The sequence below is a fragment of the Pinus tabuliformis genome, chromosome J (assembly GCF_031772625.1).
Source record: "Pinus tabuliformis cultivar Carrire ecotype Pingquan chromosome J, CPIR1, whole genome shotgun sequence".
NCBI classification, from domain to species: Eukaryota; Viridiplantae; Streptophyta; class Pinopsida; order Pinales; family Pinaceae; genus Pinus; species Pinus tabuliformis.
Window position 1 is genome coordinate 1,292,114,348 of NC_142295.1, and position 72,089 is coordinate 1,292,186,436.

Here is a 72,089-nt window from a genome sequence, read left to right on the forward strand (position 1 = left end):
ATTCGAATCAAAGGATGATGATTCTATCATAATCATCAGTCTCCCGCACAGATGGTTGTCTGTCTTATGTACATGGAAATGAATTTATAAAGCTGAGCATGGGAATGCCCGCCTCAGCTAGATCATGAAAAATATTATGAGGATAATTTATTGTATTGTATCCTATTACAGGTCACCTTCCAGCTCGAAAAAACTTCGGATCCTCATGATAAAGCATTTCACCCGACATCAAAAGATTAACGACCTCATGCTTTAGGGGGAAACTTTTATAGATATTTTTGGGCATTACAACCCCAATCAAACATGTCCATAAACCAAGGGCTCCTAAGTCCCTAAAAGTGTTGTTCCATACCCTAAAAGAACAAGGTCAGCTGATTACATCATCTCCCAGAAGTTCTCCATGAAAAACTACTCAGAACTGGTCAAAACTGGACCATCTCACCTGCTCCATGGTCAAAGTGCGATGCATCCCACCTAAATGCACACGGGAGGTGCGATGCATACTGAAAAGCCCTTCTATGGGGTGCGATGGGTGAGAGTGGACAAATGGCAGAGTCAATTTGCGAGGTGGATGATCATGGAATCTTCCAGAAACTTCTCTTGTGACACTTGCCTCTCTGAATTCACCCAGGGATGAGTAAGAGATCATCAATCTCCAAGTGGAATCAAGAAATATCAGAGAAAGGACACTAATCAGAATCCCAGAAGCTGACTCACCCCCCTGCAATCATCTATATATGGATCCCTCATCCCAGAGATCCAGAGGCTGGAATTTTGTATCTTGTAAGGAAGTGTTGTTGGTTTCTTGTTGGAATATCATAGTGTTGGGTGATCTAAGCTTTTCATGAGGTGAAAGAAGGGCTTTCATGCTGGAGGATGATGCTGGGTCAGAACAATTGGTTGTAATCCTCTTTGCTATTCTTGATTATTAATAAAGCTATTCAAGTTTTCCTTCACATTCTTATATGTTTGATGATATATGCATTTGTGTGGTCAATATATATCTGGTCCTATATTGTTTATGATTGTAGATCTTTGTTCTTCGATAGTATTATGCTGCTTTGATTCCACAGGTGCTCTTTGAAGCTGGGTAGACGAAGGAGAAGCGGCAAGGATCTGTCAAAAAGGAGAGGAATCAAGCAAGGAACCAAGCGCAAGATTGAGGTTGGTGTCCTTCATTCCACTCTTATCTACTTCTCATAAAGGAAAACGAAAGTGGTTTTAGTTTGTTTGTTTCTAAGATAGCTACCAGTCTTAGTGGGACTAGTAGATTCGAGTGGACACTAGATTTCTCGATAACATTAATAGAACTAGTTAGTCATCAGTTAGTAGTGGGACATCAGTCTAACTTCGATGTCATCTAGTTAATTGATCAATCAGCTAATAATTAGCTCATGCATGCAAAGAATACATGTTGCCCAGTTGTGGTGGAGTTTCCAAGGTAGTGTACTATTAATTGTATACTATATTTAGTGTATATTTTATTGTATTGGTAAGGCGATCAATCCCTTGGAGTTATGCAATCATTTTGGAGGAAATTCCTAAATAATAGGAGCCTATTTCCACAGGAATTAAGAAAGAAAATAGGGGCTCAAGCAAAGGCGGAAATTGACTAAGTCTGGGTCAGAGCTTCTTAGTCAAGAGAGAGATAGGTTATGCACTTGTAGGTTCTGCTTAGTTGAGAAAAGAAATTGTAATACATCTCTATTCATCATATTAATGCAAGCAGACATTAGGGTTTTTAGTATTTTTCTTTCCCCAGGAAAAATACTATTTGCATGTGGGTTATTTCTTATTGCGTGTCTAAAATATTTTTTCTAAATTGTGAATTAACATCCACAGAGCAGTAGATTATTTTTGTGTCTTGTGATTTTGATCAAAACTTCATGAGCAGCTGCAAATCTACATCATAATTTCTACATGGTATCAGAGCTGGATTCACATTAGAAACCAATCATTGAAGTCCTCATGTACAATGATCATTGAAGAAATAATGAGTTGTTAGGAGGCAGAGTTATGGAGCCCTAGTTCAGGGTAGATCCAAAAGACCCTATGTGCAAACTTCTTAATGGAGCTAGAAGGCTGCTAGTGGGAAGATCAGTGAGGCAATGTTTAGTGACACAAAAAGGAGTTATGATCACTAATATTGGTAGATTAAGGAGAAGCGATATTTCCCATAGGGAGATTGAAACTCAGAGGTAGTTTAGTTTCAGAGGGAGAAACCCTATAGAAGCTGGTACTTCATGATCTGGGGAGATCAACTCATTATTTCAATGGTTGCAGCATCAACAATAGAGTATTATCAACAATAACATGAGTAGATCATATTTTGCAATGCATGCAACTATACCTCCAGAAGTGAGGTGAGGAAAAGTAGATCCTTAGTCCAAGAGTTGTAGAAATTTGGGCAAGGTCCATTGAGGCATTATGCTCATGGATCATTACCTTGCTACAGGGGACCACAATATTCAATAGTAGGAGGATCAATGTTAATCAGATATTGAGGAGTGCAGAGGAGTGTTGAAAATAGAGCCGAGTAGGAGGCTCAATAACATAGTCAACAATAGCATAGTTTTCCTAGTAGACAGTTACAGACACAATTGATTCAATTTGTTTTAACTTCTCAATTGTAGATGTTGCAGTAGTGACAACAACAGTGAGAGGTGTTGCATGCAGTACATTCCACAGGTTCCAGATTGGGGTAGTTGATAATACATTTCTTGCTGAGAGGGAGTATGGAAAAATGCAGCAAGAAAGCCTCAATTTGATTTTTCCTTAATAAAATAGAGGAAATTTGAAATTCCACATTAGCATATAACTTGGAGGAGTTAACTGAGGTTACATGTCTCTTGTCACTCAGTTAAGAACACTCAATTTGAGTTAATGAGTTGAAGTTTAGCTTGCATGCGTCGATTCCTATTTTATAGGAGTCTAGCTCAGTTAATACGAGCTAAGGGCACACATTTTAGTTATATGAAGTGATTCCTAAATTTTAGGAGCCTAGGTTGAGTTAATTTCAGTTTTATTAAGTTAAACTAGTTCTAACTGTTAATAGAACTAGTTGGTGGTCAGTTAAGTAGTGGGACGTTAGTCTAACTCAGAGCTCATCTAGTTAACTGATCAATCAACTAGTAATTAGCTCATGCATGCAAAAAATACGAGTTTCCCAGTTATGATGGAGTTTCCTAGGCAGCGTACAATTAATTATATACTAGATTGAGTGTATAGTTTATTGTATTGGTCAAGTGATCAATCCCTTGTAATTGTGCAAGAATTTTGGAGTTAATTCCTAAATAATAGGATCCTATTTCCTCAATATTTGAGAAAGAAAATAGGGGCTCAAGCAGAGGCAAAAATTGACTAATTATGGGTCATATCTTCTCAGTGAGTAGAGAGATAGGTTATGCACTTTCAAATTTGTGCTCAATTGAGAAAAAAAATTGTAAGACATCTCTATTCATCAAATTAATGCAAGCAAGAATTGGGGTTTTTAGCAGTTTTATTTCCTCGGGAAAAATACTATTTGCATGTGTGTTATTCCTTACTGTATGTCTGGAATTTTTGTTCTAAATTGTGAATTAACTTCTGCAGAGCAATAGAGTAGGTTTACATCTTGTGATTTTTATTAAAACTTCGTGAGCATTTGCAAATCTACATCATAATTTCTACATGGTATGAAATATGGATTCACATTAGAAACTAATCATTGAAGTCCTCATGTACAATGATCATTGAAGAACTAATGAGCTATCAAGAGGCAGAGTTATGGAGCCCTATTTCAGGGCAGATCCAGAAGACCCTATGTACAGACTTCTTAATGGAGCTAGAAGGCTGCTAGTGGGCAGATCAATGAGCCAATGTTTAGTGAACCAAAAAGGAGTCATGATCATTGATATTGGTACATTGAGGAGTAGTCATATTTCCCATAGGGAGATCAAAACTCAAAGGGAGTTTAGGTTCAGAGGGAGAAACCCTATGGAAGCTACTACTTTAGGATCTAGGGAGATCAAACTCATTATTGTAGTGGTTGCAAAAACCGTACGAAATCATCAACAGAGCAATAACAACAACAGTATGAGTAGATCAATTTTTTCCATGCATGCAACTATACCTCCAAGAGTGAGGTGGGGTGAAGTAGATCCTTAGTCCAAGAGTTGCAAAAATTTGGGCATGGTCTATTGAGGAATTCTCCTCATGGATCATTACCTTACTATAGGGGCCCACAATATTCAGTAGTAGAAGGATCAATGCCAATCAAATACTGAGGATTGCAACATAGTGTTGACAATAGAGCAAGAGGCTCATTAGCAGATTCAGGAGTAGCACAACTTTCCCAATAGACAATTGCAAACACATTTGATTCAATCTTTTTTGGATGCTTCTTAGTTGAAAATGTTGCAATAGTAGCAGAAACAATGAGAGGTGTTGCATGCAATACATTCCATAGGTGCAAGATTGGGGTAGTTGATAATCCCTTTCTTGTTGAGAGGGAGTGTTGAAAAATGTAGCAAGAAAGTCTCAATTTGATTTTTCCTTAATAAAATTGAGAAAACTCGAAATTCCACATCAACAAACAACTTGGAGGAGTTAACTAAGGTGAAATTATTCTTATCACTTGGTTAAGAGCACTCAATTCGATTTTAGGAGTTGAAGTTTAGTTTGCATGTGCTAATTCCTATATTATAGGAGTCTAGCTCAGTTAATTTGAGTTAAGGGCATGAAGTTCAGTTGTATGTAGTGATTCCTAAATTTTAGGAGCCTAAGTTGAGTTAATTTTAGTTGTAACCAGTTAAACTAGTTCTAATTGTTAATAGAACTAGTTGGTGGTCAGTTAAGTAGTGGTATTTTAGTCTAACTCAGAGATCATCTAGTTAACTGATCAATCAACTAATAGTTTTCTCATGCATGCAAAGAATACGAGTTGCCCGGTTGTAGTGGAGTTTCCAAGGTGGTGTACAATTAATTGTATACTAGATTGAGTGTATAGTTTATTATATTGGCCAGGTGATAAATCCCTTGGAATTGTGAAAGCCTTTTGGAGGAAAATCCTAAATAATATGAGCTTATTTCCTTAGGAATTAAGCAGGAAAATATGGGCTCAAAATGAGGCAAAAATTGACTAAGTCTGGGTTAGAACTTCTTAGTGAGTAGAGAGATAGGGTATGCACTTGCAGGTTGTGCTCAGTTGAGAAAAGTAATTGTAATACATCTCTATTCATCATATTAATGCAAGGAAGCATTGGGGGTTTTAGCAGTTTTTTTTCCCAGGGAAAAGTACTATTTTCACGTGTGTTATTTCTTATTTCATATCTAATTTTTTTATTCTAAATTGTGAATTAAATTCCATAGAGCGGTAGAGTAGGTTTGTGTCTTATGATTTTGATTAAAACTTCATGAGTAGTTGCAAATCTACATCATAATTTCTACATGGTATTAGAGTTGGATTCACATTAGAACCAATCATTGAAGTCCTCATGTACAGTGATCATTGAAGAACTAATGAGTTGTTAGGAGGAAGAGTTTACTCTATGTGTAGACTTCTTAATGGAGCTAGAAGGCTGCTAGTGAGCATATCAGTGAGTCAATGTTTAGTGACACAAAAAGGAGTTGTGATCATTCATATTAGTATATTGAGGAGAAGAGATATTTCCCATAGGGAGATCAAAACTCAAAGGGAGTTTAATTTTGGAGGGAGCAACCATATTTAATCTAGTACTTCAGGATTTGGGGGTATCAAACTCATTATTGTAGTGGTTGCAGCAGTAGTGCGGAAGAAGCAGTAGAGCAGTAGCAACAACAATATGAGTAGATCATATTTTTTCATGCATGCAACTATGCCTCCAGGAGTGGGGTGGGGCAAAGTAGATCCTTAGTCCAAGAGTTGTAGAAAATTGGGCAGGGTCTATTAAGGTATTCTCCTCATGGATCATTACCTTGATACAGGGGCCCACAATATTCAGTAGCAGGAGGATCAATGTCAATCATATACTTAGGAGTGTAGAGGAGTGTTGATAACCCCCCCATGAGGCTTAGTAGCAAGTTCAACAGTAGCACAATTTTCCCAATAGACAGTTGTAGACACAATTGATTCAATTCTTTTTGGATGCTTCTCAGTTGCAAATGTTACTATAACATCGACAATAGTGAGAGGTGTTTCATGTATTACATTCCATAGGTGCAATATTGGGGTAATTGATAATTCCTTTCTTGCTGAGAGAGAGTGTTGAAAAATGCATAAAGAAAGTCTCAATTTTATTTTTCCTTAATAAAATTGAGGAAATTCGAAATTCCACATCAACAGACAACTTGGAGGAGTTAACCAAGGTGACATGGCTCTTGTAAGATAGTTAAGAACACTCAATTCAATTTAATGAGCTGAAGTTAATTTTTCATGTGTTGATTCCTATTTTATAGGAGTCTAGCTCATTTAATTTGAGTTAAGGGCATGAAGCTCAATTGTATGTAGTGATTCTTAGAATTTAGGAGACTAGGTTGAGTTAATTTCAATTGTAATCAATTAAACTAGTTATAACTGTTAATAGAACTAGTTGGTGGTCAGTTAAGTAGTGGGTCATCAGTCTAACTCAGAGATCATCTAGTTAACTGATCAATCATCTAATAATTAGCTCATGCATGCAAAGAATACAAGTTTCCCAGTTGTGGTGGAGATTTCAAGGTAGTGTACAGTTAATTGTATACTAGATTGAGTGCATAGTTTATTGTATTGGTCAAGTGATCAATCCCTTGGAATTGTGAAAGCATTTTGGATGGAATTCCTAAATAATAGGAGAAGATTTCCTCAAGAATTTAGCAACCAAATAGGGGCTCAAGTAGATGCAAAAATTGACTAAGTCTGGGTCAGAGCTTCTCAGTGATCAAAGAGATAGGTTATGCACTTGCAGGTTGTGATCAGTTGAGAAAAGAAATTGTAATACATCTCTATTCATCATATTAATGCAAGCAAACATTGGGGTTTTTAGCAGTTTTCTTTCCCTAGGAAAAATATTATTTGCATGTGTGTTATTTCTTATTGCATGTCTAAAATTTTTGTTCTAAATTGTGAATTAAATTCTACAGAGTAGTAGAGTAGGTTTGTGTCTTGTGATTTTGATTAAAACTTCATGAGCAGTTGCAAATCTACATCATAATTTCTACAAAACTGTTGTCACCCATACCCTTGGTGATGGTGTAAGATCCATAACGAAGTGGCCGAAGCATTCGATTATCCCTTGTAAGGTGTTCCTTCTGTAAATGAAACCAAACCTTGTCTCCCACTTGAAACTTGTGTGGCACTCAATGTTGATCATGGCATTGTTTGTACTTAGTATTAGATTTATGCAATATATCATGGACTTGCTAGTGGATGTGTTGAATTTGTTTAATAAACTTGGTATATTTGTTAGCTTCATACTGAACATGTGTAGATTCTTCCTATGTAGTTACAAGGGCTAGTGCAACATCAGTGGGACGTAATGGTTGAAATCCCAAGCCCATATGAAAGGGGTTATGGCTAGTTGAGATATGGAGAGATATGTTATAGTAGTGCTAAACATAGGGAAGAATCTCGTCCCATTTTCATGGATGCTTGGAGTTGTACTTCGCAAAATGTGCATGATCATCTTGCTAACAACTCTCATTTAGCATTGGTGAGGTTGGTGTCCAACAATGTCTCGAGGCTCGACCAAAATATCCTTAGGTACCTACTACCCTAATCTAATATGATGGTCTATGGGATCCAAAAATGTACCCACACTTGCTCAAAGAAGATCTTGGCAGTTGCTTCTATTATGATACTCTTCTTGCAGGTAGTTAGCATGGGCATCTTAAAATATCTATTAACAACCAAAAACACACAATCATTCCATGCTTAGGAGAAGGAAGGGCAGACATACAATCCATCAAGATGGATTGCTAAGGTTGGTTAGGAGTAGGAAGAGTGGTGTACATGCCTTGCATCTTAATGGTTGGTTTGAAAATGGCACAGGTGGTGCGGGACCTAATATACTTTCCAACATCTTGTCGATGTTTTGGACAATAAAAATTCTTCTACAATACTTCCATTTCCATCTCCACACCAACATTCCCTACTACCCAATTGTAATGTGCCTCCTAGATCAACTTGGCATGCTCACTTAAAGAAACACAAAGGTGTCCCACGTAATGCAATAGTGCATCATGGAGGTGGAAGTTTGGAAATTTATTTCCTACAATCGACATCTAGTATGTGGCAGAAAATTCTAAGTCATTGTTGCAAAGTTGTGGCCATTTAGAGGTATCATGCTGATAAGAGTTGTGAACTATGGTCAATGACAGAACTAGGGGTCGACTAAGGTGTTCTGTGACATGATTGGTGCCACCCTTCTTATATTTGATGTTCAAATGTAATTGTTTCAGGTATGTGGACCATTTCTAATGGCAATTGTTCTGTAATTTCCCCTGTGTCTAAAAAATGAAGAGTCCTACGATATGTGTGGATGATTATCTCTTTCTACAAAATATAATGTTTCCATTTCCGATAGGCCTACATGATGGAGTACATATTATTATCATAGGTGGGGTATCTTTGGATAATATCAGAGAGTGTTTCACTGTGATAGGCCATTATATGCCCTTGTTGAATGAGGACTGCACCAAAAGCATAGTCAGGGGCATCTGTCGCAATCTTAAATAGTGGTTGTAGGCTTGATAGAGTGAGGACTGGTGAAAAGAAAATATGGTGTTTTAGTTCATAAAATTCCTTTTGTTGTGACTTATACCAAATAAAATTTGCTTTGTCTCTACCCTTGGTCACTTGACTTAAGGGCCAAGCGAATATAAGAGAGCCCCAACATGAATCTTCGGTAGAAGTTAGCAACGCCCAAGAAGTTTTGAATATTTTTTGGAGTTCTCAAGGTTGGCCAATCCTAAATGACTTGGATCTTGGTTGGATCCACATGCACACCTTTCTCATCAATAATGTAGCCTAGATATTAGACTTTTTCCATGCCGCAGGAGCATTTTTCCAAGTCAGCACACAACTTGTGTTGTCTTCGAGTGTGAAGTACCTACCAAATATGTTGTATGTGTTCTACCAAAATCTTGCTAAATATGAGGATATTGTCAAGATATAAAACCACAAAAGAGTTGGTGAAAGGCCACAATATATCATCCATTAACTTCATGAAATTTGTTTAGGCATTGGTCTAATTTAAGGGTATGATTGACCATCCCAAAATACCCTCCTTGGATTTGAAAGTAGTCTTCCAAACGTCAGTTGGTTCTAAGAGGACTTGGTGATAGTCAAACTTCAAATCAATCTTACTGAAGTACTTGGTCCCATTGAGTTGGTTAAAAATACTGTCAATCGGGAGAATCAAGTACTATTTCTTGACTATGATTTTGTTCAAGGTATGATAATCAATGCAGATCCATCAAGTCCCATCCTTCTTCTACACGAATACAATTAGACTTCCACAGGATGACGAAATTAGTTGAGTGTGCCCATTTTGTAGTAGCTCTTGGATCTGTCACTTGATTTCCTCATTTTCTAGAAGAGAGAACTGGAATTGACCCATTGGGTAGAGGTGTGCTTGGGTCAAATCAATTGAGTGCTTGACCTGATAGTGCAGAAGCATCCTCGTGGGTGAGGAGAAGATGTCTTTGTATTCTTCCATGACCTTATCCACTTGACTCTGCTGCATGGAGGAGCCTTGTGTGAAGTTCATGGATGTGGACACAATCTTCCCCTTACTTTGAGAGCAAATCAGGAAGAAGAAAAATTTCCTAGTTTACGATATGATTTTACTACATTTCTTAGCAGAGATCAAAGAAATGGTAGTAGGAGAGGCTACCTCTAGTATCATGTATAGTTGTTTGACCAAAGTAACAATAACACTACAAGGTCTACAATCATACACAACATGACGTTTCCATAAGTATGGTTGGCCTAAAAAAAAATCACAAACTTCAAGGGGAGAAACATAACACAATACCTAGTCCTTAAAAGTTTTGATGTTGTAGGACATGAGACACTTTTGGCTAATGTGAATATCTCACTCTTGGTGGAGCCACACTACGGTGTATGGCTCCAGGTTTGGTGTTTTTGACAAGCCTAAATACTAACGACCGCTATTGAGATGAAATTATTTTGACTCCCTCCATCAACAATGAAACACAATGGAGAACCCTTCACCCACATTTGCGATTGAAAGAGGCACTCACCTTCCTTCAGATATTCAGGTTTACTTTGCTGGACCTTGGTGGTGGTAATAGTGGAAATGGGTTCCACATTAATGATTTATTTTTCCTTGTCTAGGTCTAATTTAGAGTTAGAACCTGCATTTGAATTTGAGGCTTTTGGCTTGGCCACCAATGACTACCTTGCATTACATTCACTAGTGTTATGAGTGGGGCTCTTGCAGAGGTTACACCACTTTTCCATGTCTTTCTTCATCGTCCCATTACCATTCTATGTTTGTGGCTTAGATGGGTTGTCTTGGGCTGGTCTACCTTAGCTCTATCTTTTTTTATACAATTTGGGGATGTCATTTCCATGCTTCTGCTATGAAGGATTCGTAGATCTAAAGTCTCACTTATTTTGTTTAAATTTTTTGTTGATTTTGATAGCATATCATATGTTGTTCCAACCAAGGAGATGTCTAAGAAATCCATTTATTTATAGATGTATTTATGTAGGTAGCCATGGTACTTTAGCACTAGGTTTTGCTAAGAGTCTTTGATACCCAACTTGGTGCACTAAGTATGAGATATATTTGTGAACTCTAGCATTGCTTGGTTCCTTTCCTACTATAGTGTGATCCATCTGATGTGTCGGTCTTTGTAACTTCCAAAAGGGTAATATTGTTCCTTAACAGCGTCCCTAAAATACTCTCAAGTGGATGCAACTGAAAATAGTGTGGATTCTTCCATGACCCTTTATTGATAGTAAGTTTCCCACCAATCCTTGACATAGGGGGTGGCCTTAAGGAATGAAAATGTAATATTTTCTCTATCAGAAAAATTGTGGACTAACAAATACCCTTCTAGAAGAGTTAACCATTTGTCTAGAGCATCTAAATTTATATGGCCTTCAAATATAGGAATATCAAAATTAACTTGTACCTTAAAGGGGGAAGCACCTCCAAAGTGGATGCTTGATGAAGATGCGTCCTCTATTGTCATCCATCGAATAATTTGGGAAAAATTATCCATCATCTTGTTCCTTTGTCACTTGAGGGCTTCTTCAAGCAAAAGTTTAATATGATCTCTTACTCCCCTGTCTTTCTTTTCTTCCTCCATGGGAGGCCATAAAGGTAGGTAAGGATGGTCTTGCAAGGGCTCAATTAGTTTGATTCCTAACTCATTTTACCCTAACCTTGTTGGGGAGATGCACAAAAAAATTGATAAAGAGAAAATCACTCTAATACCACTAATATGAGTTTATAAAGGGAATGAAATAGCATACATATTTATAACCAAAACATAGAGATACAATGAAACTTCACTTCTATTAATAAATGGAAAATGTTGAAATTGTATAAACACATAATGAAAACAAACTAGATCGAATGTTGGTAGCTTATCTATGAGAAGGCATGTCATGGCTGCATGCCTTCATCGATTATGTTATAATGAGCCTAAAAGACCTTTTTATCATAAAGAAGCAATTATAAACCCTAAAAATCCAAAAACCTAACCCTAGGAGATGAAGTGCCAAAGGAGTTTAGGCCCGAATGGGGTAAGTTAAAACATCAACTTCCCAGGGTCATAACTTTGGCATATGATCTCCATTTCGCACGTATGATTGCTAGTTGGAAAGGTATATATGAGAAGTAATTTTTTCAATTACCTAAGAAGTTTATGTTTACCATCGTTCTGTTTCCAAAAAACATTGTTTGGGGCCTCAAATTAACTCTAGAAGTTTAAGACCTAAAAACTGTAGAAAAAAACTACCAAAATAGAAAATTGTGTTGTGAGATAGAAAAATAGGTGGGTGGCCACTGATATCCACATAGATCATCCTCACTGAAGTAAAAAAATATTTAAAAATAGTCAATGTTCCTTCTTCTCCTCCCTTAAATTAATTAGGTGTGAAAAGAGGGCTATGCTTCTTCTCCTCCTCCTTGCCCAAATTATATAATTGCGATAAAGGTTTGGTTCTTCCTATCCTAGGTCCTCAAATTACCAAAGCATGAGAAAATAAATGTGGACCGTATTATCTTGAATTTAATTATCACGAGAAAGGGCTATAAATCATTCTCCTCCTTCATCAAATTTATAGTGTGAATGGATTGCTGCACCTTTTCTTCCTCACTAGAATTCAAAGTGTGATAAATAGGTCATTAATCCTTCTCCTCCTCCATTAAATTTATAAAACAATCTATCAATTATCATGGATATTCCACTAGATAGCTTTTCATAACAAATATATGAAAATAAATCAAAATCTATAGTGTGAAGGGTTGATTCGTTTTATATTCCAAATTTGCTATTATTGTTTTTTCATTTATGCATGTAATATATAATATCTAGAAAATAAGGGATGGGAAAATTAAATCACTCATATACCATGATGAACACAAGGATATTCTCTAGGACACCCTTTTGGGAGAAAATCTAGCTAAAAGGTGAGGTTTCTTTGCTCTCTTTTTTCTAGAATGGAAATAGTGCAAGTATAAAGGAGAATGAACTCTCTAGGGAGTTTCTTGAGACTCGTGGCTTGTGTACTATTGCAAAACACAAATCAAACTCTACTATTCTATCTCTATATCCACACTCATATAATATAATCTATTATGGAACATAATGCAAGAAAAGAGAATGGAACCCTTTTTAACACTGGTGACCTAATTATAACATAGCCAGATAGCTGACTAGGGGTTACATTTTACCCCCTTCAACGATCAGTGTCAGTTACAAATTGAATCTTCTAGAGTATTGTTTATAGTACTTATGTGGGTAACACATTCTCCATAAGTAATAGGGACGAACATGTCATCATCTTGAATTATGGTGTTTAATCACAATAGGTCATGTTCCACGAGGCATAAATCCAAACTCCAATTGATGTGATTCTTGAATTGTTAGAAAGGTATTTGAATGTAGACCAACATCTCAAGGGTCAAGCTTAATCAAGAAAAATATACCTCCAAAAAATTCATTTAAGGTCTCAAACTACCCTCAAAAGGTTTCATATCCCAATTCTCCAAACTAGGCCATGTCGATAAAATTGCTCTTATAAGCTTATTTATTCAAGTTTTCCACTCTTAAAGTACTCAGGTGGATGGGAAATTATATAGTGATCCAATTCATATCATAGCTCCCCATCTTGGGAGGGTTTTGGTCCCAAAAATATTTACTGAACGGGGTGAGAAAAATTTTCCTTTACCTTCTCTTTGGAGTACCATTTATCCTTTCTTAGAAGTTGTCCTTTCAACCCAGTTTACTAAAGGTCATGCTACCCTAGTCCTGTAGGTTTGGAACTCTTTCAAAAAATTGTATCCTTTGTCAATTCTACCTGAGAATATGGAATTAAGTCCTCCATGGAAGGAAGGACTTTCTCTTGTTCTTTATCTATCATGGAAGGATCATAGAGTTTGAGATTTTCCACATTCACCATTAAATAGATGCACATATTTTGGAGTAGACTGAGTCTATATGTATTGTCTCCCAAATTTTCTAGTATCCTGAAAGGACCATAACATAGAGTAACAGGACCCTGTAGCATCTTCTTGTTCTACTGCAACCATACTGTTTCTCCCATTCCAAAAGACATCTCTGTTATGTGTTGATCATGCTTATCCTAGTATTTTTCTTGTGACTTCCTCAACACCTCTTGTAGTTATAAATGGATCCACCTATTCTTCTCAATAATTTTTCACACTTAAAGCATTCCCTATGAGATACTCCCTCAGTCCTCCTTGCTTCTAATATACAACATCTAAAGGTGAAGGTGGAAAATATCCAAAAAAAATTCAATTGATGGCTTACCAATTGAAGTATGGATTGCTTTGTTGTAAAAGTGTTGTATGTGAACAAATTTTCATCCCATGTCTCTAAATAATTGATTATGAACCCTCGATAGACATATCAAAATCCTATTAACTACTTATATTTTTCTATCTATTCATGGTTGGACCACTATATGCCTCTTCAACTATGTGTCGATCTTCTCCCATAGTGTAGTCCAAAATGTACTGAGAAATATGCCATCATTATCTAAAACAACACTTCTTAGTATCCCAAAATGTGCCCAAACATATTCAAAGAACAAGTTTGTTGCTTCTTTCCCCTTAATGGAGTTTTTATGGGTCATTTGAATGCACATATTTTGAAACCTATCAACTACCACAAATAGGTAGTCATGTCTCTTCCTAGTTGTTGGTAAACCTCCCACAAGTCCATGGAAATGCTTTCCTAAGGATGAGTGGGTACAAGTGAGGGATGAAATATACCATGTTTCCTTTTATTGGTCTTTCCACTTAAACAAAGAATATATCTTGTAATGTATCAAGCTACATATTATTTGAGGCATAAGCCTCTCTAATAAGTCACAATTACTTACTTTTAGGGACACAAAACTTGCCCATCTTGTAGAGTAGCTTATTTTGAAGATGGTAGGAAAATATGCTACCACCATCATCTACATGATTCTAGCCCTATCACTATTGATACACCTCCCTAAATTCCTCATCCTTTGTACATTCCTCTTTGTTTTCATCATGGGTGAAAGGCTCTGTGTGTATTAATGTTCCCAAAGATATGACTTTTGATGCAGGTGGCCTTGAAAGCATGCCAACCAATTTTTTTGTGTTTCCCTTTTTGTACGTGATCAATAAATGTAACTATTTTAGAAACCCCATCCACTTCTAATTCTTAGTTTTTCGTAACATACTCTAGGCCTACATTTATTGTAGTAACTGGTGATCTATGTGGATGGTTGTCTCCTTTCCCATCAAATAATGTTTCCAATTTTTTGACAACTTATACCAGGGCGTAGAGCTTCTTGTTGTAGGTAACGTAATTGAGAACCACCCCATGAAACACTTTGAAATGGTTGCATACATACCTTCCTCCCTACATTAAGACTACTCCCATGGCATATCCACATGCATTTGTTTGCACTTCAAAGGGTTATTTCAAGTTTGGTAATGCAAGCACAAGTGATTGAATGATTTTCTTCTTCAACTCTTTAAAGGAATTATATCAACCCTTCACCCACCAGAAACTCTTGCCACTTGTTTTTATGGCATAGAGTGATGGGAATTTATTGTTGTTTGACGGATAATTCTCTTCTGCAAACATAAGTGAACTCCCTAGATCTAGTGGTTGATCTAGAAACAACAAAGACAAAAATACTTATGCTTCCCTTAGAGAAATTAGAACATGGAGGAAAGACATACATGGATTCCAACGCAAGTTCGCCTCTTCTCCTTGCTTGCAAGCTTTAGCTCCAACTCCAAATGCTATAAATAGGACCTACAAGAAAACTAAAACAAGAAAGAGAAATACAACATACAAATAAAATGTACTAACATCTCTAAACAATGAGTCCAGAAGGCATTGTAATACATATGCATTAATGAGACATAAATATAGGAAAACAAAGAACTTTTGTATTAATGATTGTAGGAGAAATTACGACCCTTTGTAGATCTTGACCTTGTAGATGTCTCCCAACTATCTTGTCCTTACTTTGTCACAAAGCAAGCCTTCAATCACAACTCATGTGCATGGATGGATAATGGATCCTTAGGCAGAAATCAACAACATGAAGGCATAACTAAGAGTCTCCAAAATCCAACCCACAGACTCCATGGGAGGTAGTAAATTTATAGGGTAAATGGGGTGGTTTTGATTTACCAATCTAGGACTTAGATCCATATATGAGGGAGAATAAGCTCTAGGGATAAGATATAAGACCTCAAGTATAAGATTTCAAGATATTATTAATAGTAAATAGTTAAAACCACTCAGGAAGCTTTTGGAAAGAGAAGATTCAAAATTATTTTTATTTTTTACCAAATTCTAGAGGCCATCACACTTCCAGCAAAGGCAACATGCACTAGTCAATGCAATTGCTTAGTGTACAACCTGCAACAATGCAGGTTGCTCAAAGGGAAAATGCGATGGGTATAAAAATGTTTTGAGTTGTTTCACCCATTATTCTTGGACTTTTGGAGAGAATATATTCTAGGCTTTGTAGGGGGTGAATGCAAAGTGTTGAATGATGATTGATCTAATTTCCAGGCCATTTGATTGGATGTGACAAAATGACCTGTAACAACCGCTAAAAATGAAACTATGAATTTTCTCAGATACAGTGCTACCCCAACAATACTCCTAACCTATAAAACATTTGTAGGAGCTAGTCACTTCATGGAAGTCTCCATCTTTACAGGATCTATATTATGCTCTTTTGCACTATCATATAGCCTAAATACACCAAAGGGTGTTGTGTAACAATACACTTCTTGATATTTTCTAATAGCTAGTGCTTCTTCAATGTCTCTAACACCTACATCAAATGTGAGATGTGCTCCTCCCATGTAGTACTGTAAACCATTATATCATCTAAATAAGCAATAAAAAATGAATTTAGATATCACCATAGTATACCATTCTTTAGTATCATGAACATAGTTGATGCATTACATAAACCAAATGGCATGACTAAGCACTCATACAAAACTTCTCTAGTTTTGAAGGCGATCTTCCAAGTATTTTCTTCTTTGACCTTAACCTCATGATACCCTAATTTTTATTATATTTTATTCTTTTATTCTTTTTTGTAACTAGAAGAATCAATAATTGGGTCAAGCTCATACTCGCGTGATAGGGGGTCAATTCCAATCGCTCTCACTACACCTATGGGGCCTATGACCTATCCTCCTCTTTGTAGACCGGGTTACTTTTAGGGGATTTAAACCTTGGATCTCTTAGTTTACACAATACTTCTTATCATTATAATCACCAACTGAGATGCACCTCGAGGACCATGATACCCTAAATTTAAATATAGCTTAATGAAGTATTTTTTTTACTTCTACTAGTCTAATAGGTCATTAATCTTTTAAGGGGTTACCTGTTCTTGAGCATAAATTTTATAAAATACCTATAACCAATACACATTCTCCAAGTCCCGTCCTTATTTGGAAAATTTATGATGGGTAACCCACATGGTGAGGTACTTGGTTGAATAACACCATGCCCAATAGTTGTTACAACTAATTATTCACCTCATTTTCTTCTAGAACACATTGCCTATACATCCTAATGTTTGGCAATGGAAGTCTAGTAATAATTCGATCTCATTCTCCACTTCCCTCTTGGGTGGTATCCTTTTAGGCTTCTAGAACACTCCCCTATATTATTGTAGCAATGTTTCTACTTGTTATATCAGTCCTTAGTGCACCTCTCCAAGGATGTCTTCACTCTGATTAACTCTTCTATATAATAATTTTCTCTTAAAAATAATAAAACACACTTCTTGTTAAAACTAATATCCAAGCCAAGAAATTGATCATTTTGAGAAACTCTTCTAGTTGTTATCTTTGTTCCTTAGGGCATCTCTCCAAGGATGTCTTCACTCTAATTAACTCTTATATAAAATGATTTTCTCTTAAAAATAATAAAACATACTTCTTGCTAAAACTAATCAATTTCTTAGATTGTTTGGCACTTACTAGTGAAATTTGTGACTTCCACTTAAGCACACTAATAATGAAGGATTTTTTGTCCTTAACGAGGTTATACTAGTTGGCTCTTTGCATGAATATTTTATCATGCATGCACATATAGGGACTTCCAAAAACAACTCCACATACACCAAGTGGGACTACATCCAATTCTAATTCATCAATAAAATGAACACTAATAGAAAATTTAATTTTACAATGTTTGGTTACCTATATCTCTACTCCCTTATTGATCCATCCCAATGGATATGGGCTAGAATGGTCATGAAACTCTAGTCCAAGTTTGTTAACCATATTCACCACTTTGAGATTCTCCTATGACCCTAAGTTGAGCAGAGTATCAATTTTTGTATTTTTCACCTATCTCTATATATGGAATACTTTGGTAATCTCCTTCTCTTTATAATGTTGATGTTACCCTTTTCTACACCAATGTGTAAAAAATATCCTCATCCACATCTGATTTTCTTTCCACCTAATTACTCAAATATGAGGCTATGGGAATTTTCTTATTCATGTCCTTTCAATTCTTGTAGTTGAGCCATTACGGGAATTTTGAGGTAAAAAATGGGCCTCAAAAAAAAAATGTACTAAAAAAATGAAATTTATAAGAACCAATAGGATTCTAGATGATGATGTCATCCCTAGGGGTAAATATTTTGGAGGGAAAAGAAGAAAACTGTTTTTTTTTTAATTTTATTTTTATCTTATACCCTTGTAGTTTTTCTCAAATATACAGTGTAGATACCTATTGGATGCAAAACTAAATTCCACATCCAATGAATACACATTATCCATGCTTCTCAGTAGACCCACATTGAAAAAAATTAAAAATACATTAAAAAGATAAGATGAAAATATAATAAAAAAAGTAGTTGCCTTTTTTTTATTATAAATATATACAACTCTTATTTTATTATTTTAACTATTATTTTCTTATTTTTCTTAGGAGACCCATTTTAGACCTCAAAATTCCCCCAATGGCTTTGTATGTAATTTCTAGCACTTCTCTTATGTATGACCAATAATGTTGTAGTGGTTGCAGTAGTTGCCATGATATTTGAACTTGTGTGCCATGGTTGTTGTCTTGTTGTCCTTGCTCCTTTTCCACTTCTTCTTCCTTCCTTGGAAACTTCCAGGTGTTCTTCCTGTCTCAAACCACTTAGCTACCCTTTCGTTTGGCATATGTTTTCCCGGTATTGTGACTGTACAAAAGCCTCATCCAACATCCTAGTTTGATCAACATCACTTTCTTTCGGTGATGGCTATGTCAACTTGCCAAATACTTAAGGAGTACACATGGGTTCTTAGGGGAGATACCCAACACTATTTCCATCTTCCCATATTTTGTGGTGTACTCTTATACACTTTGCCCCTGTCACTACTTGAACTAATGTCAATGGATGCACTTTTCCTCCACATACCTGATAGGGTAGAATTGGGACTTGATGAGAGTTTCAAAATCCTCCAACTTAGTTACTGGGGGATCCCACTTAGTTACTAGAGGATCCCCCTTTAACCTAAGATTTTTTTGTGGCTTTCCCACTAGATCATGGCATGGCCCTCTAATTTCAAACAAGTAAATGAAATTTTATATTTCCCTTCTATATGGTGAAGACCAAGATAAACCTCTAACTACTAAAATGAATGATTTAATTTCAAAGCACATATACGACATTTATATGAATTGATATCCACCTTCACTTCCATCTTGAAGATAAACTACAAATGGTATAAATCACTCAAACTCAAATATTATTTTTTTCGTTTCATGGATTCATTTTTTTATTCTTCCTAATACCCCATTTTACTCTCTAATATGACATCTTAGTTGGAACCTCAATCTTCTCTTAATATACCAAGATTATTGGTTAGGGTCATCATGAGAAGACTCAAATTATGGTTTATATATGTGACTTGCGCTTCTAGACATGAAAACCTATTCTCTGCTATGTATTCAAGGTTATCATTAACCGATTCATTGGCCTTGACTGGGGATTTGTGAATTTCTTTCTAAACCAATCCAGTCCCTTGTAAATTCCCACAAAATAACCAAAGAAACCTCCTTTGATACTAATGTGGTTTGTAAATTTTCATGGATATTATGATAGATAGTTCATCACAATAGATCTATGAAAATAAATTGAAATTTATACTATGAAGGGTTAATTCATTTTATATTCCAGATTTGTTATTAGTATTTTGTTGTTTATGCATGTAATAGATAATGTGCAGAAAATAGAGAACATGTTAATCCAATCACTCAAAAACCATAATGAACACTAAAATATGCTCTAGGACACACTTTCAAGAGAAAACCTAGCTGCAAGCTGAGGTTTCTCTACTCTCTTTTGTCTAGAATGGGAATGATGCAAGTACAAAGGAGAAGGCACTCTCTATGGAGTTTCTTTTTAGCTATGGCTCATTAGCTGCTACAAAACACAAACCCCCTCTGTTATGCTCTCTCTCTCTTCACACTTAGCTAGTATACCCCACTATGGAACAAAATGCAAGAAAATAGAATGGAATCCCTTTCGTCTTAGTGGTCCAGTTATAACATAACTCGATAGCCAACTAGGTGTTAGATCTAATCCATTCAACCCTCAATTGGAGTTACAACTTGACCCTTCTAGAGTATTTTTCATAGTCCCAAGATGGCTAGCCCATTTTCCATGAGTAGCATGGGTTAACATGGCATTTTCTCAAATTATGTTGGTTAATCACAATAGCTCAACGCCGGGAGCATAATTTTTGCTTTCAAACTCCATCTGATGTGATTCTTATACTATTGGAAATGTCTCTGAGTGTAGGACAACATTGCAAAGTCCATGCTTAAGGAAGAAAAGTTTACCCCAAAAAAGCATCTGGGCCTCAAACTATCCCTGAAAGGTTTCAGATTCCAATTCTTCAAACTAAGTCCCACAAATAAAACTTGCTCCTATAAGATAATTCCTTCAAATTTTCCACTCTAAAAGCATTGACATGGATGAAAAATTATTTAGTGATCCAATCCAAATCATAAAGTGTGAGAAAATCAATTTTTTCCTCCTTCTACTCACTAGATTTACAAAAGCATCTTAAGGGGTCAATGATCTTGTCCTCTTTCCTCAAATTACCAAATTATGAGAAAGTAAATCCATTCCTTCTCCTCAGCATTCAAATTACTAAAAGTTTTGAAAGTATTATGGCTTCTTCTCCTCCTCCCTCAAATTACCAAAGTGTGAGAAGGGGCTTGTACTCATTCTCTTCATTCCTAAAATTACTAAAATGTGAGAAAGTGAAAGTGTCAATTCTCCTCCTCACTTGACTTACAAAGTTATGAGAAAGGGTTGGTAACCCTTGTTTTTGCCCCTCAAAGTAACTTGATTTAAAATTTCTCAATTAACCCTTCTTGGCGACTCATAGAAGATTTTTCTCATTACGAAAAGAATGTGGAAAGATTTAATGAAATTTATCCACATTAATGTTATTCTCAACATTTTTCCCTCAAACCATAGCAGAAAATATTTGTGTATAAAAAGAACAAAAAAGGATCGATAAACCCTTTTCCATATCAATATTCATCAATAAAACCCTTTTCCATATCAATATTCATCAATAAAACCCTCTTTCCATATGAATATTCATCAATAATTACTCTTCTAGGCATTGAAGAGATTTCTATGTGTAGCAAAAAAAAAAAAAGAGAAGAGAAGAGATCAAAGCACCCTTCTTCTAATAATTTTTCATTTCATTTTTTCCAAACCTACGCACATATAGATTCTTTAAGGGTTCACATTCGTTGCCACTAAGTCCACATCTCCAACTCTTTGAAGAGCTTTCTCAATTGCATAGGAACGGTGAAGGGTTAGTTGTACATCTCCACAAAATTTCTAGATTGAAATATTTACCTAACTATACGAAAAAAGTTTCTATAAAGGAATAATGAACTATACGAAAAAAGTTTCTATAAGGGAATAATGAGATAGGGTCATGGGGCCCTTCTCCATATAAACCTTCACTTATGACTTCTCTCCCGCTAATACAAGATGTATGCGTTTGTGGTATAATAAATCCGGATTGACAGATACTTTATTGGATGTTTTTTACTTAAATGTTTTAATCAATCATATTAGAGGTGATTTTACAGAGAGGGAAGAGTTCTTTTACCAATATTTTTATTATTAAATATATTATTTAATATCAAATTATATTATTGAAAAAAAAATATTTTAATGAATATTTTTTCTTTTCGAATTATGTTATCCCATTGAAGAAAAGGGATATTATTATGATAATAATTGTTTGCAAATTATAATATTGATCTTTATCATCTCATGAAAGACTAAATGTTATTTTACATTAAAGGAAGTTATTTAAATGAACATTTTGTTTTTTAGCCAATCATATTATTGAAGGAAAAGGTTGTTATTGAAAAAAAGTTTATTATGATGACGATGTTTTCTTGTGTAAACCATAATTTTAGGTTTTAACATTTTACAAAATTGTTATGGTATATTAAAATATTTAGATTAACATTATTTATTATTGAAAAAGGAATTTATTTTAATGAATATTTTTTCTTTTCCAAATTATGTTATTGAAAAAAACGAGTTAAAATTTTATGACGATTTTTTTTTTCAAACTATAATTTATTTTAGGTTTTACCATTTTATGGAAAACCAGATTGGTATGTTACATTAAGATATTGATCTTAGGTATTCTTAAGATATTGATCTTAGGTATTCTTAATCTTGTAGTTGCTTCGTTGAATAAAAACATTATAAAATTGGTATTCTACTTATATTAAGTCTATTCAATATTTACTTAATTTTTTATTACTCAAAGTTATGGATTATATAAAATGAAGAATCTTTTATATCTATATATATATATATATATATATATATATATATATATATTTTTTTTTTTTTTTTAATGTTAGATTTTATGCCTATTTTACAAAATATTAAAATTATGAATTTGAATTATAATTTTGATTAATACTATTTTATTTCATATTTTTCTATTAATCAATATTTTATTTAGATAATAATGAAAACTTGAATTTTCATATTCTCAAAAAAAAAAAAAAATTCTATATGTGAAAAAAACTTGTTTATATGTATATATAATTATTTAATTTTTAATATTAAAAAATACATTTTGAAAGAGGAGTTTAATTATTAGATAAAAGTTGCTTTTATAAGATAATTTATTGAATTTCTCTACTCTAAAAGTATTGATATAGATGATAAATTATATAGTGATCCAAATCATAAAATGTGAGAAAATCAATTTGTTCCTCCTTCTACTCACTAGATTTACAAAAGTGTCTTAAAAGGTCAATGATCCTTGTCCTCCTTCCTCAAATTACCAAATCATGAAAAAGCAAAGTCATTCCTTCTCTTCAAAATTCAAATTACTAAAAGTTTTGAAAGTATCAGAGCTTCTTCTCTCCTCACTCGAATTACTGAAGTGTGAAAAAAAAGCTTGTACTCATTCTCTTCATCCCTAAAATTACTAAAATAGCATTTCTACACTTGACTTACAAAAGTATGAAAAAGAGTTGACAACTCTTCTTTTTGCCCCTCCAAGTAAGTTAAAATTTCTCAATTAACATTTTTTTAGGGACTCATACAAATATTTTTCTCAAAAAAATAAGAAAAGATTAAATGAATTTATCGACATAAAAGTTTATTCTCAACAAACCATAGGAAAAAAATAATGGTATAGAAAAAATGAGAAAAGATTGATAAACCTTTTTTCATATCAATATTCATTAATGATTGCTCTTTTCCATACCAATATTCATTAACGATTACTGTTCTAGGCACAAAAGAGATTTCTACGTGTAGCAAAGATAAAGAGATTTCTCTTCGTAGCAAAGAGAAAAGGTCAAGGCACCCTTTTGAAATAATTTTTAATTTCATTTTTTCCAAACCTACGCTCGTAGAGATTCTTTAAGGGATCACATTCGTTGCCACTAAATCCACATCTCCAACTTTTTGAAGAGCTTTCTCAATTGCATAAGAATGGTGAAGGGTTAGCTGAAAATCTCCACAAAACAAAATTTATAGGTTGAAATATTTACCTAACTATATGAAAACAGTTTCTATACGGTAATAATGAGATAGGTTTATGGGGCCCTTCTCCACATACATCTTCATTGATGACTACTCTCCCGCTAAAACAAGAAATGTTTTAACTAATCATATTAGACGTGATTTTACAGCGAGAAGTGTTTTTTTACAAATATTTTTTTTATTAAATATATTATTTAATATTAAAAAAAAAATTGCAAATATTTTATATATATATATATATATATATTTCTATTTCTATTATTAAATAAATATCAAAGAAAGTTATTTTAATGAATATCTTTTCTTTTTCAAATCATGTTAATGAAGAAAAAGGTTATTATCATGATGATAATTTTTTGCAAACTATAATATTGACTTTATCATCTTAGTAAACACCAAATGTTCTTGTAAATTATGTATTATTGAAAAAGGAAGTTATTTTAATGAACATCTTTTTCTTTGCAAATCATGTTAGTGAAGGAAAGTGTTGTAATTGAAAAAAGTTTATTATGTATATATATATATATATATATATAATTTTGAGTTTTACCATTTTATGAAAGACCAAATTAATTTTGTACATTAAGATATTTTGATTAATATTATATTATTGAAAAAAGAAGTTATTTGATGAATATCTTTTTTTTTCCAAATCATGTCATTGAAGAAAAAGGTTAGGTTATTATGATGATATTTTTTTCAAACTATAATTTATTTTAGATTTTACCATTTTTTGGAAAATCAAATTGTTCTAGTACATTAAGATATTGACATTAGGTATTTGTAACACCCTCCTCCCACGTTTACCTAAGTTAATTGGTTCGTTGGGGTAAACATGTGATGAGAAGCTACTATGATGTGATTCAACTCCTCATGTATAGTTAAGAATTGGAACCAACAAAACAAAACCATTCTAACCTTTCACACGTGCTACAAAACCTTTAGGAGCCAACCAACCCTTCCAGGTGACCAACCCCTGAGACAAATTGACATCTCACTGGTTTGGACCCTCATTCACTCCCATGACAAGCCATGCATGCGACTGAGGCCTTCCAGTCGTTCCCACAACAAGGCATGCTAGCGGTTGTGGACTTTTCCAGGGCTAGGACTTAGGTCACTGTCCAAAACTTCATGAAACTTTTAGAAATGATAAATAACAATGGAATAAGGCTAATCATGTAATCATTGGTACAAGTACTTGATTTGACCCCTACTAGCCATGACAGACATTTTATCAAACATGTTACAAATATGTAATCTACAGGTCATAACAACCAATCTAAGCATAGGGGTCTCATACTTATATGATATTCGTAAATAAGCATCGTTTCCTTATCACAATAGCTACATTATCATCTATTAGGTCATATATTCATTCTACATACATTTGCAAATCAAAACATGATGAGAGTCATAAATCAAGTCTATCACAAAACATACTCATAGCCAACATATAACCAACAGAAATAAAAAGGATATAGTTGCCATAAGAATCACATATGAACCAGTATATTTACACATGAAATACCAAAGAGAGGAAATTATTATTAATGAATGCAAAATCCAGCTAGGTTTAGAACTTCCATGAACCACCTGACCATAGATTGGATAAACCAAATATTTCTTTCATCCAATCACACCTGTGCCATATTCCGAGCATGAATGTGGGACTTGAAACCAAATCAAATCAGGTTTCCTCAGGCTTTACCACAATCCCCATCGGATCACTAGGCCCTAAACAAGGATGGATGCCACTGTATTTCTCCACCTACACCGTGAGGAATTTTCCTATCTCTTAGTCTCTAGGATTTATTGTAAATCTCGCCATACAACGGTCGATGATTCCTAGGCATAATCAAGACTCCACCCTCTAATCTTTACCATATATCTTTGTATTCATCGGTCAAGGATTCCTATGCCTAATCGAGGGCACACGCCTCTAGGCTTTATCGTATATCCTACCATTCACTAGTCGAGGATTCCTAGGCCCATCGAGGCACACAAAATCCGACTTTACCGCAATCTCCCCTTCTCCGGTCTAGGGATTCCTAGGCCTTGTGTTTTTTTCTTTCAAAGACCACCCTACTTAGTTTCAAAACCATTCGGTAGTCCATCTCAACCAAATAAAAGAGAACCCATCACACCATGGCTATCTGTAAATGATAAGGTAAGACTTAAGAACACTGCCACACCTCGAAATCCCATGCCAATGACAACAAGAGAACCAAATACACGCATGCATGTACCATGCATCCCAAATCTAGCGAGGAAATCACACATGAAAATTGATACGTACAAGTAATCCCATTGTAGCCACTTGATTCTCCTCTTTCTTGCTTGATCTTTTCTTTCCTTTGCCTTCTTAATCCTTCCTTTTCTTTCCTTGATCCAATGCTAGAGTGCTCCAAGAATGCTCTAAGTGTCCAAGAGAGAGAGAGAGAGAGAGAGCTCCAAAATTGAACTGAAAAAAAGGTACCAATTGATCCTCAGAAGCCCTTTTTATTAATAAGGCCTTTATTTTCTTCAATTTTCCATTATTTTCCTTCATTTTCTTCCTCACATGCAACCTGTGACCTGTGACGTTCCTTTTCTCCTACTTTCCATTATTTTCATAAAATAAAATACCAATTAATGCCTCATGTCTTTCCAAAGTCTTTGCCTTTGCCTTTGCCTTTGCCAATTTCCATTATCCATAATAAACCAAATGAACACCCACACTAGGATGTTTTGAATCCACGTCCCATGACCTTGGTTAATATTTTTCCTTTATTAGCTTTATTTACATGGAATTTTGCTATAGTATTCTTGATCTTGTAGTTCCTCCATCAAATAAAAAATTATAAAATTAGTATTCTACTTACATTAAGTCTATTCAATACTTACCTGAAATTTTATTACTCAAAGTCATGGATTATGTAAAATGAAGAATCTTTTTTGTTTTCCATTCTTATTTAATGTTAGATTTTATGCGTATTTTAGATAATAATGATAACTTGAATTTTCATATGGTGGAGGGAAACTAATTAAATATATGCAGAAAAAACCGTTTATATGTATATATAATTATTTAATTTTTGAATATTAAAAATTACATTTTGAAAGAGGAGTTTAATTATTAGATATTTTTGTTTGGAATTTAATAATATAATTTTATTAAGATTGTGAATTTTAGTTATTAGTCTATCTCAAGGAAAGACTATAGTAATGGATTGGTGATGGCATGTTATGAAATATTATGTAAAAAAATGAGTTCGAGGTTCAAATGCCCATGTGTTGAGCAAAAAAAAACTATCACAACCATACAAATTAAATGGCTAGTAAATGTGGATAGGCATCAAACCATGATATCAATACCATATAACCAATATGACATTTTTTTTCCAAGAAAAAAAAATCATATTTTCATTCATAGAAATGATTGAAAAATACATTCTTGTGTTATTTTTTTATGAAAAAGCCAAAATCAACTATGAGAGCTCATGGGATGAAAAGAGGTTGTGTGACTAAGTACCCATTTACATATAAACGACACTATTATCCAAAGAACCATGAAACAAATTTTGATGAGTACAACCTGTGGAAGTGGCAAAGAGGCAATCTATCCAAAATAAGAAACTGAAAGAGTGCAATTAGTAGGAACTGAAAACAGGAAATGTGTCCCAAAACCAAAAACTTGGATGTCTATAGGATACCCAATATGACACTTGTTGATATGACATTTTCTTTAATTAATTATTTAATTAATTTGAGATAAATTAATTAAAAGAGTATAAGTCACTTAGAGATAAATCTCAACTCTTGATCGGTGCATACTACTATGAATATTCCAACATATTCCATGGAGGTTAAAAGTGAACCATCTACCTAATCATTATTGATAATTAAATTTAAATTTTGGAAGGTCTAATCTAAAACAAACATGCATATCAGCATAAATATTGTTTTTAAAATGTTTGATTGGACCATATTATTGATAATTAAATTTAAATTTTGGAAGGTCTATTCTAAAATAGGCATGCATATGAGCATAAATATTATTTTAAAAACATTTGAATGGACCATAACTTGAAGGTCTTATCACATCATTTGCAGAAAATAATATCATGTGGATAACTGACTCACATATTTTATGTCATACTTTATTGATATGGTTGCAATTTATGGATATATTTTCAATATTCATGCATGATTTTTAGATATTTGTGGATTATTTTTTTATTCTCAAGCTTTGTACGGAAACCATCCAAAAACAAAATCCTTGAAAATAGCAGTAAATAACTTATTTACCATGAGTTATCCCCACCATTATTTAAACAAGTCTTTGCAGACTTACTATCTAAGCAAACAATTAATTCATCAATTTCACATCTCAATTTATTAGTTCCTACGAAAGAAAATCTATAAAATTCTATTGTCCTATTAACCACTATTAATTTAACATTCATTAATATAAGTTATACTTTTTAATAAAATAAACATGCCTATCCGTATAAACATTATTTTTCAATCAAATAATTTATTAGTTCCTACGAAAGAAAATCTATAAAATTCTATTGTCCTATTAACCACTATTAATTTAACATTCATTAATATAAGTTATACTTTTTAATAAAATAAACATGCCTATCCATATAAACATTATTTTTCAAACATTTGATTGGACCATAACTTAAAGTCTTATTGCACCCATTGCAAAATATAGTGCATGTGGATCACTGCCTCACATATTTTATCGTTGCAATATTCATGCAAGATTTTTAGATATTTGTGTAGCTATTTTTAATTCTTAAGTTTAGGGGTAAAACATCCCGAAGTAAAATCCTTGAAAATAGATCATATACTTGCGAGGAGTTACTACCCACCAAAATGCAAGTCCTTGTGCCTAAGCAAGCAATTAATTTATCCACTTCACATCTCAATTTATTAGTTTTGCCAAAGAAAAACTATAAGATTTGATTTGCGTTTTGAACTTATTAATTTAACCTTGACCAATATAATTTATAATTTTTATGCAAGTTTTACCAAAACATACTGTTTTTTAACTTGAGTAGCATTAGCATTGACCAATATAAGATATAATTTTTATACAAGTTTTACCAAAACATACTTTCTAACTTAAGTGACAGAAAATATACTACACTTAAACACTTATTTAAAATATATTTTTAAATATATAAATAAATTTAACAATTTAAAAAAACCTCTAAAATAATTTATGCATCTAAAATTTAGCATTAAGAAACATGATCAACAAAACTAATAAAAAAATGCTCAAAGAACAAACAATTAAACCATACATGATCTAAAATGAATTCTCTAAAATATTTTATGCATCTAATATTTAGCATTAAAAAAACATGATCAACAAAACTAATAAAAAAATGCTCAAAGAACAAACAATTAAACTATACATGATCTAAAATGAATTTATATTTTCCATTTGGATTTAATTATTATTTATAAATCTAAAATACAAAATAAAGAAAAGTCAATATTGTGATATTTTATTCAAATTATAAATGCGAGGACTTCAAACGTTTTCGTAACTGGTCCACGATTCCCTCACCCCATTGTAGGTGGGGACAGTTAGCTGCATTAAGCGTCTCTAACAAACCCAATTTTTCAACATTTGAGAGCTCTTCTAATGCATTACAAAAAGAGACGGAAAGGATTCGGAGCTCTCTTAGCTGCCCCAACCCTTGTATTCTTTTGAGGTTGGAACATTTATCCGCCAAAAACTCCTCCAAATATACCAACGCTTCCAGGCTGGGTAAGTCTTCTACTTTTAAGCACTTTCTGATGTCTAGTTTTTGAAGTTTTGTAAGACTGCAAATTCCTTCTATTTTCCTCAGCTGAGGACATGTAAATATTTCCAACTTTATTAGTGTTGGTGGCAGTGCTCCAACCTCCACCAGATTATCACAATAACTGATGTCGAGATGTTTAAGGTTGGGGCAGACACCTTCACCAAAGGTTATATGCGATATTTTTGTATGATATATCTGTAAGTCTTCCAGCCGGTACATGCACTGCTGTTGCCAATTGTCAATGGAGGAATCTAACCTGCTCAACTCTTTTCTGCCCGTTGGATCTGTCAAAGTTTTTCTTTCTTCTTCCACCAGCTTTTTCAACGGCAACTCTCGTAATGGACAATTTGATACCATAAAATTTACGAGATTGTTCAGTTTTACTAATTCTGGTGGTAAAGAGTGTATTCCACAGCGTCTTATCCAAAGCTTTGAGAGCTGAGTCAACTGTCCCAACGAATTGGGCAACAATTTCAATTCTGGACAATTATCTAGCCACAACTCTTTCAAGCTGCCTAGGAGACCCAGCGAATTTGGCAGCGTTCCTAATAAATGACTTCCCAAGTAAAGAATTTCCAAGTTGCTCAGGTTTCCGATATCCCCAGGCAATTCTTTTATAGTTGTATCCAATAGAGGCATTACCTTCAAGGACCGTTGATGTGCGACTCGGGGAGGCAATACTTGCACTTTGTAGCACTGTGAAAGGTCTAAATATTCAAGCGTGCTGATATTTCCAAATGTTTCCATGGACATGGTCATATTATGGCAACCATCCATATTCAGATGTTTAAGTCGAATTAAATTCCTGAAGGAATTGGGAAGCCCTTGCAAACTCTGGCAATGATAGAGATCGAGGTGTTGGAGGTTTGTTAAATACCCGAAAGAATTAGGAAGCGACTCCATATCTGGGCACCTTAGGCATAGGTATTTCAAGGAACGCAGACCACACAATTCTTCTGGCAAAGCTTTGAGATGAATCAACTCTGGTACATAATCCACCACAATCTTTTCGATATGCTTCAGCTGCCCAATGGACTTTGGAAGCATTAAAAGAGGAGCATGAATTGTTAACTCGCGCAACTCCAGTGGTGCCTGCAACGCAATGTTCGTATTTCAACAATAAATAAGAAAAATATACGGTTAATTTATCAAACACTTCAAACGCGTTCCAGACACTGTGAGGGCATGTCGATAGAGACAATAATCTATAGAAAACCAAATAAAAAAGAAAAATGACCAAATACAGAAGCAGCTTTAGTTTTAACCTGAGATTCTGCTCCCAAAAGTGTATTCAATTTATTTCCCACCACTTCCAAAACTCTTAAATTCTTCATCGGAATGAAGGAAGGAAGGCAAGAGTAAGGACAGTTGTTCCAGCGAATCCATATCAGATTTGGGGACTCAACCCCTTCTCAATATGCTTTCTAAATGACCATCTTCAGTTGCAACAAGTTGTAACTTCCTGAAACAATTTGGTACTGTATTGTAGATCAGCTTCCTCACGGAGTTTTTGAACACCACATGACACCAACTTTTAAACCATGACCATTCTTCTGTTGATTTTGCAATGCGACGGTAATCAAGGAGGGAACCCGCCGTCGTAATTCCGTGCATCTCGGTTATTACCTGTATATATTTTTAAAACAAACAACAAAAAGATCAAACACGGTAATAAGATTTCTCTGTGTTTCTGTTGATAAATAAGCTTCAAAGTTGTTTCAATAATACAAACACTTACAGACGATTGCTGCCACAAACCATCAATGTCCTCGTTCCATTGCAAGAGGCGACCAGGAGTGTTTTCTTGATCTGCCATATTTCTACCTAGATCTCTGAGGTGGTCATGCATTTTTAACTTATTATTTTCTATGTGCACCTCGATAAGGCACTTGCTTTCTAGATTTAAAAGACCCACCCATCCGTTCCAACCAGATCCATCCCATATTCTTATGGCCATATCCCTGTCCTCTCCAATGAAATAACAGGCGATATCTAAGAATATTTGTTTTTCCTCTTCGTCTAGCGCATCGTAACTTATTTTAAGCCTCTCTTTAATGTGTCATCATGAAGTTTTATTTGGCCAAGTTTATCCAATTGGCCCACCCAATATTTGTCATTCTTTCCATAAAGAAGTGCCCCAAACACTTTCAAAGATAAAGGTAATCCATCGCAGGCCTTGCAAAACTCATCTACAAGATCTTTGAATTCTGGCAGTGGATAAGGTTGCAAGAAAGCATGCGAGCAGAAAAGCTGCTGGGAGCGTTGTGGATTAAGGCCTGTGAGTTTAAAGATTGACGAGTTTGGTATTCCTGAGCTTGTGAGGACATCCTTGTAGCGAGAGGTAACCAATATTAAGCTATCCGAATGAAGGACAACCTTTATTGACAATAACGCATCCAACTGATGCACATGATCTACATCATCTAAAACCACTAGAACATGCAAAGATGAAAGATACCTTCTAAGTATTTCTATGCCTTCACCGATGCTATCTATTTGGTCATTCCTCTGTGTCAAGCCCATAAGAAGTTTGCTCTGCAAGGAATTTAAAGAGACTAGACGTGAAGTCTCTCTGCAATCAAATAAGAAATAGAATTTGTTGAAATTGCAGCTCTTCCTGTTGAAGAGTTCTTTGGCCAGCGTTGTTTTGCCTACGCCACCCAAGCCAACAATCCCCATGACCTGAGCGGTGGTCTTCTGCTTCTGCAATAACATAGTCGCTTCAAATTCTTCTACCTTTTCTTCGAGTCCAGTTGGATATGTGGCCACATACAAGGCTGGTTTGTCCACATTCAAGGCTATTTTTCTGCACTCTTTAAGGACACAGTGCACGACGTTTTCCAGCAGCTTGCCCTCGTCACTGTAAATTCACGACCAAACAATCAGAGTATTAGGTGCATATATGAATAGAAGTTAGACGAATAAAACTGACTAGGAGAGTTAAGAGCTCCAACCCATTGTAGGCCTCCAATTCGAAACCGATTATGGAGGAAACGTGAGAGAGGGCTTTTCTCCAATTTTCAAGTGTTTGACGATCGTATCTGCCTGTCTGCTCATGATTTCTAAGTGCTTGAGCATACAATCCATCTTTGTCTTTCGATCGAAGCTCAGAAGGCTTCACATTATAAAAAATGGGAATAATGGTAACCCCAGACTGACACATAAACACGAGTTCATCGAGACACCATCTTGACTCAGCATATTGAGGTGAGAAAATGGCTATCTGCACGTAGGCGGTTCTGATGGCTTCTTCAATTTGAGGAGACAAAAATCCTCCTGCCTGCAATACCTCCCTGTCGAGGAAAGGTTGCAATCCGTGTGAAAGAAGGCGATAGTAAAGATGGCTAGCGAAGGTGTTTTTCACGTCTGGTCCACGGTGATTGATGAATGCATCATAGCGGTATGGGTATTTAGGAGAAGGGGAGGAGATATATAGTGTGGGTTGAGCAGTGGTGGATGTCTGCAGGTATGCCATTGAAATGAAATAGCAATAAAGAAAATGACGATGAAATCGATCCGTAGTTCAGGACTGATAGTTCAGGAGGACTGATAGTTCAGGAGTAAAGATGAAAGCAGACTAGATAATTCAGTTGGTTAGGTCTCAAAATGAAAGATGAAGGGACACTGTATTTCAGACCTCGAGATCCATTGGTAAGTGTGAACTAAGATGGAAGTAGACTCCGTGTCTCAGTAGGTCAGCAGTCAATATGAATGTAGAGTCCATATTTTGGACTGAAATGAAAGTTGACGCCATATCTTTGGTGACCTCGATATTTAGGAGCGAAGAATTTGACCTTGAATTTTTTGGAGAGTCATCTGAACATTTTGGCTAACTCGATATTTTGAATATTTATTTTGGGTTTTTCCGTTTAAATGACTAATATTGTTGTATATTAAGATAATGATAAATATGATGCATGTAGTGTATTGTATACAGTGGGTAATTTGTTGATTCAGTTTTTTAGATTTTTTGAATTTCAATAATTGTGTAATTTATACTAACTTAAACTATAATCTCGATGATTAGGTGTCTAACATTCTCTCTTTTAATCCAAAGGGATGTATCAAGTCCAAGAATGAGAGATAAAATGCAAAAATGCATCACAACTAGTTATGTATGTTTAGTTTTCAAGGATGACCACAAACCAAGGATGGTGGTTTTTAAGAGAAAATCACAAATGAAGCCAAAATATGGGAGAACTCAAGGGTGTCAACCAGTGATAGTTCAAAGATAATCACCAACTTTGGACTTAGCATAGTAGTTCCCCAAACAAACCAACTTTCAAACTATAAAAGTAGTTCCTGGAACAATTCCTATTATGACACTTTTGCTAGTGGAAGTGCTCCTTCACAAATCAACAAAAACATGCAATCATCTTCATAGAATATAATGCTCATGGAGCATAAACCAAAACAACTTTTAATCTGATTTCTGAACTCGGACTCTAGGGTGTAGCAGTACAACTCGGAGCTCACTCAGGCTGGCTTGATAAATCTTTGAACCTGTAGCATACCATCAAAATCAAGCCATGACTTTTCCAATCACATAAAACTGATAATTTACAGTTAACATATCAACATTGCTTTTAACAAATTACTGCAACACTGGTCAACACTCTAAAACATCTCTTGTGGTATGACTTCTAAATCTTTTTGGCACTTTTAGAACAATCCCAAGAGAGACCAATCCCAGGAAGCAATCCATCTAAAATTATTTTTCTTTCTTATAGTAGTATTATTTTTGAAACATTTATCTGAATGATGATTCTTATTTCCACAATGCTCCCAAGGATGAAGATCATAACAATGAGAACAATGACATTTCTCATGTCCAACTTTGTGACAATATTAACATATAACAATTTGTTGTGGTTGTGTAACAACATTACCCAGAAATCCAGCACTATGAAACTATATAGGCTTTTAAAAATCATGAACATGAAAAGAAATATTCGTATTATATCCAACACCAGTTCTGTTTTTGTTGTGCACGATTTCTTCCCAAGGTCTAATGAATGTTTTGGAAACTGTAGGTTTCACATCTATATCCAAATGACCCTTAGATACACTTGCTTTGTTGGTGCACTGAATTGTTCCATTATCATTTTCTAACTATTGATCAATCTCTGAGTCACGCTCAAACAAGTTGTTCCGAACAAAAACGCATTCAAAATTACAATTCATATTTAGTTCTCGTAATTCATCCTTTTGTAACTATGAGTCTCTTTGGAGAAATTCAAATTTCTTTTGTACATCACGTAAATGAGGTTGGATATCAACAAGAATAAATAGGTCATATTTTTTGTGTCATCAACATTAGATTTAATCAGAGTATTCAATACTTCTAATACTTTGTTAGGTGTCGGCTTCAACAAAAATACACCCATTTTATAATCAACAACTATGTAAATCAACCAAAAAGACTTACTGCAAAGTATTGATATTCTTGATATTGTCGGCCCAAAAAAACCAAAATCATATAAAAACAAATCCAATCTAATTAAACCAAAAAAATACAATTTTGAAATGAATTCAACTTTATATTAATGATAATCATAAAAACAATATACATAATATACATATAAATACAATAAATAAACCATTGATGGAGTGTCCTAAACTTCTTGAATTCCAATAAGTAATCACTATATCACACTAACCCAGAGTATAATCCCAAAAATCAAATATCTAACTTAAAATTGGTTTAAAATATATTAAAATGACATATAAATTAATATTTAAATTACCAAACTGAACATAAAATTAACCTAAATATTTTGGATTCTCCATGAAAAATCAACACCCATATTTTGGACTTAAATGAAAAACTTGAATATCTTGGTGAGCACAACCTATGCACAGGCTTTCGTCTCAACATGATATTTGGAGGTGTGTGGAATACGAAAGCAACTTAAAGTAAGATTCCTTCCTCCTTTCATTAATTTTCCTCCTACCGCGTCAAAAGATATATTCCATCCATCACATGAAGAGTACCTCATTATTCTTTCCTCCCACATTTCCACCGTTCGTTTAGGGGTGGCAAAGAATAATACAAATTGTGTTCACATTTTCATGATTGAAATAAGTGGTGGCAAAGACCAAGTATCATACCATTCTTGTTTATAATTTTATGATGGAACTTCTTGTTATAATTTTATGATGGAAATATGACGTGGGTATCTACCGTTCATTTCAAATGTAACTATGTATATCTCAATTATGGAATACCAATCATTCATTTAATTGGATTGGTTATATATTATGAAATATAAAGTATTCATTTAATTTGATATGTAATATATATTATATCATATATTTTATTGAAGATAATATATAATGTCTATGGACATTCTTTTCCTTATGGATGTTATATGTTCATTATAAATATAAAATCATCCATCTAATTTAGGATATTGATATAGAGTAATTTTATTATATATTTTATTGATTAAAATATGAAATACATTAAGTAATGTTTATTTGTTTTTGTTAATCAGATATTTTTTTTGTTTTTTTAATTAGGTGACAGATTTGAGTAGTTGGGGTTTGCACATTATTGATGGTCTCAAAAGTGGTAATGAAGCCATTAGAAGCACACATTTGTAGGATCTTGTGTATGTTTCTAAGAACACGCATAAGTGCTTAATCTGAGAAGTCCCAAACTACCAACCAAGATGTTAGGTAGGCATGGCATAGGAACGCACGCGTGTCCTTCAGAACATGCATATGTACCTTTTGAGTCTTAATTTTTATACACCATGGCACATTTTTTCCTCATTTTGGATCTCATTGAGCCAAATATCACCTCCTTGGGTTGTATCTAGTGCCAACTCAATAGATTTGATCTCCTTCATGTTCTAGGTAAGCACTCCAATGCAATTTCTTTTGTTTTATTTATTTACTTTTTTCTTTTGAAAAATTGGTTTAAAATCTAAAAAAAAAACTAAATGATGCCCTAAACACAAACATCTTATTGAATTGCAGGAGACTTGGTTGTCATGAAGCATAATGAGAACCCAAACCCTAACTCAAAATAACCAAACCCCAACCTAGAATAAAGAGATCCCAATGCCAAAATCGATGCACCTTTAGCTACTTTGAGGGAACTCATACATGATCTCCAAAGCACCAGATATCCTTTTTATCAAACTATCAACACCCTTAGACTATAGGAGAAACCCTAGTCTAACTTCCATTAGTGCAAAGTTGAGAGACACATCTCATATCACTAGAAAAACCCATTTAAGTGCTCTATTGCTCCAAAAGTTCCATAGAAGAGTGATGCATCATGTTGATGAGGTCTACAAGAAGTGATGAAGCTTTCCCCACTACATTGTGTCCTTAATAAGGGAGTAATGAAAGGGTCAACCTTCAAGAAATGGAGTTCCAAGATGATCAATTCAAATGAGGTTGGGATGACTTGTAAATGGAAGTGAATGCATGAAGATAGATTACACTTTTGGGTCAAATGTGGCAATAAAATTGCAAAATTTTAATGTTTTATCGAATTGAAGCCCTCAAATTTCATATAAGCATTGTGAATTTTGATTTAGAGTAAAAGGACAAGTTGTGGATAATTATGTTGTTGTCCTAATGATATTTTTTGCAACAAATTTTAGTGTCATATATTCTGTCAATGTTCCATTAAATAAGCTGCTGGTCCTTGAAAATGTGTCCACATCTTAACAGGTATGTGTGTGTTCATGTGCAATAACTTAGTCTAAAATGTATAATTTTTAATCTCTCTCTCTCTCTCTCTCTCTCTCTCTCTCTCTCTCTCTCTCTCTCTCTCTCTCTCTCTATATATATATATATATATATATATAGAGAGAGAGAGAGAGAGAGAGAGAGAGAGAGAGAGAGAACTAATTTATGTATATCAATTTTTTTTATTTTTTTTTATGCAAAATTATTTTTTTACTATTTTTTTAAGTTGGTAAATTAATATTTGAATTGCATTTTTTAGACATGTGTTCACGTACAATTTTTTCTACTATTTAAATAAATTCAAAAACTAAGAGTACCGTTTTGAAGAGGATTCACAAATAAAGATAGTGGTATTTTTTTATTTTATTTTATTTCGTTTTGTATATTTTATATTATTGATTTTTCATTCAACCCCTTTGCAATTATCCAATTTTTTTCAAGCATAACGTTTAAAAGAAATTAGATGAAAAATATCATATGAATTCAAAAATGTCAACCTCATAAGTCATTGGATAGAGGATTTCTTCATGAATCCAACATGATCAACTCCTAAGGACAAATATTTCTTTAAGTTCGCATGCTACAAGATGGTGTTGTAGAGAAATTCGCTGGAGGGAAACTAAAACTCTGTTTTTTAGGCCCTCAACAGCTCGATCGAGAACTGAAGGTAAAATTGAAGTTTTAGCAAACCCTCGATCGAGATTTTGACATAGTTAAATAAGGGTTTGATTGAGGCCTTCTAGCCATTAACTCCCTGTTGTGTTTTGGGTGGGAATTTAAAAAAATAGCTTGATCGAGCTCCTAGGTAACCATGGGTTACATAGGAGCTCGATCGAGGGCTAAAATATTGCTCTATCTAGCTATTTTTCCCCTCCCAACCCATGTGCTTGCCAAAAAGTGTAACCCATCTTCATGCATTCACCCCATGTCAAGTAATTGGAGCCATAGCCGAAATTCTCTTGGTCCTATATTTTTATATACATCCTCCTAAATCCATGAGAATCCTATATAAGGAAAACCATTCTAGGGGAGAGAAGAAGAAATAGAGAGATATTGCAGGTAAATGCTAGTGAAGTTATGTTAGAGAGATATTGCAGGTAAATGCTAGTGAAGTTATGTTAGAGAGATATTGCAAGTAACCTCTTTGCATGTTCAAGCAAGCCTCACTTTGCATTATCAACTAAGGAGGGTCATGATCAAGAAGCCGAAAAGGGACATTTTCATCCAAGTTATAACATTGTACACATTCCACTTTTATTAATGTGAATTTCAGTGTATTTCCTCTAATTCTCATATTCATTTGGTTGCATTTGTTCAGATTTGGATTTACCTGGAAAGTCTAATATTATATCTAGTAATTGTTCTATGCTCAGTAGGAGATTGGGATTACTTGTTTGTGATGTGTGCAAAATGTAGATGTGAGTAGCTAGGACTAGGTATCTAGAATCTTGAGTGAGATTCCACGTAGCAATGTTAGCGAAGATCTGCATAATTATTCAAGGGTGAAGATATGCAAGCCTCTTTATCAATGTGTGAAAGAATCCAGATCTAGGGAGTATGTTGAGTGATCCACCCTCTATATATACAGATATAGGGTAGGTCTATAGAGTTTTAATATCTTAGGCAACATTAGTTGGAGAAATCTAGTTAATAAGTTATCACAATTGACTCTAGCAAGTTTGCTAAATTCAACCATATCATCCATTTCTAGTATCTAAGGCCTATTAACTAATATTTTTTACTATAGGGCTAGGATGTATGAATACTATAAAATTGGTCTAAATAAAGATTAAATTAGGGAATTGAAAATAATCAAACAAGATTTTTTATCATGGTTTGTTAACCCAAGAAAAAATCAATGGATATCAGTCAATAAGAAACACATTTGCATGGATTGGTGTGCCTATTGTTAAAGATAAAAACAATACAAGAGAAATAATGATAAAAATCACATAAATAGCAATAACGGACATAAACCATGCATGCCATGATTTACCCTGGAAAACCCCAATTCGGGAAAAACCAACCTAACAATAGATTTATTATGTAACGACCCTAGTCAAAATCCATGTACTAAAGTTAATAAAGGAAAAATAATAACCAAGGTCATGGGACACGTATTCCAAGATGAATGTTGGGCAAAACATAGTGATGGGGATCACTTGTGATTAATTAATGGCTATGGAAATTGCAAAGGTAATGGCAAAGGCTTTGGAAAGGCAAAGTGGGATTAATTGGCATTTTATTTATGAAAATAATGGAAATTAGGAGAAAAGGAAGGTGAAAGGTCACAAGTTGCACGCGAGCAGGAAATTGAAGGAAAATAATGGGAAATAATTGGAGCACTTGCTTTTATTCTCTCTCTCATACTCTTGGACACTTATAGTTTTCTTGGAGCACTCTTGGAGGAGTGTGGCATACTTGGGATTTGGAGCAAGGAGGCAAAGGAAAAGCAGGAAAGTGCAAGAGGACATCGGGATCAGTAGCTACAATAGACTTTGCTTGCAGGTACTGAGTCAGATGTATGCTTTCCTTGCTAGTTTTGGCATGCATGACACATGCATGTGGTTTCTTAGTTATGATTTGTCATTGACATGGAGGATTGCTTGCATTGATAGTGGTTTTTGCTAGCCTTTCCATTTCCTGGATAGGTATGGTGTTGTGGGTTTGTTTTGTTTTGTTTTTTGGTTGGTTCTCATGTTCCTTATGGTTGCGGGTTGAGTTACTAGTTCCTGGAGCCGTAGTTGGACAAATGCTCTGGAAGCCCTGTAACAACTTGGGTTGAGTTACTAGTCCTGGAAGCCTTGGTTGAACAAACTCTATGGAGCCCTTAGTGGGTTGAATTACTAGTCATCAAAGCCCTAGTTGGACAAATGCTTTGGAGCCTGGAAACAATGGTGGGTTGAGTTACTAGTCCTGGAAACCTTGGTTGGAACAAGTGCTCTAGAGAGCCCCGGATAGCTTGGGTAGAGACAGATCTGATGATGGCTATTGATGTCCGACCGTGAGGTGGAATCATTGGTTGGGGGTTGAGGTGGTTTAACCTCTAGAAGCCATGGTTTGGTGTCCTTGGTTTATTCCATGAGATTCCACATTCATGCTTGGAATATGGCACGAGGGTGATTGGCAGAAAGAGATATTTGGTTCAACACAATCTATGGTCAGGTGGTACGTGGAAGTCCCTAACTTGGTTGGATTTGGATATGTTAATACAAGCTCACCCATTGGTATCTCATGAGTAAATTTACTTGTCATTATGCGGCTTTAGTGGTTGTTTCATCACTTATATATCTCTAGTTATTTTTTGGTTATAAGCATGTTTTATGATAAAATTGATGTATGGCTCTCATCATGTTTTGGTTAGAAGATGAAATATTAGTGAATGAATGACCTAATATATAATAATGCAGCTATTGAGAGGAGAAACCATTCCTCCTTGATGATTCTCAGATAATTATGAGACCCCTATGCTTATATCTGTTATTATGACCTATAGATTTCATGTTTATGATATGTTTGACGAAATGTCTGTCATGGATGGTAGGGGTTAGGTCAAGTCCTTGTTCAAGTGTTTGCATTAGTAGCCTTATTTCATTGTTATTTATCAATTCTAGAAGTTTCATGAATTTTTGTGCAAAGGCCTTAGTCCTAGCCCTTAAAAAGTGGCTCAGAATTTGGGGTCGTTCATAAATAACTTCCTAAAAAGGGCCAAAGTCACATGGATTCCTTGTTGTGGGAGCCACTGGAGGGTCTCAGTCACATGGAAGGGTTGTGATGGGAGTGGCTAGGGTTCTAGTTTAGCAAAACATCAAGTTGTCTCAGGGGTTGGGCATCTGGAAGGGTTGTTTGTCTCCTAAAGGTTTTGCAACTCCTGAGGAAGGTTAGATTGGTCTTGTCTTATCAGTTCCACTCCATTAACTATAGAAAGGGAGTTGAATCATATCACAGTAACTCTTTGTCACATGTTTACCTTGTTTGGACAATTATCTTGGGTAAATGTGGGAGGAGGGTGTTACAGAGTGGTATTAGAGCATGGTTCTTTTCTCCTTGGGTGATGTCTGGTTTCCGTTCTCCTTGGATGAAAGTGTTGTCATGTGTACATGTCAGTTGCATATGTGTCCTTATACTTGTGGTCTATGTGCTTGTTGTGTATGCATGGTGTTGGTCATGGTTTCCATTGTGATTTCATATAGAAGTTGATGGTGTTGTTTTCAGGATGTATTTATCATGAATGTATGTCAATTGTGTATGTATTGTTATGCATGTGTGTCATCCATATGTTTGTTATGCATAATACCTAGTCGATGTTATAATTGTGGCATTATGCATGGTAATTGGATGGCGATTAAGATGATGTCTATATAATATGATGACTATGATTATACATGTATTGTGATAATCTGGTTGATCTTGCAGACGAGATATTATCCCCTTGAATTACATTAAGGTATTTTGGTTTATTTATAATTTGGTTTAGATGACATGATATACATTGTAGGAAGAGAATGTCAAATATGACTAGCAAGATGATAGACTATAACTCACAATATTCTCCCTATAGATCAAATGAGAAACATGGTGAGGGATATTCTTCTGACATAGCAGACACTTTGTGAAGCTTGAAGGCAAAAAGAAGGACTTGCAAAGAATATAATGAACGAATAATTCAATCACAAGAGAGACTTGCTAGGGAACATGAGAAACAAGCAAAGGTTAATGCAATTATCCTTCAGAGCTTGCCAGACTTACAGTGACAAGGACTGCTTAGAATCAGTCATGGGTAGGAGGATAAGACTAATGGAGCATATGGTAGCATGTCTCATGGTGGGAACATGTTGGAAAGAGATGACATGGTTCGAGATGGAATATTCTTGGATACACCTTATAGACGAGGCAATGGACTTGGGATTTACTCTAGTTCTGGTTTAGACAGGTATCATGGTCATCATCATTATCATCCTGGCAGGAGGAGTGATAGGGGATATTTATCAAATGAGTTCATGAAAGAAAAGCCACCTACATTTGATGGAAAAATGAAGAAGTCATAGGATGCAGAAGTGTGGTTTCTTGGGATGAATAAGTTCTTCAGATTGCATGATTACTTAGAGAACATGAAGGCCAGAATAACTACATTCAGTATTAAAGGTAAAGAAGACATCTTGTGGGAAGATGTAAAGAATGTCAGAGGTATTCATGAAGAGGAGTTGACTTGGAGTGAGTTCGAGAGACTTTTCAGGAAGAATTATCTATCAAAGAGATATTATGATCATAGGGAAAAATAATTCTATGAGATGAAGATGGGATCTATTACCTATGAGGAGTACACTCGAATATTCTTAGAGTTATTAAGGTATGTGCCTTATCTTAAGGAGGAGAAAGCAAAGATTCAGATATTCATTAGTGGGTTGCTGGTAGCATTCAAGGACATGATTGAGTTTGATGAGCCTAGATCATTGGAGGAAGCCATCAAGAAGCTAAAGCATTGTTATGAGCAATAAAAGTGTAGATCCAAAATCAAGCAGGTTTGGAAAGGTAATGAGAAGAATAAAGGAAAATGGGATAATAAGCGAACAAGACCTTAGCACATAGGTAACAATTATAATCTAGCACTGCCTAAGAAGTTCAATGCATCTAACAGAGGACAAGGATTTCGATCTAAGGAGAATAAAAAGGGTGATGATAGGAAGCCCTTGCAGTGTTAGACTTGTGGAGGAGAGAATCTCATAAGAGATTGTCCACAACATCATGGTGGTAGACCATAGATCTATAGTTCTTAGCAGGCACAAACAGTGGGGGATGTTGGAAAGAGTATTCCTCATATCTATGTAGTGCTAGATAACAGGCACAAAGATCACCAGGCATCTCTTATGAAGATGGAAAGTAAGATTTGTGATCAAGTTGTTTCTATTTTGATTGACCCTAGATCTAATTGTAATTATGTTAATCCTGACTTGGTGGATAAGTGTGGTTTTAATAATGAAGTGCATGCAAAGTCTTGGTTAGTGCAGTTAGCTATATGTACAAATAAGAGAGTTCATCACTAGGTAAATCTTGTGCATTTGAGTTGAATGGTATGCCTACATAAACATATATGAATGTACTTCCAGTGGGATCATATAGTATGGTTTTGGGTATGGATTGACTATATCTTCACAGGAGCAAGGTGGATTGTTATGACAAGGCTATTGGGTGCTTGTATGAAAATGGAGAACAAAGGATCTTACAGGTTAAGAAGAAGGCAAAATCAGTTATAATGGTGCAAACTATGCAGTCCAAGCATAGTCACAGAAAAGGGTGTGCGTTATTTGCAGTACACATTTCCAGTGAAAAAAGTAAGGCAGTTAAGGATGAAAATGTCTTGAGGAGATATTTGGTTTTACAGCAGTTTCAGGATGTGTTCGTGGCAGAGATTTCAAAGTTTGCACCTAATAGGGAAGTGGACTTTTCTATTGAGTTGGTATGAGGGGAAATGCCAACATTAAAGGAACCATACAGGATGAGCACACCAGAGTTAGTGGAATTGAAGTTGCAGTTGAAGGAAATGCTTGACAAAGGATACATCAGGTCAAGTGTGTCGCCTTTGGGTGCACCAATTTTGTTTGTGAAGAAGAAGGATGGTACTCTTAGTTTATGCATTGATTACAGGAAGTTGAAAAAGGTGACCATCAAGAATAGGTATTCGTTGCCAAGGATTGATGACTTATTTGACCAGTTGAAGGGAGTAATCGTGTTCTTAGAGATGTACCTAAGATCTAGGTATCATCAAGTATGCATTAAAGAAGAGGACATCTACAAGACTAATTTCTGGACTAGGTGGACTAGGTATGGGAATTATGAGTTTGTTGTATTTCCATTTAGTTTGACTAATGCTCCAGCTACTTTTATGTGCTTGATGAATAGTGCGTTGTGTCCTTATCTGGACAAGTTTTTTATTGTATTCATTGATGATATATTGGTATACTATAAGATTGATGAAGAGCGTGTTGAACACTTAGAAACCGTGTTGGTATTGCTGAGGGAGCATCAGTGATATGCTAAGCTCAGTAAATACAATTTATTTTAGACATAGGTACATTACCGGGACATGTGGTTTCCAAGGAAGGCATAGTAGTGGATCCAAAAAAGATAAGAGCTATCAAGTAAAGGGAATCTCCTATTAATGTTGATGAGGTAAGATTAGTGATGGGGTTATTAGGTTATTATAGGAGGTTCATCAAGAAATTCCCTTGGATTTCCTATCACATTACATCATTGCAGAGGAAAGATAAGAAATTTGAATGGACAGAGGAATGCATAGCCAATTTTGAGCAGTTGAAGAAGTTGTTAAAAAATGATCTAGTATTAAATATTGTAGATCCAAATAGAAAGTTTGTGGTATGTACATATGCTTGTAAGAGAGGACTTGGTAGAGTACTGATTCAAGAAGGATAGGTGGTATGTTATGAATCAAGGAAACTAAATGAGTACAAGAAAAATTATGCTACACATGATCTTGAGTTGGAAGCGATCGTCCATGCATTGAAGATGTGGAGACACTACCTTCTTAGAAGGAGATTTGTATTGATGAGTGATCACTGTGGATTGAGATATCTATTTGATCAACTGAATCTAAATTCCAGGCAAGCTAGATGGTTGACTACAATTAGTGAGTTTGAATTTTAGATCAGGTTTATTAAAGGTAAATAGAATAGGGTTACATATTCTCTTACAAGGAGTGTATAGGTAAATCACTTTGCAGTTATTAGTTCTTATGGGAAGAATTTATAGGATCATATACTATAGGCATGTCAGCAAGATGACAAGTACATGGAGCTTAGGAATAGGTTACAAAAGGGTACAGGTGATCAGGATGTGGAATATCATCCCACAGCGGATGGTTTGGTGAAATTTAGAGACAAGATCTATGTGCCAAATGACAGTGATCTCAAGAACACTATCTTACGCGAATTCTATGCAAAACTATATTTAAGTCACCCAGGATATTAGAAGATATTGATAGCGTTGAAGGAGTTCTATTATTGGCCGAATTTGAAGAAGGAAGTGGTAGAGTTTGTGGCTATATGCTTGGATTGTCAACAGGTAAAGGCAGAATGTAAGCACCCAGGTGGATTACTACAACCAATTTTGATTCTACAGTGGAAATGGGAGGTCATTGTAACAACCCTGGTGATAATTCCATGTAAAAATAGATAAGGCCACGTTGATGGGACATGTATTCCAAATTGAATGTTGAGAAAGATGTACTAGGGGGTGCTCATTTGGTTGTTTATGGCTAAGGAAATGGCAAAGGCAATGACTAAGGCTTTGGAAAGGAAAAATGGAAATTTTGGCACTTTTATTTATGAAAATAAGGGAAATTAGGAGAAAAAGGAGGTGAAAGGTCATAGGTTGCATGTGAGGAGGAAATTGAAGAAAAATAATGGAAAAATGAAGAAAATAGAGGCCTCATTCCTAAGAAGGATTCTAAGGATCAGTTGGTGACCTTTTATCAATTGAGTTTTGGAGCTCTCTCATTATTCTCTCTCTCTAACTCACTCTTGGACACTTATAGTTTCTTGGAGCATGCTGGCATTGGAGAAATAAAGGCAAAGAAGGCAAGAGGTAGCAAAGATAAAGCAGGGAAAAGTAGGATCAAGCAACTACAATAAGCTTCATTGTAGGTATCGACTTGCATGTGTATTTTCCTTGCTAGATTTGGCATGCATGATATTTCATGTGGTTCTTTTCTATCATGGCATGGGTTTTTCCAGGTGTGACAATATTATTTAGCCTAGCCTTGCCATTTCCTGATAGCCTTGATGAGATGGGTTCTCATACTGCAGTTGATGTGGTATGGCCGAATGGATTTGAAGCTGAGCGTTGTGGATCTTTGAAATGACAAACATATGGCGTAGTGGTCCCTGAACTGGACTGTGGATCACAGTAAAACCATTGGCCTAGTAACCCCTGAGCCAAACTGTGGGTTGCAGTAAAGCCAATATTGTTTGCCTCAGTGAGCCTAGGAATCCTTTTCGGCGAATGCCAAGATATACATTAAAGCCAAGAGGTGGATTTCTCTCGGTTGGGCCTAGGAGTGCCAAGATGGGATGTACGGTAAATCTTGGAGTGTGTGTCTTAGTGTAGGACCTAGGGATCCCTGGATCAGGTTGTGGATTATGATAAAATATGAGAGACTATGAAGCACTCACGGTGTAGGTGGAGAACTCTGGTATCATCTGTGATTGTTGGTGTTTTTTGGTGTGTTCTATGAGTCCCACATTTAAGCTTGGAATATGGCACGGGGGTGATTGGTTGAAGAGAGATTTGGCTCAGCTATTCTATGGTCGGGTGGAATGTGGTAGTCCCATATCCAGTTGGTTTATTGCATTCATTAATGAGACATTCACTCCCTTGGTTTTCATGTGTAATTGTACTAATGTATATGTGATTTTATGGCTGATATATTTATCGTATTCGTTTTTTATTAGGTTGGTTATATGTATGTTTTAGGACAACAACTATGTATGGATCTCATCATGTTTTTAGTTGTAAATGAATGGATAATGTATCTATGACCTAATAGATGATAATGTAGCAAATGACATGAGGGAACAATGATTCATAACGATTCTGAGATAAGTATGAGATCCCTACACTTAATTATGTTGTTTACACCTGTAGGTTACATGTTGATGATATGTTTAACGAAATTCCTGTCATGGATAGCAAGGGTATGGTTAAGGTCTTGTTTAACTTATTGTTTTTGCATCATTGTTTCCTTGTTCTTTTACCGCTCCTAAGTTATCATTCCATTTTGGGCAGTGATTTGGGATATAGGCCTGAAAAAGTGGCTCAAATCCCAAGGATGCTGGCATAAAATTGGAAAAATGAGTCTCTAGACACTAGCAGGCAAGCCCATGAGAGCAACTCTAGGTTTCTAGATATTGTCATGCCTATAGCATGAGAGAATCTAAGGCTTAAGATGGTCAAAACTTCATTAAGACCCAAGGGCAAGTTGTCTGAAGTGTTGGATTGGTTCCTAAGGGTCTTGAAGCTGATGTTGAATATTTGTGTGTTATGTTCTCATCAATTACACTTCCTTAAGGTCACATAGGAGGTCAAATCCAATCATAGTAGCCTCTCGTAACATGTTTATCCCAGTTGGCTGGTTACTTGGGTATATGTGGGAGGAGGGTGTTACAAAGTGGTATTAGAGCATGGTTCACCCCTTGGACTGGATGGGCTACGTGTTGGGAATGCATGTGTGTCTCTTACATTTGCATTCCATGTGCTTGTTCCATTTTCATGATGTTGATCAGGGTGGTAGTGATGTGCTCATGTGAAACTTGATGTTGTTATTATGGAATACATCGTCATGAGTATGTGACTAGTTACATGTTTGTATATGTTGCTTGATTACATCCTTGTATGTTAGGTTGCATTCTTGTATGTTTGTTTACATGTATGAGTATTGTAGGTTGGTTACAAGAATTGATTGCCTATGCTTGATTACATGCATTCATGCATATGTGTAGTTGATTATTTATTTCTTATGCATGTTGATGGTTGCATGTGGGAAGTGTACAATGGGGTAATGGTTATTTTCATGCATGAGATCATGGTTTGTGTAGTTGATATGGTCATGCATTGATGACTCTCCTCTAGTTAGGATGAGGTGTATATGCTTTTGTACTCATGTTTTATGTGTCTATATGTGTTAAGCATGTATGGTTTTGGTTATAGTTATGCATGAAATGTGGGTCAAACATACCTTGTGAAGTCATTGTATGGAATTTAGGTCATCTTGATGCTATTGATTGTTATGATGCTAATGTGTTGGCTGAGATAGAGTAGGAGATACATATCATCATAATGAGGTTGCAGCATTAGACTTTGGGATAAGAGAAGATCGTCATACAGGTTTGCATGTTGGGCATGCTAGTAAGTAATTTAGGATTACTATATGCATTAGGTTTATATACATTGGGTTTATGTACATGTCTTTTGATGTTATGGTTATGTATATAATAAATGATAACTGATTAGTGTATTCATATGGATATTTGTCGAATGTTGGCTTAGGGGGGCTTGACCTAGGTTCAACGTTAATTTAGCCAAACAAATCCCTACAATACTGACCCTTTCAGCATCAATCCATGGAGCACGGACTGAAGTCTCACCCAAAGTAGTATGGGGGGATACTGGAACCAAGTTTCTGCACCCAGAGATGGTAGTGATGTTGTTTTATGCCTTAATTTTTCCCTCGCGCAAATCGATAAGCCTTTTAGGGCTTGTCGATATACTTCTCTTAATTGGCTTCTAAACCTTCACGAAGGTCTATGGCTATCGTTCACAGACCTAACCAAGTGAATGAAGCACTTACGTGCTGCTATAATTACTCTTACTTCTATATTTACCCAGATCAGCTTAAGTATCTGATAACTTCAATATGCATTAATATGTTCTTTGTGTAAACAGATATTATTACTTGCGTTCAGATAACAATGTAAAACATATATATTCATGCATCAATATAGCATTAAATCATGAACCCATTATTCAGCATAACATAACCACATTTATTCATAACAGAAGTAAATAGATCAAACACAGATATTTCCAGAGTAATCTTCTTTATTAGTACTTCAGATCTTCTTACAGACTCTAACTACCCTACGTACTCAACTAAAGGGGTCCACGCACTTAGCTTTAGAGTTCTACCCTAGGCCTCTGCGCACACAACTGTAGAGCCTCTCTTCTACTCTAAAAATCTTCGCTCTTTTCGCTAATGAACTCTTACATTCATCATCATTACTACTTCTTCTCCCTTAGACTCTTCTAAGACTCTCCTTTTTATACAATCCCATGGTCCACGGACCATGGGTAGATCTTCTAAAGCCAACACAACTTACATACAAGAAGGGTGGAAAACCTTTATGATACTTTACATCTACGTGCTTCGCAACCATAAATTGCGGAGACTTTACACTTTACATACAAAAAATTGGGCTTTCTTCCCCAAAACTTGGGCTTTTAGCCCCAAAATTAACCCTATGGGACCTTGTCCTAACAGGCCCCCAACACAAATATGGTGACTCTCTCCCGAGTCACTCTGCTCGCACGGAGATCTTACTGCAAAGACCTCCCAGCTCCACTTGCACCACTACAACTTCAGTTGTACACTCCTTAACCGCCTGTTTGACCACCAGCTGATCCGTTGCTGGTTGTGCGCTATCTCCCTGGATCTTCTGCTGTGTTTTCTGCAGGCTAGCCAACTTCTCCCCAATGGTGGCAGAGAGAACATAGGCCTCATCCAGCTAAGGCCCCAATCTGGCCTTGAGGACTACCTCTTTTCACTGCGCTGCTTCTGCCTGTTCTTTTAGTTCCTTTGCCTCTTGCAGCTTGGCCAATCTCTGTGTGATGGCGATGGTGCATGTCGTCGCTCTGGCTTCGTCATATTGTTGTTGTAATTCCCTTGCCTCAGTATTCAACCTCTGTAGGTTGGGATCTTCCTACAAAATCATGAGGACCTCCATCGATTTATCGAAGAGCATAGTGCATTCTGTCACCACGGCATCTACTGCAGTGACTGCATTCTTGACAGCTACCTCACGTTGTTCTCTGACCTTTGGTGGAGTTGAAGGTTGTGCCCTCAACTCAAGCTCTGTAATCTTAAGGTTCAGCTTAAACTAAACCTTGGCCATCTTGGTTTGATCATCCTGCACACCCGCAACCAACTCCGTACCTTGACCTCCAACAATGCCTCTTCTGGGATGTGTAGCTCTGGAACGATTCTGTCGGCTTCTGCTACTACTGTTATGGTTCACTCATTCTTCTCCTGGACCTTCTTCCAGGAGTCTATTGTTGATGTTTTCTCAACGAACATTTGTTCATTGTTAACCTTCTGCTCGTTGATCATGCTCAGCACGCATTGCTCTCAGGCCCTGAGTTCTGCAATCACACCTACTTGCAGCTTGTGAAGGAATTCGCTTGGGAGTGCGACCAAGTTGAGCCCAATGTTCCTTAAAGCAGCCTTGTGAGCATCTATCTCTGTGCTGAGGGCTCCACCAGATAGCGCAATGGCCTGAGGATCCAAAGAGCGAACCATCTCCGTGACTTCAGTCATTCCCAACTCTAAACTAGTTGATGTCGTGTTGCTCTGCCCTACCCCTGCCTGCAGTTGAGTAGTTTGGATCTACATCTCGCGTAGACCTGTATGAATGGAAACCAAATCTTGCTTCCGCTGCTGCTTAAACTATTGCAGAAGTTCCACTGCCGCATCCCTTACCTTATCCCCAATGTCATCTAAGTCACCCTCTGTTAAGGTGATCGGGTCTAGGGACGACTTAGTGGCCTTGGTCTTTTTGCATGGCCCTTACTTCTCCTGCTCCTGATTCCGCTTCATCCGAAAGGGAGTGCTTTCCAGATCTGCACCACCCTTCTTTGATCGCTCTTCTTCTTCTGTTTATGGTGAAGGGGATTTTTGACTTCTATCAAAATTGCATTCTTCCTCTGGTTCCTTCACGGTGTGCTCCGCTTCTGCTTTGTCTTTGTCGTCAACCTTCTTCTTTAGCTTTTCAGCCAACTACTGAATCTTTGACCGGGTCTCTTCCTTCTTCTGCTTTCCCGCGGACTTACTAGATCCTACGGACAAATCTAATGATGTGTGCCACTTGGTGGGTCAACGATCGAGGACTGCTGCTATGGCATCATCCATCATGAGGTATGGTAGATCAAACCACTTGCGTTCTGTGTCCTTGCGCGCCCAAATGGAGATATTGTGGAAGTCCTCTTTGAACTCCACGTATCCCAACAACTTCTCAAAAACAATTGGTGACAGTTGTGGCTTGTGATTGATGGCTGCGAAGATTCTTGACTCCATTAGTATCCAAAATATTTTACTCTCCTGGACCCACCCAACGTCCTCTATGGCCCATAGCGAAGCAAAATTCACTGCTTCTGGCAGATCTTTTGCGATCATAGGAAATTGGCTGTCCTCTGACAATTCCCACGCAACCAACACAATCAACAACAAAAACCATGAGTAGTGGAATGTTTTGTTGTGGTCTTGTGCCTCCCTGTAGTTTGCGAGGAACTCGCTGCACAAGTAGCATGCCCAATTGAATTGTATGCCCTCCGCACACTAGGTCACTAATGAAACAACTAGCGTTGGCTGCATGACACTTCCTCATTACCTTCCCAGCCAATATCTGGGTGGCCACCTTCACCGCGGGGTTCGTAATACTCGAAATTGAATATCTACGCGACTTCTTGACAAGCTTAAACTTTTCCTTCATCCTTTCGGCGAGGTCATGCTCGCCCATCTTTCCGCCAAATTCCTTGGCCGGATTCAACCCTGAATGGGGTAGTAGGGTGATCCTATGGATTAGCATGTCAGTTATAGGGATCATCTCTCCCAACCATAGGCACCCATCGTGCACCAGGCACAACAACTATTTGATAACTATCAAATTTATGGGAGCGCGGTGGTAATGCGACACCCATAACAGATTCAACAATCCTACCTTTTCCACCCCATGAATCCACTTCACCAGCTCCAATGCGGTGACACCTGAGTCCTTGTAGAATACTCTCTGCATGAAATTATTAGTAGCCAGGTGGGGGAACCACTCAGTGTCCCCCAAGTCCCAATCCTCTAATTTTAGATGTGGGAATGCGTGCCAAGTGCGAACCTTCAAATGTTATGTTTTTTGGCAGCAGGGGTGTGTTAAGGAGAAAATTTCCTTCATCAGGGTCCTTTGGGACCTTTACCTTGCCCTGGCATGGAGGGATGTATTCTGGCAGCTTTGAGATAGGGTCTACTCCCTCAATATCAATGTCCTCTACACCCATATCAGTTTCCTCCCTCATCGGCCTCTAGGTTTACCACCTTGCCTTTCTCCTGCGTGGTGGGCTTCTCTTTTCTCTGATGCTTCCTTGGTGACTCGTGCATTGACTGTGTCGCCTTCTGTTTATCCTTCTTCATCTTGGAAGCCTCTCCTGCCAGCATAGGCTTCGGCCTAGGTGACCTCGGTGATTTTGGCACTGCTGCGGGCACCTCCACACTTACGACCTCAGGGGCAGCTCCCTCAGAGGCCATAGATCCTCCAACACTTGCAGTTTCCACAGGTGCCGACATGAGGCTAGTAAGGAGCTCCTGGGTTTCTTTAGGTAACTTGTCAAACATTAAACTGGCCACCAAATCCTCAAAAACCGCAGGATTCATGTGCAATTGATAACACGACACATCAACTCTCCAAATGCAAATTTTTTTTCGTTGGGCGGCCATATGTAATTTATAGGTAAATTCAAATTCAAATCCAACTATTCCCCCCCAAAATCCACTCATAATTGCTAGATTGGCAGTAGATTTTCAAATATCTCGCTGTTAATTTCAGCCTTAAATACTGCCCCCGCTCCTCTTAGCCATTTTCTCATAGTCAAATCATGCACAGTGATAGTAACAGTCACTTTCTAGTTGCCCTGCGCGTCTCTCCTTCTATAGCACAGCTCCCGCTGCGCTTTTGCTAATGTTGTGACATTCTTCCACCGCAACCCAACATGTAAATTTTTTTTCACTGTTGCTTTGCCTGCATAATGGCCTCCTGCAGCCCCTCCATGAGCTTCGGCTAGGATGTTGCTTCATTTGAACTCAAGCACATAACATCGCAGAATTTCATCCGAGCTGATTTTATATAAATGTCCTACAATGATAGGAAAGTATGCCGCGCGCACCACCAACTTTTTATTTTGTTAACTAGTATACCCTTCTAGAGTCATTCCCGTCGTCAGGAAGTGTATGATATATGCAAAGTGTTAGCTATGAGCACCGCAAATACCTGTGCGTCAGACAGTCCTTCCTCCAAATTAATAGGCTCCTCTCTTGTTTCAATGTGCAATAGATGATCTAGTCCTGCATTCAATCGTCCTAGCTTCACAATGACTTCGAAATCATATTCCTGAAACAGCAGTAGCCATATGCATATCTTCCACCCAACATAGGCTTGTTAAGCCGGTACTTCAATGCAGAATAATTTGTATACATCTTAAAGTATCCGCCTAGCAAGTAGTGTCTGAACTTTTGGAGCACATGCACCATAGCCAAACCTTCGCGCTTTGTCGTTGAATAGTTCTTCTCAGCTTTAGACAACTTCCTACTTGCAAACACTATAGGGTGATCTAACTCTTCCTCACCGGCCTGTGTCAATACTGCTCTGAGAGAAATACATGACGAGTCCACATGCACATGAAATTCCTTCTTCTAATCCAAGAAGACTAGGATCGACACGGTGACCATCTTTTTCTTTAACACATCCAAGCTCCGTTGAAATTCTTCATTCCAACAGAATGTAGCATCCTTCTTTAGTAGCTTCTCCATCGGCGCAGTAATTTGGGCATAACTCTTGATGAACTTTCTATAGTATCTCGTATGCCCCAGCATTGTGTGCAGCTGTTTCACACTCCTTGGCACCTCCAAATTAATTATAACTACTATCTTAGCTAGGTCCACCATTAATCCTTGTCTACATACCACATGGCCTAGCAAGATTCCTAAAGGAACACAGAACAAACATTTCTTCAAATTGAGCGCGATTTGATACCTCCGGCATGTATCCAACATCAAGCGTAGGCTAGCTACATGGCACTTCACCAGCCCAAACACCATCCAATCATCAAAGTATACCTCTAGAAACTTGTGAATGAAGTCCTTGAATGCTGCGATGACTATGCGTGAAAAGATCGTCGGCGCGTTCTTTAGTCCAAAAGGCATCACAATATACTAAAAGCACCCCCACTCGTTTGTGAAGGTCATATTACTTCTATCCTGCAGCGCTATCTTGATCTGATGGTACTGTTGGGTCCCTATAATACTAGTGATTATCCCATTACTATTGTAGTTATACCCCTTATTTATATTGTTGTGCCCCTATTACCCCCATGTTGTTATTTCTGTGCCCCATAGAATCCCTCTATTGTTATTTTTGTGGCTTTATATTATTATTGTTAGGTCGGCTGGATTATATTGTGACTCCTTAGACTCCTATATATAGAAAGGAGGTTTTGTCATTTGTATCATCAAAGAATTGTTCATTTATGTAATGTAAAGGAGGTTGCCCCCTCGAAGAGGCTGAATTCTAAGGCGTTGATCTACCTTTTCTATCTTTTCTTGAGCTGGTTTCATAACATTTGGTATCAAGTGATGATTGCAAATGGAGGAACAATAAATTGCTCTGGAAGGTGCCATAATATCAAGCTATCCATGGGAGAATATGTATTGACTAGCCCAATGCTTTCCATTCCAATGGGAGGTGCTGATGTTGTACTAGGAGTCCAATGGCTACAATCCTTGGGTACAATAGCTTTTAATTTTCAAGAACTTTTCATCAAATTTTCTACGGAAGGAAAGGAAGTTGAATTAAGGGGTATTGTAGGGAAACCAGGAAATATAATCAGCTCTAATGGTATGACAAAGCTTCTAAAAAAGGAGCAAAGAGGTGTAATTGCACAATTATGTTCGCTAGATGTTTCCACATCGGAATCATCTATTTCTCCAGATCTCCAAAAAGTCCTAGACAATCATTCCAAGGTATTTGAGACTCCCAAAGGTCTCCCACCTATGCGTGACCATGATCATGCTATTCATCTGATTCCAGGAAGTGTTCCTCCAAACATCAGGTCGTACAGATATCCCTATGTCCAAAAAAGTGAAATTGAACGTATGGTTGCAGAAATGCTAGAGACTGGTATAATTCAACCAAGTTACTGGATGAATTGCATGGATCAATTTACTTCACCAAGTTGGATCTTCGTTCGGGATATCATCAAATCAGAATGAAGATTGAAGACATTTCGAAAACGACATTTAGAACTCATGAGGGTCATTATGAATTTTTGGTCATGCCTTTTGGCCTTACTAATGCACCTTCAACATTTCAAGGTTTGATGAATTCAATTTTCAAACCATTCCTTAGAAAATTTGTGTTAGTATTTTTTGATGATATACTAATCTACAGCAAGTCTTGGAAGGATCATGTTGAACATGTTGACAGGGTGCTACAACTATTGGAGGAGAAACAATTATATGCAAAAAGATCCAAATGTTTCTTTGGAGTCCAGGAGGTGGAATATTTGGGTCATATTGTATCTCATGAAGGAGTTAAGGTAGACCCTAGCAAAATTAAAGCCATTAAGGAATGGAAAATCCCCACATCCATAAAGCATCTGCGAGGATTTCTTGGGTTGACAGGGTATTATCACAAGTTTTTTAAGAATTATGGGAGAATAGCAGCACCTCTAACAACATTATTGAAGAAAGATGCATTTTCATGGACTCTGGAAGCAACAAAGGCCTTTGAACATCTTAAAGAGGCAATGTGCCAAGCACCGGTCTTAGCTACACCGGACTTCACAAAAACCTTTATTGTGGAATGTGATGCTTCAGGAAATGGAATTGGTGCTGTTCTAATGCAAGATGAAAGACCCATTGCTTTTGAAAGTCGTCCAATCAAGGGAAAGTTTTTAAGCAAAGTTATTTATGAGAAGGAAATGTTGGCAATACTCCATGCACTTAAGAAATGGTGACCCTACCTAATGGGAAGACACTTCAAGGTAAAAACAGATCATGATAGCCTTAAATACTTTTTAGAACAAAGATTATCCTCTGAAGAGCAACAAAAGTGGGTCACAAAGATGTTGGGTTATGACTTTGAAATCATCTACAAAAAAGGGAAGCAAAATGTGGTGGCAGATGCACTCTCAAGAAAGGATGAGGATGTGGAAGCATTGTTGTGCGCCATTTCTATTATCCAACCAGATTGGATAAACGAAGCAAGGGAGGAATGGAAGAATGATGAAGAAGTGTGGGCACTTATTCGAAAGCTACAACAAGATTCCAGTACGTCTGATACATTTAGCTGGCAAAATGATTCATTATGGTACAAAGATCGCTTATACCTCTGTAAGAATTCCCAGCTAAAACAACAGATTCTTATGGAATTGCACACTTCTCCCTTAGGAGGGCACTCGAGATTTTTAAAAACTTACCACAGGGTTAAGAAGGAATTTTTTTGGGATGGCCTTAAATCAGATATTCAAAATTTTGTGGCGGAATTTTTGGTTTGCCAACAAAATAAAGTTGAAACAATTAAGACACCGGGTCTATTACAACCTTTATCCATTCCAAGCCAACGTTGGGAGGAGGTTTCAATGGATTTTATCACAGGTTTACCCAAGTCTGAGGGAAAGAGTGTCATCATGGTGGTAGTTGACAGACTTACCAAGTATGCACATTTTTGTGCATTATCACATCCATTTAAAGCCAGTACAGTTTCTACTGCATTTATGGAAACAATTCAAAAGCTACATGGAAACCCAAAGATTATTGTAAGTGACAGAGATCCCATTTTCACTGGAAATTTTTGGACATAATTATTTTCTTGTCTTGGTACTCAGTTAGCTCATAGCTCATCTTATCATCCTCAATCTGATGGGCAAACTGAGATAGTAAACAAATGTTTGGAAGGATATCTTCGTTGCTTTGTATCTGATAAACAGACACAATGGGTCAAACGGTTGCCTCTGGCTGAATGGTGGTATAACACTTCCTTCCATACAACAACAAAAATGACCCCATTTATGGCACTTTATGGGTATCAACCACCATCCATCACATCATATTTAAGAGAAAATTCTAAGGTTCAGGCAGTGGAACATCACATCGAACATCAACAACAAGTCCTCCAACTCTTAAAGGATAACCTCGTGTTGGCACAAAATAGAATGAAACAGCAGGCAGATCAACATCGCAGTGAAAGAAGTTTTGATGTAGGTGATTGGGTATTCCTACGGATACAACCATATAAGCAAATGTCCCTAAAGCAAGCTAAGAAGGATAATAAATTATCACCAAAGTATTATGGTCCGTACAAGGTGTTGCAAAAGATTGGTACTATGGCATACAAATTGGAGCTTCCCGCAGCTTCTCGATTGCACCTAGTTTTCCATGTTTCATGTTTAAAGAAGGTTATAGGCGACAAGCTCCTAGTACAAGCAATATTGCCAGAACTTAATGAGGAAGGAAAAATTATATTGGAACCGAAAGCAGCCACAGAAACAAGAACTCGACAGCTACGAAATCGATCAATTTCATAGTATCTTATCAAGTCGAAGAACTTATCCGCTGAAGATTCCACATGGGAGGATGCGAATTTTATGCAGAAGTATCCAGAATTACTCAAGTGTTGAGGACAACACTTTTTTGAAGGAGAGGGGCATGTTGGGTCCCTATAATACTAGTGATTACCCCATTAATATTGTAGTTATACCCCTTATTTATATTGTTGTGCCCCTATTACCCCCATGTTGTTATTTCTGTGCCCCACATAATCCCTCTATTGTTATTTTTGTGGCTTTATATTATTATTGTTAGGTCGGCTGGATTATATTGTGACTCCTTAGACTCCTATATATAGAAAGGAGGTTTTTTCATTTGTATCATCAAAGAATTTTTCATTTATGTAATGTAAAGGAGGTTGCCCCCTCGAAGAGGCTGAATTCTAAGGCGTTGATCTACCTTTTCTATCTTTGCTTGAGCTGGTTTCATAACAGGTACCTAGAGAACCCATTAGTGAAAAAATATGCTTCCTGTCCTCCTACATTATCCAACACTTCATTGATGAGCGGAGTCGGAAAAGGTTCATGCATGCAAGTGTCATTCAGCGTCCTGAGATCTACACATATCCTTATTTCATCCTTCTGCTTCTTTTCCTGAACTACCATAGGACTTACCCAGTCGGACGCCTCCACTAGTTCAATGATTCCTACCGCTAACATTTTGTCCAATTATAAGCAGATCCTTTCTTTATACTTAGGATTGAGGCTATATGGCCTCTGCTTCATAGGATTTGCGTCCGATTTTAATCTTATCCTCATTATTCCTAAATCGCTTATTATCCCTTTCAGGTCAGAAAACTTTGTAGGGAACAAGTCTTGGTATTTGTGGAGCAACTCAGCGACCTTATCCATCGTAGCATCATCCTAGTAGTCCCCTATCTTCACAAACTTCGGCTATGCTTTTGTCCCAATGTTCACTTGTCTCGTTTTCAGCAGCATGATGATATTTGGATTTTCTATCTGTGGCCCCTCAACTTCGCGGTGACCTTCTGTTTCCAGGATGTTAATTTTCCTCGGATCCTTGTCTTCCTCCTCAGGGGTCACATTGTAGCACTCCAGCATGTTGCATAGCTATGTGGTCTAATCTGGTTGAATTAAATTCAAGGGATCCAGCGGTATTCTGAAGATCGCTGCTTTGACCTCCTACAGCGCTTCATCAATGCACTCAAATCCATATTCAAAGCTGAATGTCATCAAGAATCCCTATCTCAAAATATCCCATTCATCCGTGCTATGGTAGAGCTCTATCTCCAAGTACCATTTCATGGGTATTACATCCAAGGTGTGACAGAACAGATGCACCCACTTCGGCTGGAGTTTAGCTCCATAAGCATCGATCCATTTGGCTAAGTGATCACACGGATCATTCCATCCATCGTATTTCTCTGTCAATCGTACCTTTGGGCGACCAAACTGCACCTTCATCATTCTTATATATGCACACCGTCTATCGAAGTTGTATTTATGCATACCCCACCATCTTGCAGGCGTAGCGTGCAGCACCAAGTCCAAGGATTGGAAGCGATGCTTCTTTGGAATTTCCCTTTCAAATGCATCTAGAAATTTATCCACACCAGTTAAACCATTATAGTAAGGAAGATTTCTTGCCTCTGATGATATGCAGTGCAATGATTCGGTCATCATGTTACAACGTAGCGTAGAAACTTCATGCAATTGATTATGCCAGTGTTACAGTTCGTCATCTGAATCTGAGGTGTAGGAGCTCTCGCAGTTCGATGCAATACGTCCATCAGCTGTCAGATTCACCTAGTCTTGATCTCGCGCTATTATCTTATAAATCTGGTCCAAATCATCGTCACTTTCGTAATCGCAGACTGGTTCAGTGTAGCGCGGTCCTTCTGTAGGGTCCAACGGTACTACCACATGGAGTGATTTTATTTCAAATGACATCGTCCGCTTCTTCAAATTGATCACCCCGTTCATGTCGATAACCCAGTCAATCCTAAGGAGCACGGGGTAGGGATTGTTGTCATCCACAATCTCTATCACTTCAAAATCGGCCAACGCGCTCGCACCTTCAATATCGACTGTCACTCCCTGTAATCTTCCCATGGGGATAATATTTTGCTGATTCGCCATCCTCAATTGAATAGGAGACCACTACAATGCAGGTCTCCCCATTCTCTCCCATGTTTGTTTAGGCAAAACATTCGTGTTGGACCCTAGATCCAAAATAACTTGGTCCATTTCATATTCTCCTATTTGCACGATGAGCCTCATCTCATGCCCTATTCTTGCCTTATGCTTACCAATTTTCTTGACCACACGCGGTCCCTCAGGAGTATTACCAGCACATTTATTGATCAACTCATGTAATCCCTTTACGGCCTTTCTATCTCGTAGAAGCTTCATACAGGTCTCCAAAAATGTAGTAAGCATGGATGGGTCCATTTCTTTAGACTGCTTTTCCTGAATTCCTGAGGTAGAGGCCTCTGCGAAGCTTTTATTTGCTTCCATGAAATTTTCCTTCGCGCGCTCCAAATTAAATCCAACCTCCTTCTCTAGAGCTTTGCAGACCCATTCACCCTCTTCAGGTCGCTTTCCCTTATCTTCGTCAGTTGTCATTCCACTTCACAGCACAATATTCACTTTGGGGTCTTCTTCTCGAGGTTCAACCCTCATCATCTACAGGTTATGGGTAGGCTGTTGGGGCTGCACCTCTTTTTCACATATCTTAGCTAGTAATAAAGGGAAATCTTTTGTCATGTGGTCAAATAGAGTGTAGTGTCTAAACGACAGGCACGTCGGGTTCATGCATTCTCGTGCATAATGTCCTGGTCCCACATAGTTGTAGCAAATAAGTTTTCCCTGACCTCTACTAGGTCCTCCTCCACCTCGGCCTCGTCTGCGTCCCTGATATCCTCTTCGCACTCCCCCAGTGCATTAATATCGAGGCAGAGTTTCTGCCTACACTCTATATGCGGGTGTCCTATCCATCATTAGCTCATAGCTACGACAGTTACACTAATCATGACCCACCGATTGATAGAAGTTGCAGAAGAGCTGTTGTGGTGTCTGTACAAATTTTTGCAGTAGGTGACAATTGTCAGTCACATGTTTTCCAACTACCTAATAAATAGCACACCATAGCACGGGCCCTGTACTTGGCCCTGCTTGAGCTTCCGGCCTTAGAGGAATTGGCCCTCCTGCTCCAACATAATTTGTGAAGACTGGATAATGATCTTTGTCATGCCCCTAACTTTTTCATTTCAGGCACCAAACTTCTTTGTGCACCTCTGGCCAAACTATGCTATCCTTCTTCAGACTTTGAAACTTTAGGCAAAGGTTCTACAAGTGCACGTGAATCTGTTGAACTCCCAAATTAGCATCTTGTATTGGTGTCTCATGCAATCTCATTGCAATCTCAAGGGCTTCCACCTAGGTCCCAATCTTTTTCCGTCATAAAGAAACCCTCACATGAGGCAAGAGTGAAGCCACAAACCATTCGCAGTGCTGCCCATCCGTATAATTCATGTTAGCTTCGCAGATCAAATCTCTGATCCAAATCCCAGGGTGTCTCGTCGGGCTTCATCATGATCTCCTTGAACCCCACAATTGATTGTGCTTCAGACTTAGGCCTATTGAATTCCTTATTCAGAGCGGTCTGAATATCTGCTAATGGAGCCATCAGGTTATCAGTGCAGTATTTGATGTACCATGTCAGTGCGCATTCCTGTAAAGAAGTGACCAACATCACTTTCTTCATCTGATCATTCATTATACCTTGAGCTTCCCATATGACATTCATGACAAACAAAAATAGGTCTGAGTCCTCATTTCCTGAACCCTTGAAAATGGGAAACTTTACTGCATTCTCCATATTGAATGGTGGCAGAGGTGGTGGTGGTGTGGGCGAAGTGTTACAGGGAAAAGTGTCTATGCAGAACTGCTAATCCCACTAAGGGTGGTAGCTACCTTAGAAACAAACAAAGTAAAACTACTTTCGTTTTCCTTTATGAAAGATAGATGAGAGAAGAATAAAGGAGACCAACCTCTGTCTTGCGCTTGGTTCCTTGCTCGATTCCTCTCTCTTCTGATAGTCCTTTGCTGTTGGCTTTCTTGTATACCCAGCTTCACAGAATACCTATAGAATCAAAGCAGCATAACACTATATGAGAACATGGATCTATTATCATAAACAATCTAGGATCAGATGTAAATTGACCATAAAAATGCATAAAACATAAATCACACAAGAGTATGGAGGAAAACTTGAATAGCTTTATTGATAATCGAGAAAGAGCCAAGAGAGTTACAACCAATTGTTCTGACCCAGCATCATCCTCTCGGCAAGTGAGCCCCTCTTCACCTCATGAAAAGCTTAGATCACCCAACACTATGATGTTGCCTCAAGAAACCAACAACAATTCCTTACAAGATGCAAAATTCCAGCCTCTGGATCTCTGGGATGAGGGATCCATATATAGATATCTACAAGGGAGATGAGTCAGCCTGTGATTTGATTAGTGTCTTCCCTCTGATATTTCTTGCTTCCACTTGGAGATTGATGATCCCTTACTCATCCCTGGTCGAATTCAGAGAGGCAAGTGTCACATGAGAAGTTTCTGGAAGATTCCATGCTTCTCCACCTCGCGGATTGAAACTGCCATTTGTCCCTTCTCACCCATCGCACCCCATAGAAGGGCTTTTTGAAATGAAACGCACCCACTCTGTGTATTTAGGTGAGATGCAACGCACTTTGCCTATGGAGCAGGTGAAATGGTCCAGTTTTGACCAGTTCTGAGCAGTTTTTCATGGAGAACTTCTGGGAGAAGCTGTAATCAGTTGACCTTTTTCTTTTAGGGGTTGGCACAACACTTTTAGGGACTTTGGAGCCCTTAGCTTAAGGACATTTATGCTTGGGGTTGCGGTGCCCAAAAATGTCTATAACAGTTGCCCCCTAAAGCATGAGGTCGTTAATCTTTTTTGATGTCGGGTGAAATGCTTTATCATGAGGATCCTGTTGGCATTATGATGCATGTGTTGTACTTGATGGCAACCCTCTCATAGAAGAACATCTCACTTACATATAACTAGATCAATCTACAGATGTGACTAAATGAACGGGATGCAGGACAGCTCAAAGGAATAAGAAGATCAAGTTCTAAGTGTGACAAGTTAGCTTTACCATCAAGTCCAAAGGGGGAGATTGTTGGCATTATGAGACAAGTGTTGTCCTTGATGGCAAATCACACAGATGACAAATCATAGTGAAGAAGGTTAGCAACAAGGAATTGATGATTAGACTACAAGTATGAAGAGAAAATACATATACGCAGGTTCACTATATACCAAGTAGGGTATACACGCAGGTTCACTATATACCAAGTCGCGTATACGCAGGTTCACTATATACCAAGTAGGGTATACACGCAGGTTCACTATATACCAAGTCACGTATACGCAGGTTCGCTATATACCAAGTAGGGTATACACGCAGTTTCATGCACAGAAAAGCGCGTACATGTCGGAAAGCTTATTTTTGGGTCCGTGGTATTTAGACCTATGGTTTTGGTCCGTGGTATTGCATCCATAAGTGTTGATCCCATGTATTGGGTCGATGGTATTGTTTTATTATGGTTTTGGTCCGTGGTATTGAGCAAGGCCTAAGACTATAAAAGGAGAGGAAGATCATTAGGCAAAGGCTTCCGAAAAGTCTTGAATATCTGAGGAAGTAGGAGATCCAGTATGCAGGTTATGGGTTGATGATGCATTGCTTGATCTGAGATAAGGAGGGATCTCACCGGTGGATGGAGAACAAGATCTAAGGATAAATCGGGATCAAATGGTTTGAAATGAACTATCTCTATATGATTGATTATGTTTATTCTAGATCTGTATACTGACGCATGTAATGATCTGAACTGGGTATAACTTAAGTTTGAAATCATTGCAAGTCATGATTGAATATTTATAGATCTGTACGCGGGTTGGCTTTGGTGTAAGCGCGTATGTACGCAGGTTGAGTTCATTGTAGTAGCGTATATCTTTTGAGCTATGATATTTGAAGTTATAGGTGGTTCTAGTTGTTGAAGGGTTCTGATGACAGTTTAAAGGTGTCGATATTCTGCATATCTTGTTTGGTTGATTGTGTTTAGCTTCAGTATTGATGGATGAGAACTAATATTGGATCAGGATCATAATGACTCATATTTATGAGATCTGATGGACTAGATCTGGGTGCTAACACATATATTATCCTTGTATATGTAATGATCTGGTTATGTCTGAAGTCAGGAAGTGTAGCGAAGTTATGAAGAAGTAATTAATGACATATACGCTGGTTCACCTTAATGAAGTTGCGTATACACGCAGGTTTGGCACTTCCAAGTAGCGTATGTACTCTGATGCATAATTTTGATGGTACAGTTGGTTCTGATTGTTGTTGCAGAGCTCTGTTGTCTACTCTGTGTTCTGGTGACTGTGTTGTTGACAAGGTTTCAGTGTTTCAGAGATTCAGAGGTTGATTATGCTAGTATTGATTGTTTTGTGCTTCAATGATATTTATGGGTCCAGTATGAAATTTGATGAAACGTGGCCTTCAGATTATAGTGTTGTGCTTCAGGAGTATCGAGTCTGAAAATGTATGAAATGTGGTCCCTGGAGGATGAAAGGAGATTGTAGGCCGGCGCCTACGTACTAGTATCTTAGCTAATACAAGAGCAAAGGGGGTTGGAGCTCCCTTCCAGGAGAATCTGGAAAACGAGAGAAGGTTGTAACCTTCTGCAGGTCGTAGCCTGTATGCTGGTAAAGGACTGCACCAGTACATTGTAAAAGAAGTTTCTTAATAAAGGAAGATAGAAACGAATTGCAGCAGGTGGTTTTCACCCACATTGGGTTTCCACCTTATATCATGGTGTTCATGTGTGTTGCTTATGTGTATTGATCTATCTGTTTATTGCTGCTATTGACTGTTAATATGGCTAATAATGTTCTGATGCATCCATTGAAGATCACATAACTAAATCATGAGTTTAATGGTTATACGCTAGTTGCAATAGACACAGTCGTGTATATACGCGGGTATACTTAACTGAAGTAGTGTATATGATTCTGAAGTATGAAATTGAAAAAGCATTATTGATTGCTCAGCAAAATCCTCCTGAGTGGGTCAAAGTTGGTAAAAAGAAAGGGAAAAAATGCAGAATAGTGGATTCCGCACATGTTGGGTAGAATCCTCTGTTCAGTTCTTGCTCTTTTGTTCCTCTTGTTTCTTCTTGCTCAGCATTGTGTTCCACTCTTTCTCTCTTAGGAGCCGAGGTGGACAACCAATCCTTTCCGGCTGCCTATGTTCTTGCTTCTCTTGCTTGTAACTTCGCATTGTACCATATGTTTTCTTAATAGAATTAGTTTTTACTGAGAAAAAAAAAGAAAAAGCATTATTGATTACATAATACTGATTCACCCCCCCACCCCCTCTCAGTATTATTTCCAACAATTGGTATCAGAGCAGGTCCTTTGGTAGAGGCTTGATCTCTTAAAGGAGATCCGTGGAAAAATGGGAAAGAAGCTTAAGAAGAAAGCACATAAGCGGAAGAAGACATCTCAGAAGAACTATGACAGTGGGAGAATCGATTGGGGATTAGGCATAAGAAGCTCTTCAGATTCAGAATCAGATTCAGAATCATTTCAGAATGAAGATGAACTATCAGGTATGAATTTTCTATCCTCTGATGTTCCAGCTATCTATCCATTTGGAAAAGATGAAAGTGATAGCGAAACAACTGAATTTGCTCTTATGGGTGAACAAGAAAGATATCAAATAGAGGCAGAAGTTAAAAGTCTGACAAACAAAATTAGAACTCAAGAAGAACTTTTGAACATAAAGGATGGTGCCTTCAAAGAAGCTGCTACTAGACTAAAGACTCAACTAGAGTTATTCAAGGACAAATATCAAAAGTTGCAGGATGAAGTAACATCTCTAAGAAATGAAGTCATTGAAAAGAACAGAACAATCAAGGAGCTCGGAGATCGATCCAGTTATTATGAAAGTCTTGAAGCTACGACCCTCTCGCTAAAGGAAGAACTTGAAGAAACAAAGAAGTAGAATAAAGATCTACTCCAAGCTATTGAAAAACTGGAAAATGAAGTTGTTAGCTTAAAATCTCAGTTGGAATGTGCCTTCAGAATTCGTCAAATGCAGCGCGATGTGAATGAAGAACAAGAAAAGGAGATTCTCAAACTAAGGCAACAAATGAAAGAGGAAAGAAATGTTGAAGAAAGCATGAAGAAACAATGTCTGGAAAAGGAAGAACAACTTCAAGTTGAGGTAAATATCTTGAGAGGTAAATTAGAAGAAAAGAATAAACCATTACATTTTCAAGATAGTACTAAAGCCTTGGATGATATTCTTAGTAGTCAAAGGTCTCCTCTATCAAGACTAGTCTTGGTTTTCATGAATCTGTTGAAGGTGAATCTAGTTCACAAGGTGAGGCAAGGAACTCTAAAGAGAAATCTAAAATGATCAACAAGGAGATGAAAGGTCAACCCCATCAACAATCAAAGAAAGAGACTCCTCAAAGAAAATATTTTACTCCTCCTATGAATAATGTTGAATGTTATGTATGTCATAATCTTGGACATGTTGCAGCTAGACGTGGAAGAAGAAGGGTTCAATACCATCATTTAGAAAGATCATCACATTCAAGGTACTTTAATGGATATTGCTTTGCTTGCAATATGTTTGGTCACAAAGTTGCTGATTGCTACAGGAGAAAAATGAAACATGTAAGATGTTATGCATGTAACAAGCTTGGACATATAGCAAAGGAATGCAGGAACAAAGGACGGACATCACACCAAAAGGAGAAAACATCATCACACTTGAAGATATGGAAGAAGAAGGAATTACAGTCAGAAAGATGTGACACAACACAATGTACTCAGATACAACATAGCACAGACATATCAGACTCAGAGGGAGCTGAAAGTATAAGACCTCAGTATCCTGAATCTCATACACAAGTTCCATAAAGGGAAGTCACGTATATACGCGAGTTAGACACTGCAAAGTCGCGTATATGTCAGTCTGAGGAAAAGCAGTGGGGACAGGCTCAGAAAAAGGATCTGATATGATTCAGTCCATTATTTGCTCTATTGGTTAATAGTTACAGTCTGCTGAGGATGTGTGGAAATGTTTTGATACTTGTGTTTTGATCCTAACTTGATGATGATGATGTCTTGATGCTTATTGTTGATATATGCATGATCAGATCTAACAGATGGCACAGGCTGAGGGGGAGCATATTCCTTTAATAATTCATTGTTGTCATTATGGTTAATAGTCCTTGGTGATGATGCTTATATGGCTAAATGATATATCTTGCTATGATGTGGTTATTAGTTGTCCATGATAAAATCTCATATGATTCTTGGGGTTACATGATGTTCAGATCAGATTTATGGTTGATTCCTTGATGATGCATATATGGTGCTTACATGATAAGGAGAAGTACAAAGCTTGAATACACATCTTCCTCACTTGATGATGAGTCACTCATATGCTGCTATCGTCATATGCATAAAGATCATACAGTTATGGTGCAGGCACTCTTGTGGATAAGGATTGCTGCTGTTGATGATATCAAGAAGTTTTGTCAAATGAGCTTGAGCTCAAGATACATAGTGCTGATACATAGATGACTACTCAAAGTTGCTTTGTTGGAGACATAATGATGTTTAAAAGGATGAGTTGACATCTATGTTCAGACATACCTTGTTACAGGACAATTACAGGTTGCTGATATGGAAATGGTTGTACGTGAGTTTCATAAGGACTATCCGCGTATATACGCTTGTTTATGTGGATACAGTCGCGTATATGATAATTTGAAGGAAATCAGTGGGTCAAACTCAGAATGAGAATATTCTGATATGGGTCTGACATAGACCATCTGGCACAGGTTCAGGGGGAGCAGATAAACTTCCAATGATGCATTGTTGGCATTAGCTTAGAAGCTTTTGGTTCTAGTTCACAGCTGTTGTTGGTTTCAGGTGGAACAGAGACAAATAGAGAACAAAAGGAGAAGTAGATCATGGTTTCTGATCTGAAAAGTGTTTGACAGATGCTGCTGCTATCAGTTATTGGTGCCTTTCATAAGTCTTACTCTAGATATTTCGTCTCTATGTCATGTATCTCTTTTATGGTGTCAAGGTCATGTAACGGCCTATTTTGGTTTCCCCACTATGCCTGGGATGATTGATGCAATTGGTTGTCATATGTAAATTTCTGATGTATCCCCGCTTGGTTGGGTGATGGATGTATGTATTGAGTCTTTTGTTGATAGGAGGGTCTCTTATGATGTATAAGTCTTGGTTCTTCTTGAAGAACATCTTTTGCAGATCTTGCCTACAGTCAGGGGGAGCATGAACAGCACAGCTTTCAGCATGTAGCAAGGACAGATTGGTACACCTTGGCATATACAAAGGGGGAGCTCATTCAGAGAGTTTAGCAGGTACTCAGGGGGAGTATGAACAACGAAATGCTTACCTTGAAAAGAGAATATCTTGGTTCACCCTTTGCCCTTGATGTCAAAGGGGGAGAGTGATTTGGTGTTGTTGCCATCAAGTCCAAAGGGGGAGATTATTTGCATTATGATGCATGTGTTGTACTTGATGGCAACCCTCTCATAGAAGCACATCTCACTTACATATAACTAGATCAATCTACAAATGTGACTAAATGCATGGGATGCAGGACAGCTCAAAGGAATAAGAAGATAAAGTTCTAAGTGTGACAAGTTAGCTTTGCCATCAAGTCCAAAGGGGGAGATTGTTGGCATTATGAGACAAGTGTTGTCCTTGATGGCAAATCACACAGATGACAAATCATAGTGCAGAAGGTCAGCAACAAGGAATTGATGATCAGACTACAAGTATGAAGAGAAAATACATATACGCAGGTTCACTATATACCAAGTAGGGTATACACGCAGGTTCACTATATACCAAGTCGCGTATACGCAGGTTCACTATATACCAAGTAGGGTATACACGCAGGTTCACTATATACCAAGTCACATATACGCAGGTTCGCTATATACCAAGTAGGGTATACACGCAGTTTCATGCACGGAAAAGCGCATACATGTCAGAAAGCTTATTTTTGTCCGTGGTATTTAGACCTATGGTTTTGGTCCGTGGTATTGCATCCATAAGTGTTGATCCCATGTATTGGGTCGATGGTATTGTTTTATTATGGTTTTGGTCCGTGGTATTGAGCAAGGCCTAAGACTATAAAAGGAGAGGAAGATCATTAGGCAAAGGCATCCGAAAAGTCTTGAATATCTGAGGAAGTAGGAGATCCAGTATGCAGGTTATGGGTTGATGATGGATTGCTTGATCTGAGATAAGGAGGGATCTCACCGGTGGATGGAGAACAAGATCTAAGCATAAATTGGGATCAAATGGTTTGAAATGAACTATCTCTATATGATTGATTATGTTTATTCTAGATCTGTATACTGACGCATGTAATGATCTGACCTAGGTATAACTTAAGTTTGAAATCAAGTTGCAAGTCATGATTGAATATTTATAGATCTGTACGCGGGTTGGCTTTGGTGTAAGCGCGTATGTACGCAGGTTGAGTTCATTGTAGTAGCGTATATCTTTTGAGCTATGATATTTGAAGTTATAGGTGGTTCTAGTTGTTGAAGGGTTCTGATGACAGTTTAAAAGTGTCGGTATTCTGCATATCTTGTTTGGTTGATTGTGTTTAGCTTCAGTATTGATGGATGAGAACTAATATTGGATCAGGATCATAATGACTAATATTTATGAGATCTGATGGACTAGATCTGGGTGCTAACACATATATTATCCTTGTATATGTAATGATCTGTTTATGTCTGAAGTCAGGAAGTGCAGCGAAGTTATGAAGAAGTAATTAATGACATATACGCTGGTTCACCTTGATGAAGTTGCGTATACACGCAGGTTTGGCACTTCCAAGTAGCATATGTACTCTGATGCATAATTTTGATGGTACAGTTGGTTCTAATTGTTGTTGCAGAGCTCTGTTGTCTACTCTGTGTTCTGGTGACTGTGTTGTTGACAGGGTTTCAGTGTTTCAGAGATTAAGAGGTTGATTATGCTATTATTGATTGTTTTGTGCTTCAATGATATTTATGGGTCCAGTATGAAATTTGATGAAACGTGGCCTTCAGATTATAGAGTTGTGCTTCAGGAGTATCGAGTCTGAAAATCTATGAAATGTGGTCCCTGGAGGATGAAAGGAGATTGTAGGTCGGCGCCTACATACTAGTATCTTAGCTAGTACAAGAGCAAAGGGGGTTGGAGCTCCCTTCCAGGAGAATCTGGAAAACGAGAGAAGGTTGTAGCCTTCTGCAGGTCGTAGCCTGCTTGCTGGTAAAGGACTGCACCAGTACATTGTAAAAGAAGTTTATTAATAAAGGAAGATAGAAACGAATTGCAGCAGGTGGTTTTCACCCACATTGGTTTTCCACCTTATATCATGGTGTTCATGTGTGTTGCTTATGTGTGTTGATCTATCTGTTTACTACTGCTATTGACTGTTAATATGGCTAATAATGTTCTGATGCATCCATTGAACATCACATAACTGAATCATGAGTTTAATGGTTATACGCTAGTTGCAATAGACACAGTCGCGTATATACACGGGTATAGTTAACTGAAGTAGTGTATATGATTCTGAAGTATGAAATTGAAAAAGCATTATTGATTACATAATACTGATTCACCCCCCCCCCCTCAGTGTTATTTCCAACAATTGGTATCAGAGCAGGTCCTTTGGTAGAGGCTTGATCTCTTAAAGGAGATCCGTGGAACAATGGGAAAGAAGCTTAAGAATAAAGCACATAAGCGGAAGAAGACATCTCAGAAGAACTATGACAGTGGGAGAATCGATTTGGGATTAGGCATAAGAAGCTCTTCAGATTCAGAATCATTTCAGAATGAAGATGAACTATCAGGTATGAATTTGCTATCCTCTGATGTTCCAGCTATCTATCCATTTGGAAAAGATGAAAGTGATAGCGAAACAACTGAATTTGCTCTTATGGGTGAACAAGAAAGATATCAAATAGAGGCAGAAGTTAAAAGTCTGACAAACAAAATTAGAACTCAAGAAGAACTTTTGAACATAAAGGATGGTGCCTTCAAAGAAGCTGCTACTAGACTAAAGACTCAACTAGAGTTATTCAAGGACAAATATCAAAAGTTGCAGGATGAAGTAACATCTCTAAGAAATGAAGTCATTGAAAAGAACACAACAATCAAGGAGCTCAGAGATCGATCCAGTTATTATGAAAGTCTTGAAGCTACGACCCTCTCGCTAAAGGAAGAACTTGAAGAAACGAAGAAGTAGAATAAAGATCTACTCCAAGCTATTGAAAAACTGGAAAACGAAGTTGTTAGCTTAAAATCTCAGTTGGAATGTGCCTTCAGAATTCGTCAAATGCAGCGCGATGTGAATGAAGAAAAAGAAAAGGAGATTCTCAAACTAAGGCAACAAATGGAAGAGGAAAGAAATGCTGAAGAAAGCATGAAGAAACAATGTCTGGAAAAGGAAGAACAACTTCAAGTTGAGGTAAATATCTTGAGAGGTAAATTAGAAGAAAAGGATAAACTATTACGTTTTCAAGATAGTACTAAAGCCTTGGATGATATTCTTAGTAGTCAAAGGTATCCTCTATCAAGACTGGTCTTGGTTTTTAGGAATCTGTTGAAGGTGAATCTAGTTCACAAGGTGAGGCAAGGAACTCTAGAGAGAAATCTAAAATGATCAATAAGGAGATGAAAGGTCAACCCCATCAACAATCAAAGAAAGAGACTCCTCAAAGAAAATCTTTTACTCCTCCTATGAATAATGTTGAATGTAATTAATGTCATAATCTTGGACATGTTGCAGCTAGATGTGGAAGAAGAAGGGTTCAATACCATCATGTAGAAAGATCATCACATTCAAGGTACTTTAATGGATATTGCTTTGCTTGCAATATGTTTGGTCACAAAGCTGCTGATTGCTACAGGAGAAAAATTAAACATGTAAGATGTTATGCATGTAACAAGCTTGGACATATAGCAAAGGAATGCAGGAACAAAGTACGGACATCACACCAAAAGGAGAAAACATCATCACACTTGAAGATATGGAAGAAGAAGGAATTACAGTCAGAAAGATGTGGCACAACACAATGTACTTAGATACAACATAGCACAAACATATCAGACTCAGAGGGAGCTGAAAGTATAAGACCTCAGTATCCTGAATCTCATACGCAAGTTCCATAAAGGGAAGTCACGTATATACGCGAGTTAGACACTGCAAAGTCGCGCAAATGTCAGTCTGAGGAAAAGCAGTGGGGACAGGTTCAGAAAAAGGATCCGATATGATTCAGTCCATTATTTGCTCTATTGGTTAATAGTTACAGTCTGCTGAGGATGTGTGGAAATGTTTTGATACTTGTGTTTTGATCCTAACTTGATGATGATGATGTCTTGATGCTTATTGCTGATATAAGCATGATCAGATCTAACAGATGGCACAGGCTGAGGGGGAGCATATGCCTTTAATAATTCATTGTTGGCATTATGGTTAATAGTCCTTGGTGATGATGCTTATATGGCTAAATGATATATCTTGCTATGATGTGGTTATTAGTTGTCCATGATAAAAT

The 72,089-nt window shown here is 37.0% G+C and overlaps 1 protein-coding gene and 1 pseudogene across 1 annotated transcript; both read right to left on the minus strand.

The window, feature by feature from the left end:
* Positions 1-29,253: 29,253 nt before the first annotated feature.
* On the minus strand, positions 29,254-31,431 carry LOC149232005 (uncharacterized; annotated as a pseudogene).
* A 150-nt stretch (positions 31,432-31,581) lies between these two features.
* On the minus strand, positions 31,582-51,557 carry LOC149232006 (disease resistance protein Roq1-like). The gene is made up of 3 exons (XM_089381804.1): positions 51,429-51,557; positions 32,502-33,007; positions 31,582-32,407 (listed from the first exon to the last, which is right to left on the minus strand). The coding sequence occupies exons 1-3, from the start codon at positions 51,555-51,557 to the stop codon at positions 31,582-31,584; spliced, it is 1,461 nt and encodes a 486-aa protein (XP_089237930.1).
* Between the last annotated feature and the right edge of the window lie 20,532 nt (positions 51,558-72,089).

Bases quoted from the DNA above. Each gene is read 5' to 3' on its own strand.
- LOC149232006 (XM_089381804.1), bottom strand. From the start codon at position 51,557: ATGGGCGAGCATGACCTCGCCGAAAGGATGAAGGAAAAGTTTAAGCTT. The intron at 33,008-51,428 runs GTAATGAGGAAG...GCATACCTGCAG, and splicing joins CCCAGATATTGGCTGGGAAG to ACATCCACCACTGCTCAACC. The intron at 32,408-32,501 runs GTTGGAGCTCTT...GTGAATTTACAG, and splicing joins GAATTGGAGGCCTACAATGG to TGACGAGGGCAAGCTGCTGG.